Source organism: Lepidochelys kempii, chromosome 1 (genome assembly GCF_965140265.1).
Source record: "Lepidochelys kempii isolate rLepKem1 chromosome 1, rLepKem1.hap2, whole genome shotgun sequence".
NCBI lineage: Eukaryota > Metazoa > Chordata > Testudines > Cheloniidae > Lepidochelys > Lepidochelys kempii.
In genome coordinates this window covers 340,933-412,125 of record NC_133256.1, presented here as the reverse complement: position 1 = coordinate 412,125, position 71,193 = coordinate 340,933, and the positions used below count along the sequence as shown (strand labels likewise).

Sequence of the window (71,193 nt, the reverse complement as noted above, 5' to 3'; positions counted from 1 at the left end):
CCTAGACAAATTGGAGGATTGGGCCAAAAGAAATCTGATGAGGTTCAATAAGGATAAGTGCAGGGTCCTGCACTTAGGACGGAAGAACCCAATGCACAGCTACAGACTAGGGACCGAATGGCTAGGCAGCAGTTCTGCGGAAAAGGACCTAGGGGTGACAGTGGACGAGAAGCTGGATATGAGTCAGCAGTGTGCCCTTGTTGCCAAGAAGGCCAATGGCATTTTGGGATGTATAAGTAGGGGCATAGCGAGCAGATCGAGGGACGTGATCGTTCCCCTCTATTCGACATTGGTGAGGCCTCATCTGGAGTACTGTGTCCAGTTTTGGGCCCCACACTGCAAGAAGGATGTGGATAAATTGGAGAAAGTCCAGCGAAGGGCAACAAAAATGATTAGGGGTCTGGAACACATGACTTATGAGGAGAGGCTGAGGGAGCTGGGATTGTTTAGCCTGCAGAAGAGAAGAATGAGGGGGGATTTGATAGCTGCTTTCAACTACCTGAAAGGGGGGTCCAAAGAGGATGGCTCTAGACTGTTCTCAATGGTAGCAGATGACAGAACGAGGAGTAATGGTCTCAAGTTGCAGTGGGGGAGGTTTAGATTGGATATTAGGAAAAACTTTTTCACTAAGAGGGTGGTGAAACCCTGGAATGCGTTACCTAGGGAGGTGGTAGAATCTCCTTCCTTAGAGGTTTTTAAGGTCAGGCTTGACAAAGCCCTGGCTGGGATGATTTAACTGGGAATTGGTCCTGCTTTGAGCAGGGGGTTGGACTAGATGATCTTCTGGGGTCCCTTCCAACCCTGATATTCTATGATTCTATGATTCTATGCCTTGGCCATGTTGAAAAATTCTTAGAATTGTTCCTCAGCCCTAACACCTCCTTACTTTCCAGCAGATAAAAGTCAGGTAACGGCCCCCTTCCCTCCCACCCCCCACCCCCTCCGTTAGCAGTCAGAGCACTGAAATGCAAGAGGAGGACGTGACAGGCTCTGTGCATTATCACACAGCTGGCTCCTGAGGTCTTTGCTCAGTTCTCACTCCAAGGGGAGTTTTGCCTCAGTGGGACCTAAGCAAATCACGGGCGACAGACTCAGAATTTGGCCTTGTCTTGTCCACCTACTAACACCTTTCATCCTGAAGGATCCCCTGTGCCACTCAAATGCAGCCACCTTGAGGCTGGAGGCCATCAGTTGGAGTGGGCAGGGGTTGCACAGAAAAGAAGGACATTTCAGCCAGTAATACTGGAGCAAACCCATCCCCTGTGGCAAGGGCCCTGGGATGTTTACTGGCTGTGCTGAGCAGAAAGGACCCCAGTCCCATTCTCTGTCCCATCATGCCCATGTTGCACTGGGTTTGTTGAGCAGGTGAGCTCCTCCGCAAGAGATGGTACCTGTGAATCCTGAGATGGAAGCCACTTCCCTGGGAATCTCCCTCTGGCAGTTGTGTCCCACACCTCTCTCACCCCAGCATCTCCAGCAACATCCCATGCCAAGAACTGACATGGGTGTGCCGCATTTATAATATAGCTCTGTGCAATCCCAGTGGAGTTTGCTCAGTGTCTACTGGAGAAACAGCATCTGGATGTAAACAGGCTGGAGACAGGCCTGTCTGCGCTTCTGTACTATTTATTCAGCTTTAGGAATAAACAGTAATTAAGGGACCTACCCAAAGGGAGATGAGAACTCTTGGGCTCTGCACCGAGTGACAGAGGAATTGGCTGCCCTGTGCATTTGTGTATATTTAAAAATTATAGTCAATTAGGAAGAAAACTAGGGATAATGTCAAGATCTCCATAGGGTCAGATACCCTGTAAATGCCCAGGATTTACTAGACAGACAGAACTAGACAAAGATGACTGAATAGAAAAATGAACGCCTCCATTGAAGGATCTTCAAAACACCTAGCAAAGGAAAGTCACTATGAACAGATCCCCATTACACAGATAGGTAAACTGAGGCACGGTAAAATATGAATTGGCCAATGTCACACAGAGACTGAATGCCAGGATGACACACAGAACCCAGGAGTCTGGACTTCCCTGCCGTAATCACAGTCTTTCTGTCATGCCAAGAGGGAAATGGACTCCAGCTCTGACAGGGCCTGTGTGTTGGGTGGGATGCAGAGGAAAGTCTGGAAGAGGGAGCCTTCACCATCTTCCCAAGGTGAGTCTGAGGTTTTCAGAACTAGCTGGGGTTTGTGAGCTCCCCACTCCTGTGAGGTGTGAACTCCGGGACTCCACTTCCGCTCCCACTCAGAAACCTGCCAATGCATCACAGTCACTGGGTCGCTTCAGGGGAGCAGATTTAGTAAACGCAACACCACAGATTGTTCCTGTGAATAGAGGGCAGCCGTGGGCCTGTCCTGGGGACAGAGGCCCCGCCCTCCCCACACACCTAGCCTGGAACAAGGGGGACCCTACAGGCAGGCTAGAGACTGGATTAGTGTTTGCATTGGATTTGTTCTCTCCCTCTTGGTTCATTTCCTCCCAGTGTCTCCCAGGTGGGATTGAAATCTAATGTTCCAGGCTGAGTCAGACTTTCCAGAACTGCCCTGCTGGAGGGTGCTTGGCTTCCCACAGCTGCACTCTCTGCCTGCTCTTCTGGCTAATCAGGGGTATTTCTCTGGTGCGGAGCATCTGGGTGTTTAAGCCCTGGAACGAGACTGACCGAATTCTCCTGTCCGAGCCCAACAGGGGCCCCATGTCCACCTGTATTCAAGTTACAAACACTCAGTAGCTCGCAAGCACGGTTTGACCTTCGTCTGTAGCTAAAGGTAAAGGGGGGGAGGGGCTAGGTCCTGATTTGTCTGGATTATTGTGTTTACAATTTATTATTATCTGAACTGTGGTAGCCTCCAGAGGCCCCGCTGCAGTTCATGGTCCTTTGTGCTGGACCCTTTGCAAACACAGAAGAAGAAACAGCCCAAAGGAGCTTAGAAATCAAATCAAGACAAGCCACAGTTACCGTGTAACAAACCAGAAAGGGGCCAGGTGGGGACATGGGGGAGTAACAGCGCTAAGAAATGCGTGATTACTGGGTGAGAGAGAGACAGCTGAAATGCACAGCCCTGCCCTGGCTGTTAGAAGTATGCCCGTGGGGGTTACGATCCCCCTCCCAGTCTGGGCTGCAAGGCCTCTTGGTCTGAGGGTGTCTCCCTGTGCGGGCTCTCTGCCCACGTCCCCCTTGCTCTCCCCAGCTGCTCACTGCAGCCGGCTCCAGACAGCCCCAGCTCGACCTCCAGCCCCAGCTCCAGGCCCAACTCCAGCCTCCCGGTCCCAGCCCCGAGCTCCAGCTCCTAGCTCCAGCCCCACCTCCCATTGCCCCGGGGCCTGTCAGTCTCAGGGGTCTGGTTTCCATCGACCCTCCCCTTTCCTTTTGGTACTGGGAGATAGCCAATGAAAAATCATCACTAAATTTAATCATTTTTGTTGTTCTTTTCTGAATCTTTTCCAATTACAATATCTTTTTGAGATGGGGCAACCACATCTGTGCACAGTATTCTAGATGTGGGCGTACCCTGGACTTATATAGAGGCAATATGATATTTTCTGTCATATTATCTCTCCCTTTCCTGGTGATTCCCAACATTCTGTTTGATTTTTGACTCCCAGTGCACCCTGAGTGGATATTTTCAGAGAACTATCCACAGTGTCTCCAAGATCTCTTTCTTGAGTGGTAACAGCTAATTCAGATCCCATCATTTAATATGTTTCAGAGGGGTAGCCATGTTAGTCCATTTCAGCAAAAACAACGAGGAGTCTTGTGGCACCTGAAAGACCAGAAAGCTTATGCTCTAATAAATTTGATAGTTTTTAAAGTACCTCCTCACAAGACTCCTCATCATTTTATATGTATAGTTGGGATTATGTTTTCCAATATTCGTTAATTTGCATTTATCAACATTAAATTTCATCTGCCATTTTGTTGTCCAGTCACCCAGTTTTGAGAGATCCTTTTGTAACTCTTTGCAGTCTGCCTGGGACTTAACTATCTTGAGTAGTTTTGTATCATCTGCAAATTTTGCCACCTCACTGTTTCCCCTTTTTCCAGATCATTTATGAATATATTGAATAGGACTGGCTCCAGTACAGACCCCTGGGGGACACCACTATTTACCTCTCTCCATTCTGAAAACTGACCATTTATACCTATCCTTTGTTTCCTATCTTTTAACCAGTTACCAGTCCATGAGATGACCTTCCCTTTTATCCCGTGACTGCTTACTTTGCTTAAGAGCCGTTGGTGAGGGACCTTGTCATAAGCTTCCTGAAAATCTAAGTACACTATATCCACTGGATCTCCCTCATCCACATGCTCGTTGACCCCCTCAGAGAATTCTTGTAGATTGGTGAGGCATGATTTCCCTTTGCAAAAACCATGTTGAGTCTTCTCCAACAAATTATGTTCATCTCTGTGTCTGACAATTTTCTTCTTTACCATAGTTCCAACCAGTTTGCCCAATACTGAAGTCAGGCTTACTGCCCTGTAATTGCCGGGATCACCTCTGGAGCCCTTTTTAAAAATAGGTATCTTATTAGTTATCCTTCAGTAGCTGATTTAAATGATCGGTTACAGACCACAGTCAGTAGTTCTGCAATTTCACATTTGAGTTCCTTCAGATCTCTTGGGTGAATCCCATCGGGTCCTGGTGACTTATTACTGTTTAGTTTATCAATTTGTTCCCAAACCTTCTCTAATGACACTTCAATCTGGGACAGTTCCGCAGATTTGTCACCTAAAAAGAATGGCTCAGGTTTGGGAATCTCCCTCATATCCTCAGCCATAAAGATCGATGCAAAGAATTCATTTAGTTTCTCCGCAGTGGCCTTATCACCCTTCAGTGCTCCTTTAGCACCTCAATTGTCCAGTGGCCCCATGGGTTGTTTACCCGGCTTCCTGCTTCCGATGTACTTAAAAAAATTGCTATTACTTTTTGAGCTGTTCTTCCAATTCTTTTTTGGCCTTCCTACTTGTGTTTTTACACTTCACTTGCCAAAGTTTGTGCTCCTTTCTATTTTCTTCACTAGGATTTAAAGTCCACTTTTTAAAGGATGCCTTTTTGCCTCGCTCTGCTTCTTTTACTTCGTTGTTTAGCCACTGTGGCAGGTTTTTGGCTCTCTCACTATGTTTTTTAGTTTGGGGTATACATTTAAATTGAGCCTCTATTATGGTGTCTATGAAGCTTGCAGGGATTTTACTTTTGGAGCTGGACCTTTTAATTTCTGTTTAACTACCCTCCTCGTTTTTGTGTAGTTCCCCTTTCTGAAATTAATTGCTACATTGTTGGGCTGCTGTGCTGTTTCCCCACCACAAGGATGTTAAATTTAATTATTTTATGGTCACCGTTACCAGAAGTCCAGCTATAGTCACCAAAAAAAAACCCAAATCCTTCCCCCCTAGATTTGAAAGTGTCTTCTTTCCTCATTGGTCCTTCTGGTCAGGTGCCAACTGTTAGGATATAGATATTCAGGCCTATATTCTATACTCTAAGTGCATTCTTATCAGTTGGCTAGTTCTAGAGGTATAAAAGAAAGAATCAAAATCACTGTCTGCCAGTGTAAGGTCCTTCTCTGAGGGTGACAGTCTGAGGCCCTGTGTTTAGGCTAAGGCCTTGCAGCAGAAGCAGCCATAAGCTGGGAAGCGACCGGTCACCTCCTCACATTCCAAACTAGTCACATTGAAAGAAGGTGCTATGGGGCTGTTAGGATACAGTCCTGTCCTGATAACGCCTATCGCCTCCAGAGAAAGGGAAGTGCCTAGAAAATGTAAAAGATGTAGTCTGATAGCATCCTGTCTGGCAAGAACTCACTTATCGATAGCTGGGATGTGAAATCCTCACTTCTGTATAGTTTTGTCATTATAGTTCCCACTTTGCTATTGTTTGTCTGTATAATCTCTGCCTGGTTCTGGGATTGTTTCTGTCTGCTGTATAATTAATTTTGTTGGGTGTAAACTCATTAAGGTGGTGGGATATAATTGGTTACATAATCCTTACAATATGTTCGGATTGGTTAGTTAAATTTCAGTAAAATGATTGGTTAAGGTATAGCTAAACAGAACTCAAGTTTTACTATATAGTCTGCAGTCAATCCGGAAGTGTGGGGGGGAAATGGGAACAGGGAATGGGAGTAAGGAAGTTGGAATCATGTTTGCCTAAGGACAGGAATGGGAACAGGGACACAGGTGTAAGGCTCTGTGGTGTCAGAGCTGGGAAGGGGGACACTAAGGAAGGAAACTGGAATCATGCTTGCTGGAAGTTCACCCCAATAAACATCGAATTGTTTGCACCTTTGGACTTCAGGTATTGTTGCTCTCTGTTCATGCGAGAAGGACCAGGGAAGTGAGTGGGTGAAGGAATAAGCCCCCTAACACCAACTAGATTATCTGAACTGTTTAACCCCTTACAGGTAAGGCAATCCAGTACAGCTGCCCAGGAAGGATTTTATACTACTGCGTACAAAAAGGTTGCTACCGTTTCCCCTATAATCATGACACACCCCATCGTGAATGTGAGCAGGAAGCTGCTTCTCTAGGAGTGGCCATCGAGAAGGAACGCCAGGCCATGGTGCGGGCCCTTAAAAAGCTGAAGCCGGATCTATTTGGGTGGTGCTTCACTGTGGACACCGAGCACTCACCCCGGACGTGGTTATACCAGATGAAAGGGGCCCATGCCAAGCTCCTGAGGTGGAGTCTCCAGCTTCAGGATTATAACATGAAGGTGGTCTGTGTTAAGGGGGGTGCCAGCATTATACCCGATGCGTTGTCCTGGAGAGGGGGTCTGGAACTTCCCCAGGCCGCTGGCTAAAGTGGCCCTGCTCAGTTCAGTCTCAGAGTGGGGAGAGATGTGACAAAGTGGGGTTTTATTCATCTTATTATGTTGCATGTGAGTCTTACGATCCTATACGAATACTGTGTGTACCTTACTTTCCCTATGTGTTGCGTGAATACTTAGGTGGTGGGAACTGGGAGTGTGATTTTGCTGCGGCCCTCAGGGCAGTTGAGGCTGCCCAGCTGTTTGAACGTATGTAACCTGAGATCCAGGATGGGGATGCAACCAGGTGACACTTTTGCCAAGAAACCAGGACAAAGAGGAGGAGGAGCTATGGGGGTCTCTGAGGTTGGGTCGTTGGAAGCTGGGCTGTCTGCTTGGGGGACTGTAAGAGGGGGAATCCAGGCCATCTGGCCCAGGAACCCCCAAGATGGACTTCACTGAAAGTCACTGATTTCTGTGATAGCAAGCTCTGTTCTACGCTGTGTTCCTGTCGCCTAATAAACCTTCTGTTTTACTGGCTGGCTGAGAGTCCCGTCTGACTGCGGGGTTGGGGGGCAGGACCCTCTGGCTCCCCCAGGACCCCGCCCGGGTGGACTCTCTGCAGGAAGCGCCAGGTGTGGAAGGGGATGCTGAATGTGCTGAGGTCAGACCCAGGAAGGTCAAAGCTGTGTAAGCTTCTTGCCCTGGAGATAGTATGCTCAGAGAGAGGAGGCTCCCCCAGAGTCCTGGTTAACTTCATACAGGGTAGTTTCAGAGCATCGCCCCGGTGACTCTGTGACAGAAAGGAAACTTGTTAACGATGGAGAAAAGGTAGAAAAGATTCAAGAAATAGTTTTCTTCTGCATTTGGAAAGAAGCAGTATGAGGTACTCATATCACATGAGGTGATGAAATAGCCTCCAATCCATTAGCTCTCAAGGCGAATGTTAAACAGCCTCTATAGTAGAACTGTAGAGTTACAAACACCAGAGTTACAAACTGACCGATCAACTACACCTCTGATCTGGAACCAGAAGTTCACTATCTGTCAGCAGCATGTAGCCTGGTTTAGGGTGTACTACTAATAATTTAATTTATCAATTTAATTTTTGTTTATTTTAATTAGTTAATTAATTAATTAATATTGATAATAACTAATAATATTAATTAGTATGGGGTTTAGGCTCGCCAGTCTGTTTATTCAGAAGATAAAATACTTGTCCTGAATCAGGCTCCACAGAATTTACAAAGGATCCTCAGGGGTACGACAGGAAGCTCACACTGAGACAGATGTCCTGTTTGTGCCGCCATCTGTCGGTCGGCCAGCCGTGTCTCCCCTGATTTATTTCCTGACACCACCTCGCACAGAGTAAAAGTTACCAAGAGCTTTGGGTTGAAAGAACCCCGGGTAACAACTGGACTTGCGATTTCTTACTTTGGGCTGTGTCTTTAGTTGTACTGAGAGCAACTTGCTGGCTGTCTTTGGCCTGTCACACACACCTTTGAGCCACTCATCAAAACTGATCAGCTCATACTTAGAAAAGACTTTTCAATGCTTCTCTGGCAATGCGCTATAAGCATTTGAGGTCCATTGGTATTTCCTGGCACTCAGAAGCATTCATCAAGATCTTCCCTCTCCAAGGAGGAATAACAGTCTTCTCTCTTCTGCCCACTTTAACATTTCCAGTCTGCCCTGCAGGGCCCCGTGAATGACTCTGTCTCCCTGCTTGAGCCAATACTCTACTCAGCACAGCATTCTTCTTAGAGAACCCATGATGCTCCATCCTCCTGGTTCCTCCTCCTGGCAACTTTTTTACTGTTACTTTTTGAGTCTTTGGCTAGCTGTTCTTCAAATTCTTTTTTGGCCTGCGTCATTACAATTTTACACTTCACTTGCTAGAGTTTATGCTCCTTTAACTTCCACTGTTCAAAGGATGCCTTTTTGCCTCTCTCTGCTTCTTTTATTTTGTTGTTTAGCCATGGGTAGCACTTGTTTTGTTCTCTTACTATGGTTTTTAATTTGGGGTATACATTTAGTTAGAGCCTTTATTAGGGTGTCTTTAAAAAGTTTCCATGCAGCTTGCAGGGATTTCACTTTTGGCGCTGGACCTTTTAATTTCTGTTTAACTAACCTCCTCATTTTTGTGTAGTCCTCCTTTTTGGAAATTAAATGCTACAGGGTTGGGCTGCTGTGGTGTTTTCCCCACCACAGGGATGTTAAATTTAATTATATTGTGGTCACTATTACCAAGCAGTCCAGCCGTATTCACCTCTTGGACCAGATTCTATGCTCCACTTAGGACTAAATCAAGAATTGCCCCTCCTCTGGTGGGTTACAGGACCAGCTGCTCCAAGAAGCTGCCATTTAAGGCGTCAAGAAACTTTTATCTCTGCATCCCGTCCCGAGGTGACATGTAGCCAGTCAATGTGGAGATTGTTGAAATCCCCAAGTATTAATGAGTTTTTAATTTTTCTACCCTCTCTAATCTCCCTGAGCATTTCACAGTCACTCTCACCATCCTGGTCAGGTGGTCGGTAATAGATCCCTACTGCTATATTATTATTCAAGCATGGAAATACTATCCAAAGAGTTTCTATGGTACAGTTTGATTCATTTAAGATTCTTATTTCATTTGATTCTACGTTTTCTTTCACATATAGTGCCCCTCCCCCACCAGCACGACCTGCTCTGTCTTTCCAATATATTTTGTATGCTGGTATTACTGTGTCCCATTGATTATCCTCATTCCACCAAGTTTCTGTGATGCCCCTTATATCAATATCCTCACTTAATACGAAGCACTCTACTTCACCCATCTTATTATTTAGACTTTTGGCATTTGGTTATAATCACTTAAATCAGGAGTGGACAGGAAAGCCGTATAAAAGCAGCTGAAGCTTGGGAGCAGGGTTGTGTGGCATGCGGGTGAGACTATGCATCATATAGCTTGTGGGCTCTAAAATTCATCTACAAAGTCTGGAGGGAACAGACCATTGTGTGGTTTATTTCTATAGCTTTTAGCTCCCTTTCTCTCCTCTGGGCTTGGAGTCTGAAGCAGGCAGGACCAATGGAAAGGGCATGGGCTGGGAGCCCTTTGTCCTGAGCCAGGCCTCGGGGGCAGGGCTAAGGGATCAGCTTTGAAGCTTGGAGGACAACAACAGACAGAGACCGAAGGATAATCCCCTGTGTTAGCTGGGAAGGCAGGATGATGGGCAGAGCCTGGGGTAGCTTCGGTAGCTGACAGGGAGGAAGATAAACGGCACACCTGCCATGAGCCGGCTATTTAGACATGTACAGGGTACCTTATCTGGAACTACAGGGTCCCCATTGCCCAGGGGCTGAAGCTGAACAGTGATGCTGAGTCTGACATATGCTATGGATGATGTTTTTGATCACTGCATACAGGAGCCTCTACCAGCAGCCAAGTTCCCCTCCCTCCCTTCAGCACCTCTCACTCACCAGTGGCCCCAGGGATCAACTCCTCCCACTCTCTCCCTGTGCCACCCACTTGCCACAGATCAGCTGTTCTGCAGCATGCAGGAGGGGCTGGGAGGGAGGGGGAGGAGCGGAGATGGGGCATGCTCACGGGAGGGGGTAGAAAGATGAGGGGAAGAGGTGGGGCGGGGGTGGAGTCTGGGGGAAGTGTTACCTAGAGTTGTCAGAATGCCCAACAGGGGCAACTTAATTATTTCACTCCAGGTGGTGTAAGGAATAAATCATAGAATCATAGAATCATAGAATATCAGGGTTGGAAGGGACCCCAGAAGGTCATCTAGTCCAACCCCCTGCTCGAAGCAGGACCAATTCCCAGTTAAATCATCCCAGCCAGGGCTTTGTCAAGCCTGACCTTAAAAACCTCTAAGGAAGGAGATTCTACCACCTCCCTAGGTAACGCATTCCAGTGTTTCACCACCCTCTTAGTGAAAAAGTTTTTCCTAATATCCAATCTAAACCTCCCCCACTGCAACTTGAGACCATTACTCCTCGTTCTGTCATCTGCTACCATGGAGAACAGTCTAGAGCCATCCTCTTTGGAACCCCCTTTCAGGGAGTTAAAAGCAGCTATCAAATCCCCCCTCATTCTTCTCTTCTGCAGGCTAAACAATCCCAGCTCCCTCAGCCTCTCCTCATAACTCATGTGTTCCAGTCCCCTAATCATTTTTGTTGCCCTTTGCTGGACTCTCTCCAATTTATCCACATCCTTCTTGTAGTGTGGGGCCCAAAACTGGACACAGTACTCCAGATGAGGCCTCACCAATGTCGAATAGAGGGGAACGATCACGTCCCTCGATTTGCTCGCTATGCCCCTACTTATACATCCCAAAATGCCATTGGCCTTCTTGGCAACAAGGGCACACTGCTGACTCATAGCCAGCTTCTCGTCCACTGTAACCCCTAGGTCCTTTTCCGCAGAACTGCTGCCTAGCCATTCGGTCCCTAGTCTGTAGCTGTGCATTGGGTTCTTCCGTCCTAAGTGCAGGACCCTGCACTTATCCTTATTGAACCTCATCAGATTTCTTTTGGCCCAATCCTCCAATTGGTCTAGGTCCTTCTGTATCCTATCCCTCCTCTCCAGCGTATCTACCACTCCTCCCAGTTTAGTATCATCCGCAAATTTGCTGAGAGTGCAATCCACACCATCCTCCAGACCATTTATGAAGATATTGAACAAAACGGGCCCCAGGACCGACCCTTGGGGCACTCCACTTGATACCGGCTGCCAACTAGACATGGAGCCATTGATCACTACCCGTTGAGCCTGACAATCTAGCCAGCTTTCTACCCACCTTGTAGTGCATTCATCCAGCCCATACTTCCTTAACTTGCTGACAAGAATACTGTGGGAGACCGTGTCAAAAGCTTTGCTAAAGTCAAGAAACAATACATCCACTGCTTTCCCTTCATCCACAGAACCAGTAATCTCATCATAAAAGGCGATTAGATTAGTCAGGCATGACCTTCCCTTGGTGAATCCATGCTGGCTGTTCCTGATCACTTTCCTCTCATGCAAGTGCTTCAGGATTGATTCTTTGAGGACCTGCTCCATGATTTTTCCGGGGACTGAAGTGAGGCTGACTGGCCTGTAGTTCCCAGGATCCTCCTTTTTCCCTTTTTTAAAGATTGGCACTACATTAGCCTTTTTCCAGTCATCCGGGACTTCCCCAGTTCGCCACGAGTTTTCAAAGATAATGGCCAATGGCTCTGCAATCACAGCCGCCAATTCCTTCAGCACTCTCGGATGCAACGCGTCCGGCCCCATGGACTTGTGCACGTCCAGCTTTTCTAAATAGTCCCTAACCACCTCTATCTCCACAGAGGGCTGGCCATCTCTTCCCCATTTTGTGATGCCCAGCGCAGCAGTCTGGGAGCTGACCTTGTTAGTGAAAACAGAGGCAAAAAAAGCATTGAGTACATTAGCTTTTTCCACATCCTCTGTCACTAGGTTGCCTCCCTCATTCAGTAAGGGGCCCACATTTTCCTTGGCTTTCTTCTTGTTGCCAACATACCTGAAGAAACCCTTCTTGTTACTCTTAACATCTCTGGCTAGCTACAGCTCTAGGTGCGATTTGGCCCTCCTGATATCATTCCTACATGCCCGAGCAATATTTTTATACTCTTCCCTGGTCATATGTTCAACCTTCCACTTCTTGTAAGCTTCTTTTTTATGTTTAAGATCCGCTAGGATTTCACCATTAAGCCAAGCTGGTCGCCTGCCATATTTACTATTCTTTCGACTCATTGGGATGGTTTGTCCCTGTAACCTCAACAGGGATTCCTTGAAATACAGACAGCTCTCCTGGACACCTTTCCCCTTCAAGTTAGTCCCCCAGGGGATCCTGGCCATCCGTTCCCTGAGGGAGTCAAAGTCTGCTTTTCTGAAGTCCAGGGTCCGTATCCTGCTGCTTACCTTTCTTCCCTGCGTCAGGATCCTGAACTCAACCAACTCATGGTCACTGCCTCCCAGATTCCCATCCACTTTTGCTTCCCCCACTAATTCTACCCGGTTTGTGAGCAGCAGGTCAAGAAAAGCGCCCCCCCCCCCAGTTGGCTCCTCTAGCACTTGCGCCAGGAAATTGTCCCCTACGCTTTCCAAAAACTTCCTGGATTGTCTATGCACCGCTGTATTGCTCTCCCAGCAGATATCAGGAAAATTAAAGTCACCCATGAGAATCAGGGCATGCGATCTAGTAGCTTCCGTGAGCTGCCGGAAGAAAGCCTCATCTACCTCATCCCCCTGGTCCGGTGGTCTATAGCAGACTCCCACCACGACATCACTCTTGTTGGTCACACTTCTAAACTTAATCCAGAGTCACTCAGGTTTTTCTGCAGTTTCGTACCAGAGCTCTGAGCAGTCATACTGCTCCCTTACACACAGTGCTACTCCCCCACCTTTTCTGCCCTGCCTGTCCTTCCTGAACAGTTTATAACCATCCATGACAGTACTCCAGTCATGTGAGTTATCCCACCAAGTCTCTGTTATTCCGATCACGTCATAGTTCCTTGACATCACCAGTACCTCCAGTTCTCCCTGCTTGTTTCCAAGGCTTTGTGCATTTGTATATAAGCACTTGAGATAACCTGTTGATCGCCCCTCATTCCCAGTATGAGGCAGGAGCCCTCCCCTCACAGACATTCCTGCCTGAGCTTCCTCCCGGTATCCCGCTTTCCCACTTACCTCAGGGCTTTGGTCTCCTTCCCCCGGTGAACCTAGTTGAAAGCCCTCCTCACTAGGTTAGCCAGCCTGCTGGCAAAGATGCTCTTCCCTCTCTTCGTAAGATGGAGCCCGTCTCTGCCCAGCACTCCTCCTTCATGGAACACCATCCCATGGTCAAAGAATCCAAAGCCTTCTCTCCGACACCACCTGCATAGCCATTCCTTGACTTCCACGATTCGACGGTCCCTACCTAGGCCTTTTCCTTCCAGGGGGAGGATGGACGAGAACACCACTTGCGCCTCCAACTCCTTTATCCTTCTTCCCAGAGCCACGTAGTCTGCAGTGATCCGCTCAAGGTCATTCTTGGCAGTATCATTGGTGCCCACGTGGAGAAGCAGGAAGGGGTAGCGATCCGAGGGCTTGATGAGTCTCGGCAGTCTCTCCGTCACATCGCGAATCTTAGCCCCGGCAAGCAGCAGACTTCTCGGTTTTCCCGGTCAGGGCAGCAGATAGATGACTCAGTCCCCCGGAGGAGAGAGTCCCCGACCACCACCACCCGCCTTCTCCACTTGGGAGTGGTGGTCGTGGAACCCCCAACCTCAGGACATCGCATCTCATGCCTTCCAACCAGCGGAGTCTCCTTCTGCTTTCTCGCCCCAGACATATCATCTGGTCCACTCTCCGCAACGGTACCTGTGGAGAGAACATGAAAGCGGTTAGTTACCTGTGTCTGTGTTACTGGAACCCGGACATTCCGCTTACCTCTTCTGGAGGTCACATGTTGCCAAGCTTCTTCACTGGCCTCTTGGCTCCTCTGTGCAACCTGCTCTATATCTTTAGCGCTTTGTGCCCCTAGAAGCCTATCCTGAGTTTTGTCCAGAAAATCCTCAGTTTCTCGTATGCAACGCAGGGTCGTTATCTGTTGCTCCAGACCTTCAATCTTCTCTTCCAATATGGAGACCAGCTTGCACTTTGTACAGACAAAGTCGTTTCTGTCCTGTGGAAGAAAGACAAACATGGCACATCCAGTGCAGGTCACAACAGCTGAACCCCCCCCTTCCATATCACCTTCCTACTACGAGCTTCCTCAGAGCAGTTTGCAAGAGGTAAGCCTCACTGGGCTCACTCCAGGCGAACTCCCAGGCAAACTCTTGCTGTGAGCCGCTCTGCTGTCCCCTGCTGCTCAGCTGGTTCGCCGCCGCTCAACAGGATCTCAACAGGAACTCAGCAATTCTGTCTGATCAAGGAGGAATGCAAGTAAGCGTGCTCTTGCCTCACACTGCCGTTTATAAGATTTAAGCACACACAAGCAATAGGTTTAGAACATCCCAGATATTGCCCTAACATCTGGAACGGTATTGAGTAACTAACAGCAGGTTCGCAGTGGCCAGTTGCTCACCCACCGGGGAGAAAGATTGTCAGGAAAAACATCTTTCAAAATGGCTTCAGAGGACTTCTCCAAAGTGCACTCTATTAGCCAATCTTTTATAACACATCGGTCATAATGACCACTACCGGATAATCACTTGTCTAACTTCCAATTAACTTTTAAAACTCATGGCGATTGGGGGAGGTCCCAGACGACTGGAAAAAGGCTAATGTAGTGCCCATCTTTAAAAAAGGGAAGAAGAAGGATCCAGGGAACTACAGGCCAGTCAGTCTCACCTCAGTCCCTGGAAAAATCATGGAGCAGGTCCTCAAGGAATCAATTATGAAGCACTTAGAGGAGAGGAAAGTGATCAGGAACAGTCAGCATGGATTCACCAAGGGCAAGTCATGCCTGACTAACCTAATTACCTTCTATGATGCGATAACTGGCTCTGTGGATGAAGGGAAAGCAGTGGACGTGTTGTTCCTTGACTTTAGCAAAGCTTTTGACACTGTCTCCCACAGTATTCTTGCCAGCAAGTTAAAGAAGTATGGGCTGAATGAATGGACTATAAGGTGGACAGAAAGCTGGCTAGATCGTTGGGCTCAGTGGGTAGTGATCAATGGCTCCATGTCTAATTGTCAGCCGGTATCAAGCGGAGTGCCCCAAGGGTCGGTCCTCGGGCCAGTTTCGTTCAATATCTTCATTAGTGATCTCGAGGACGACGTGGATTGCACCCTCAGCAAGTTTGCAGATGACACTCATAGATTCATAGATATTAAGGTCAGAAGGAACCATTATGATCATCTAGTCTGACCTCCTGCATTATGCAGGCCACAGAATCTCACCCACCCACTCCTGCGATAAACCCCTCACCTATGTCTGAGGTACTGAAGTCCTCAAATTATGGTTTAAAGACTTCAAGGTGCAGAGAATCCTCCAGCAAGTAACCCGTGCCCCATGCTGCAGAGGAAGGTGAAAAACCTCCAGGGCCTCTTCCAATCTGCCCTGGAGGAAAATTCCTTCCCAACCCCATATATGGCGATCAGCTGAACCCTAAGCATGTGGGCAAGATTCACCAGCCAGACACTCAGGAAAGAATTCTCTGTAGTAACTCAGATCCCACCCCATCTAAAATCCCATCACAGGCCATTGGACCTATTTACCATGAATATTTAAAGATCAATTAATTGCTAAAATCATATTATCCCATCATACCATCTCCTCCATAAACTTATCAAGTTTAATCTTAAAGCAAGATAGGTCTTTTGCCCCCACTGCTTCCCTTGGAAGGCTATTCCAAAACTTTACCCCTCTGATGGTTAGAAACCTTCGTCTAACACTAAACTGGGAGGAGAGGTAGATACGCTGGAGGGCAGGGATAGGATACAGAGGGACCTAGACAAATTAGAGGATTGGGCCAAAAGAAATCTGATGAGGTTCAAAAAGGTCAAGTGCAGAGTCCTGTACTTAGGACGGAAGAATCCAATGCACTGCTACAGGCCGGGGATCGACTGGCTAGTCAGCAGTTCCGCAGAAAAGGACCTAGGTGTTACAGTGGATGAGAAGCTGGATATGAGTCAGCAGTGGGCCCTTGTTCCCAAGAAGGCTAACAGCATTTTGGGCTGTATAAGTAGGGGCACTGCCAGCAGATCGAGGGACGTGATCATTCCCCTCTATTCCACATTGGTGAGGCCTCATCTGGAGTACTGTGTCCAGTTTTGGGCCCCACACTACAAGAAGGATGTGGAAAAATTGGAAAGAGTCCAGCGGAGGGCAACAAAAATGATTAGGGGTCTGGAACACATGAGTTATGAGGAGAGGCTGAGGGAACTGGGATTGTTTAGTCTGCGGAAGAGAAGAATGAGGGGGGATTTGATAGCTGCTTTCAACTCCCTGAAAGGGGGTTCCAAAGAGGATGGCTCTAGACTGTTCTCAGTGGTAGCAGATGACAGAATGAGGAGTAATGGTCTCAAGTTGCAGTGGGGGAGGTTTAGGTTGGATATTAGGAAACTCTATTTCACTAGGAGGGTGGTGAAACACTGGAATGCGTTACCTAGGGAGGTGGTAGAATCTCCTTCCTTAGAGGTTTTTAAGGTCAGGCTTGACAAAGCCCTGGTTGGGATGATTTCATTGGGGATTGGTCCTGCTTTGAGCAGGGGATTGGACTAGATGACCTCCTGAGGTCCCTCCCAGCCCTGAGATTCAATGATTCTATGATTCTTTTACTCATTTAAAATGCTAAACCTAGAACAAAGTGGAGACCTTAAATGTCTGTTACTGCCTTTAAATCAGCCCAGACACAGATTCTGGTTGATGCATCTTTACCAAATGGCCCATTAGGCCTTTCATTTCTGCTATTCAAAATGGGTGGCTGGCAGGATATGATCAAATCATATACCAATACATTTAAACATGCTGCATTATTATCTCATTATTATTTATCCTTCATTCTAAATCATACAAAATACAAACATGAAATCCTACTATTACAGAGGAACCAGGAGGATGAACTGTCATGGGCACTCTGAGAAGAATGCTGTGCTGAGTACAGTACTGGCTCAAGCAGAGAGGCAGAATCGTTCCCAGAATCCTGCAGGGCAGATTGGAAATGTTAAAGTGGGCAGAAGATAGGAGACGGTTATTCCTCCTTGGAGAAGGAAGTTCCTTGATGAACTCTGCTGGGTACCAGGAAACACCAAGGATCTTGAGCACTTGTAGAGGTGTCTAGACTCAAGGTTTTCCAACCACCAAGGTTTTCAGTCTCAGTTGTTTATTTGATTGTCCCCTTCTCCCATTCTGATTAGCAGAAACTGCCAGCTAGATATGACCTTGCTCCTGTCTCCAAATTAACCCTGAACTATGTGGTGTTCTGTTTCATTAATTCAGGGTGGCTGAATGCACATAATATGCTTGCATTTAACTTGATTATATTCTGGGCTACACACACCCCTCAAATCCAGGGCTAGAGAAGGGGTGGAGTGGGGGTGGGGCCTGGGGTGGAGCAGGGGTCGGAAGAGGTGGGGCAAGGTTAGGGGCTTGGAGTTAATGTTGGGGGCAGGGCATGGCGCAGAGTGCGGATTGAGGACCTCCCGGATAGAGAGGAACTCATTGCTTATGTCAAAGCTCATGAACTGCTCATAGTCCTCGCTCAGACTTCAATTCTGGTGGGATTCTCCAACAAGGTGTCCCCACAAATCTCCCCAGCAGGCCCAATCAGTTAGGGGTTCTCAGACCACGCCTCCTGGATGGGGCCTTGCAGGTCGGGAATGTGTGTGTGCACGTGCATCCGTGTGTGCTTTTGTGCAGATGGAGCTGCGTGTGGTGTGCACATGGGGCTTTGTGTGTATGTGCCTCTGAACCCGTGTGTGTGTGCACCCATGGGACTGTGTGTGTTTGCATGTGCGTCCATGTCTGTGCACCTCCAGAATATCCCATAGCCCAGCGGTTTAGCACCCTCACCTGGAACATGGAAGACACAGATTCAAATTCCTCCTCCACTGAAGGTTTGTTTGTACAAAGCAGAACAGCTCCAGACAGACAGACTGACTGAGGCCCACCCAGAATAGCCATTTGCCTGGTGCTCAGGGCACTCACATGGGACATGGGAGACCTGTGTATAACTCCCTGCTCCAAATCAGGTAGAGCAGAGATTTTGGATCTTGGTCTCCCACATCCCTCTCAGGTCTCTCACAAGAAAGCGCTGACCTGTCCTAGTCACCTTGCTCCAGGAGAGGGCTCAGAGCTGACAAGGGGTTCCAAAGAGGATGGATCTAGACTGTTCTCAGTGGTAGCAGATGACAGAACGAGGAGTAATGGTCTCAAGTTGCAGTGGGGGAGGTTTAGCTTGGATATTAGGAAAAACTTTTTCACTAAGAGGGTGGTGAAACACTGGAATGCGTTACCTAGGGAGGTGGTAGAATCTCCTTCCTTAGAGGTTTTTAAGGTCAGGCTTGACAAAGCCCTGGCTGGGATGATTTAGTTGGGGATTGGTCCTGCTTTGAGCAGGGGGTTGGACTAGATGACCTCCTGAGGTCCCTTCCAACTGTGATATTCTGTGATTCTATGATTCTATTCTATGAGTCTATGATTGGGCAACAAAGTGGCAAATGAAATATAATGTGGATAAGTGTAAAGTAATGCACATCGGAAAAAATAACACCAACCTTACATACAATATGATGGGGGCTAATTTAGCTACAACTTATCAGGAGAAAGATCTAGGAGTCTTCATGGATCATTCTCTGAAGACGTCCATGCAGTGTGCAGCAGCAGTCAAAAAAGCAAACGGGATGTTAGGAATCATTAAAAAAGGGATAGAGAATATCTTATTGCCCTTATATAAATCCATTTTAAGCCCACATCTTGAATACTGCTTACAGATGCGGTCTCCTCATCTCAAAAAAGATATACTGGCATTAGAAAAGGTTCAGAGTAGCGCAACTAAAATGATTAGGGGTTTGGAACGGGTCCTATATGAGGAGAGATTAAAGAGGCTAGGACTGTTCAGCTTTGAAAAGAGGAGACTAAGGGGGGATAGATAGCGGTCTATAAAATCATGAGTGGTGTGGAGAAAGTGAATAAGGAACAGTTATTTACTTGTTCCCACAATATAAGAACTAGGGGCCACCAAATGAAATTAATGGGCAGCAGGTTTAAAACAAATAAAAGGAAGTTCTTCTTCACACAGCACACAATCAACCTGTGGAACTCCTTGCCTGAAGAGGTTGTGAAGGCTAGGACTATAAAAGGGTTTAAAAGAGAACTGGATAAATTCATAGAGGTTATGTCCATTAATGGCTATTAGCCAGGATGGGTAAGGACTGGTGTCCCTAGCCTCTGTTTGTCAGAGGATGGAGATGGATGGCAGGAGAGAGATCAGTAGATCATTACGTGTTAGGTTCACTCCCTCTGGAGCACCTGGCATTGGCCATTGTCGGTAGACAGGATACTGGGCTGGATGGACCTTTGGTCTGACCCAGTATGGCCGTTCTTATATTCTTATGAAATGGCAGACTGTTTGCTTGTCAGGCTGCAGCAGCTCGGGTCCCAGACCCACAGCAGAGGGAAGCCAGCTGGTGGGGGAGGGAGGTGGAGATGATCCAGCAAGTGATGGTGGGATGGGACAAGTGAGCGACAGGGTCAGAGTGTTGGGGAAAGGACTTGAGGGAAGAGGAAGGGCAAGGGGGTGTCAGATGTCCAGTTATCAGCAATTAGAAAGGTGACAAATCTAGGAGTTAATGAGCTGTACACAGACTGATCCCCCAGTTTATTATGCTTACAGAACACAGTAAGGCCAGGAGTGGGTTTAATATCTTTTTGACTGCTCAGTCAGTGATTCAGGGAAGAGGGCCCAGCACCATGTCACCAGCCAGCTTTGCACGGAGCTCGATCTGGGAGCCAGAGCACCAGCAGAAAACTTTAGTTCCTTTAAAAGTAAAGAGCCAGAGCAGCCTGTCCTGGATCTGTTTGGTCCTCACCCCATAGATGATGGGGTTTACCATGGGGGGCACCAGGAGGTATGCATTGGCCATGAGAACATGGAAATGCAGGGCCACGTTATAGCCAAACCGGTGTGTGAGGAAGGAGAAGAGACCTGGGATGTAAAAGAGTAAGATGGCACAGAGGTGGGAGCTGCAGGTTCCAAAAGTTTTGAGCCGGGCATCCTTTGTGGGGAGGCTGAAGATGGCCCTGAGGATCTGGGTATAGGACACAGCGATAAAAAACACATCCAGACCCGTCACCAAGAATGCTGCAGAGAGGCTGTAGTAACTACTGACATGGATGTCTGTGCAGGCCAGTTTCACCACAGCCATGTGCTCACAGTATGTGTGAGGGATGATGTTGGTTCTGCAATATGGCCACCGCCTTGTCAGGAAGGGATAGGGCAGTACAAGCATGCTTCCACGCAGCACCATGGCGAGGCCCACCTTGGCCACCACAGGGTTTGTCAGGATGGTGGAATACCTCAGGGGATGGCAGATGGCCACATAACGATCCAAAGCCATGGCCACAAGGATCCCAGACTCCATCACTGAGAAGCTGTGAATGAAGTACATCTGGATAAGGCAGGCACTAAAATCTATCTCCCTGGAATTGAACCAGAAGATGCTCAGTGTTTTGGGCAGGATGGACGTAGACAGGATCAGGTCGGTGACGGCCAGCATGCAGAGGAAATAGTACATGGGGACATGGAGGCTCGGCTCCATATACACGATGAACAGGATGGTGAAGTTCCCCAAGACAGCTATGGAGTACATGGCAGAGAAAGGGATGGAGATCCAGACATGGGCCGCCTCCAGGCCAGGAATGCCCAGCAGGATGAAGGTGGAGGGGTTGGTGAAATCGGTTTTGTTGGAATCTGACATGTAGAAAGGGAGAAGGTGTCCAACGCTCAGGCACAACGGTGTCTCTTGCATGTACCGTACATTCCTCTGTATGTATCTAGTGTGATGGTTGCAGTACAAATGCCTGGTGGAGAGACAATGTTAATATGAGACATTACATGCCCTTCTGGAAGCTGTTATCATAGATGAAGCAGATTGGTTGTTCTTCACAGAAAAATGACATTTTCATTACTCAGATAAATGAATTATGAAGAACTGACACTACTAATGCCAATTCCATATTTTATGGTGCTCCATGCATCAATAATTCCTACACATCATGGTGTGGAAAACCTTAATACGAACCGGCAGGAAACATGAGTGTGGATACTGGTTATCCAACATTGTTCCTTAGGCCTTGTCTATACTGTGAAGTATTTTCACCAAAAGGCAGCTTTTGGTGAAGAAACAGTGGAGGTGTATACTCTGCAAAGCCACTTTCGATGATGGAACTCCTCAGTTTCAGTGAGATTATAAAACCACCTTGATGAAAGTTGTAAGGCTTTTTAATCAAAAGTTTTGTCCCCAAAGTGCCAATATGGACACTTGCACTTGATTTTATCGCAGTAATAGGCCTCCCGAAGGCATCCCACAATGCCCATCCTGACCACTGGTCAGAAATTTCATCTCTGCTACCCTGCATCCAGGTAAACTCCTTCCACCTGTCCCCCATCTAAAGTCTCGGGAATTCTGAAATTCCTCTTCCTGTTTGCTTGGCATGGAGAGCTTACAATACATGTTCCCAGGTAACCATGGTGAATCCATGCAGAAAATGCTCTCCCCCGGGACCACTGCGGAGCTGCTGGATCTACTCAGTATTTGGGGAGAGGGGGCTGTGCAATTTCAGCTGTGCTCCAGTTGTAGGAATTTCAATACCTACACACAGATTTCGTGCACCTTGTGGGAAAAGGGCTATGATCGGAACATACTGCATTGCAGAACAAAGGTGAAGAAGCTGAGGCACACATACCCAAAGGCAAGGGAGGCAAATGGTCACTCCAGTGCTGTGCCCCAGACCTGCTGTGTGTATAAGGAGTTGGATGCTATCCGTGGAGGCGACCCCACGTCCATGGCAGAGAACCCTGTGGATAAATCCCCTGGGTTAGAACTGACAGAAACTTGACCTAATCCAGAGGAGGAAGTCATCGATGAAGCACTGAATACATTAGGAAACGTGGAGCCCGTGCCGGGTTCGCCCAGTGCTGCGTCCAGTCAGGAGGTGTTCTCCATTCTGGAGGTGTCCAGACAGTCTCAGCAGTCACAATCAGGCGAACCAGAAGCTGGAGAGGAGAACCCTGGTAAGTGATTTTGCTTTGTGAAGTGTGGAGATGCGTTGAGGGAAAAGAAATGTACAAGTCTGGCTGTGTTTCTGTGTGCTGGGTATTTTCCCGTGCAGCTAGACAGTACGGTGGAAGAGAGTGTTGATACACACCGAGATGTCACTAGAAATCCCCCAGAGAGATCTCTAGGAAACTTTCCTGCAGGTACTCCACAATCCTGTGCTGGAGGTTCCTTGGCAGAGCTGCTTTGTTCCTTCCCCCATTGAGGGACACTTTCCTGTGCCATTCTGGAATTACTTGGACAAGGACTAAAGCGGCACACAGGCGAGCAACATAGGGATGGGGGAGGAAACAACAAGTGTGGTGTAGATGCACACTTGCTTCCTTGCTTCCCGTCAGGAGGGAGATATCTGCCACAATGACCCCCACCTGTGGAAAAGGGTGGGAAACTTTAGAATATTGCTCCCTGAGAAGTGCTCCACGACCCCTTTCACAGTGCTTTTCTCCCACACACAATGTCCCCTACTCCTGGGTAAACTCATGATGCTTGTGGTGTTCACCAGCATGTGTGCTTGTCAAGGGTCAGCCAGAAAGTGATCGATGTATTACCAGCGGTATATTTTAATGTAGTGTTTCAATCCTGTACGTGTAGTTAACAATAATGCTTCTGTTTATTGTTACTTGTGCTTCACCAGATATGTCCTTGAAAGGAGGCACCCCCTCCACTCCAGCCGGGCGTCTCCACCAGATAGGAAAGAGCACAAGATGGAGCAAGGAAGATATGTTTCAGGAGGTGTTTCAGCACTCAGAAGCAGAGAAGATGGAATGCAGGAAGTGGATGGAATATGACAAGCAGGAAAGAAAAGGAAATGAGGCATGCCCTAGGGATGCAATGGGGAGGCTGATAAAAGTTTTGGAGAAGCAAGCCAACATGCTGCAGTCCCTTGTAACCCTCCAGACTGAGCAGATGTGTGTCTGCCCTCCCCTTCAGCATATTCAGAGCTTTTTCCCATGCCCTCCCCAAACTCCACCCAAACACTACTTTCTGATTTCTGGGACTTCACACTTTCCCCTACACTCCACCCCTGTAGACAGCTTTTTAAACGACAGCTGGAAGTATGCTCAGCTCTAAAATCAGTCCTCTCCTGGCACCTTCCCCTCCCAAGAATGTGAGTTTGTCTCTGTGTGTATGCATAGTATTGTGTTTTTTGACAATAAAAGCATAGTTATTTGAATAATAAGCACTCTTTCTTTGTTTTCATGGAAGTTATGATAGCAGATGGCAGCAGTAAACAAGCAAGTGGTTTTATCATTTCCTTACATTAAATCCTGGGCTTGAACAAAACTGGACTTCATTATGCATTACAATCCCAAGCATAGCAACAAACATTACTGGTTCTCAACTTCAAAGTGTTGCCTCAAAGCCTCCCTAATTCAAATTCTCCCCCATTGTGCCCCTCTAATAGCCTTGGTGTCTGGCAGCTCAAAATCGGCAGACAAGCATCATGTCTCAGCAGTCCACCTCTGAGCAAACTTTTTGCCGTTTCCTTCACAAATATTATGCAATGTGCAACAAATGACTACGACCATGGGAATATTTTCCTCAATAAGGTCTAATTTGCCAGAAGAGCCTCGCCAGCATGCCTTTAATCTGCCAAATGCACATTCCACAGTCATCCTGCACCTACTCAGCCTATTGTTGAAATGCTCAACAGGTTTCCCATGTACGGCTTTCATAAGCCCTGGCATTAAGGTGTACGCTGGGTTTCCGAAGGGTCACTATGGGCATTTTGACATCCCTATGGGGATCCTCTGGTCTGAAAAGAAAGTTCCCCTTTGCAGCTTTCTGTAGAGGTCGGTGTTCTGAAAGATTTGTGTATCGAGCAATTCTCCGGACAACCCTGCACTGATGTCAATTAAATGCCCTCGGTGATCCACAAGCACCTGTAACAAACACCATGGAGAAGTACCCCTTCTGACTGTTATACAATATTGCAAGGAGCTTTGGTGCCAAAATTGGAATATGCATGCCATCTATCACCCCTCCACGGCTAGGGAAACCCATTTCTGCAAAGCCATCCACAATATCACGCAGCCCCAAAGGTCGATTTCCCGACCGCAAACTGATTTGTGACCAACCGGTAGCATCCTGGAGTTGTCAGCTTCCACAGTGCGGTTACCAGGTGCTTCTTTACCAAGAGGGCAGCTCTCATTTGAGTGTCCTTGTGCCACAGGGCTGGGGCAAGCTCAGCACACATTTCCAGGAAGATGGCTTTCCTCATCCAGAAGACCTCAAGCCATTGCTTATCTTCCTAGACCTGCATAACGATGCAATTCCATCATTAAGTGCTAGTTTCTTGAGCCCAAAAGCAATTTCCACCGCGTTTAGCTTTCTGTGAATGGCAAAAGCAACCTAATGCTGCTGCTATTGATATAGGACAGCGTGTCAGGTAACTGTGACTTCCAGTGCCTTCACAACTTCAAGATTGATTCCACTGCCATTCGCGATGTGCTACTGACAGCTAGCAGAGCAGTGAGGGATCCATTCCTGCAGCTAGAGGTGGCGGACTGAGCAGAAAACAAGGGACCTTGAAAAGTGCCATGAACTGGAGATAGGAAAACATGGAATGCTGGGACAATGCATCATTGAACATTAAGCCTTAACCCATGATGTGCTGTGATCCACTCCACCTTCCCACAACACCTATCGGCACAAGATGGAGAGCTGAACTGTGGGAAGCTACCCACAGTGCATTGCTCTCACTGTCGCTGCGACCACCCCACATGTGGACGCACTATGCCGAAAAAGAAAGACAGTGTGAACGTGCAACAATGACTGGTTCTAAAGGCTTTTTGGTCATTGACCAAACTTTTGGCAAAAATATCTGCCAATGTACACATTGCCTTAATGCAATGAAATCCAGGCTGGAGAGTCCATGCTCTAGGGAGTTTGCTATTCACCTAGTTACTGAAAATCTGAGAGGGGAAAAAAACCCAAACCTTTGCCAAGACATGTGCCAAGGGAAAACATCCCAACTCGAGCACATCTTAGGGAAAAGTATGGGCATAGCTGATAGCAGCTAAATGGAAACACCTGCTTTTTTGCAGTAGTAGCCAAAACAGAGACAATGTTTGGTTGCCTAAGGAATGGGATGGACAATAACCTGCTCTGGATAGTCACTCAGTGTTTTTCACCCAGTCTCTAACAGATAAAGCAGACAGAAAGGGGATTTCTGAGACAGGCTCTCAGTATGGGGGAGGCTACCATATGCGGACTGAAAAGTCTGGGATTGCTTAGTTTAGAGAAGAGACAAAGGACGGAGCATATGATAGAGGAGAACAAAATAAAAGAATGGAACTTATTATATTCAAATAGACAAACAGATACCAATCAAAAGGGCTAATTCCCCAAAGCTGAGGAAATTTATCAGCAAAACTGATTGGGAGGAAAATATTAGACAGGAAAATGGGAATGAAAATTGGGAGTTTGTTAAGAAGAGTTTATTGGACAGCTAAAAAGTCACGATTCCACAGTCAAGGAAGTGGAGAACTTTGGCTAAAAACTCAGTTCAGTGGCAAAGTGAAGGCAGCATTTATGTTGGAAAAAAGCAATATATACAAATGGGAAAAAAGGAAAAATAGATAGCAATCCATACAAATGGGAAGTTATGAAAATGCATAAGGGATGTTAAAGACATCAGGGAAAAATCCATAATTGGCAGAGCTAAGGATAACAAAACGGAGGTTATTAAGTGCATTAAGAACAAAAAAACCCTAGAAAAGCTTTAGGCCAATTCCTAGAGGGAGAAAGGAAACTTCTTAATGTTGCAGATAACATAGATGTGTTGCAGAAATAGTTTTGTTCTGCATTTGGAATGAAGCAGTATGAGATACTCATATCACATGAGGTGATGAAAAGTGTCCAGTCCATTAGGTGCCAAGGAGAATGTTATACATCACCTACAGTAGAACTTTAGGGTTACGAACACCAGAGTTACAAACTGATGGATCAACCACACATCTCATTTGGAACCAGAAGTATGCAATCTGTCAGCAGTAGAGCCAAAAAAACAAACAAACAAAAAAAAAACAAACAAACAAAGTAAATACAGGACAGTTCTCTGTTAAATGTAAACTCTTAAAAAAATGAAGAGAAAGCTTAAAAAAAGATTTGACAAAATCAGGAAACAATGGAAAAGCTGGTCTGGGATTAGTTCAAAAAAAGTCTAGGAATATAATTAATGCCAGTAAACAACATGGTTTATGGAAATCAGGTCTTGTAAAATAAAACTGATTACATCCTTGAATGAGAGTGTAGGTTTGGTTGATCAAGGATACTGTGCAGATGCAAGACACTTCAATTTCTCTGAGGCATTTGATTTAGTAGGGAAAGACATTCAGATGAACACTCCACATTATGGGTCCTTGTGGCAACTTAGAGACTAACAAATTTATTTGGGCATAAGTTTTTGTGGGCTAACACCTACTTCCTCAGATGCCTGGAGTGAAAAATACAGTAGTAGGTATATATATACACAGTACATGAAAAGATGGGAGTTGCCTTACCAAGTGGGTGTTCAATGCTAACGAGACAATTCAATTAAAGTGGACTATTCTCAGCAGTAGAATACCAAAGGAGGAAAAATCACTTTTGTAGTGGTAATGAGGGTGGCCCATTTCAAATTGTTGACACAAAGGTGTGAGTAATAGTTGGGGGAAATTAGGTTTTGTAATGACCCATCCACTCCCAGTCTTTATTCAGCCTAATTTGATGATGCCCAGTTTGCAAATTAATTCCAATTCTACAGTTTCTCATTGCAGTCTGTTTTTGAAGTTTTTTTGTTGAAGAATAATCACTTTTAAGTCTGTTATGGAGTGACTGGGGAAATTGAAGTGTTCTCCTACTCATTTTTGAATGTTATAATTCCTGATGTCAGATTTGTGTCCATTTATTCTTTTGTGTAGAGACTGTCCGGTTTGGCCAATGTACATGGCAGAGGGGCATTGCTGGCACATGACGGCATAGATCACATTGGTGGATGTGCAGGTGAACGAGCCTCTGATATTGTGGCTGATGTGATTAGGTCCTATGATGGTGTCCCCTGAATAGATATGTGGACACAGTTGGCAACGGGCTTTGTTGCAAGGATAGGTTCCTGGGTTAGTCATTCTGTTGTGTGGTATGTAGTTGCTGGTGAGTATTTGCTTCAGGTTGGGGGGCTGTCTGTAGGCAAGGACTGGCCTGTCTCCCAAGATCTGTGAGAGTGATAGGTCGTCCTTCAGGATAGGTTGTAGATCCTTGATGATGTGTTGGAGAGGTTTTCGTTGGGGGCTGAAGGTGACAGCTAGTGGCGTTCTGTTATTTTCTTTGTTGGACCTGTCCTGTAGAAGGTGACTTCTGGGTACCATTCTGGCTCTGTCAATCTGTTTCTTCACTTCTGCAGGTGGGTTTTGTAGTTGTAAGAATGCTTGATAGAGATCTTGTAGGTGTTTGTCTCTGTCTGAGGGGTTGGAGCAAATGCGGTTGTATCGTAGAGCTGGGCTGTAGACGATGGATCATGTGGTGTGGTCAGGGTGAAAGCTGGAGGCATGTAGGCAAGTATAGTGGTCAGTAGGTTTCTGGTATAGGGTGGTGTTTATGTGACCATCGCTTATTAGCACTGTAGTGTCTAGGATCTCTTGTGTGGACTGGTCCAGGCTGAAGTTGATGGTGGGGTAGAAATTGTTGAAATCCTGGTGGAATTCCTCAAGGGCTTCTTTGCCATGGGTCCAGATGATGAAGATGTCATCAGTGTAGCACAAGTAGAGGAGAAGTACTAGGGGACGAGAGCTGAGGAAGCATTGTTCTAAGTCAGCCATAAAAATGTTGGCGTATTGTGGGGCCATGCGGGTACCCATAGCAGTGCTGCTGATTTGAAGGTATAAATTATCCCCAAATCTGAAATAGTTATGGGTATGGACAAAGTCACAAAGTTCAGCCCCCCAATTTGCTCTGAAATTATCTACAATATCAGTAGGGCACACGTAAAATGCACTAAAAACTGGTGAACTGACAGATCTCAGAAAGCCATTGTCAAGGGGCCAGTCTCAGTGAATGGGACTGTTCCCAGTGGGGTTCTGCAGGGATCAGTTCTAGGTCTGAGGCTATTCAATATTTTCATCAAGGATCTGGAAGCAAATAGAAAATCACTGCAGATAAAATTTGTGGACGACCCAAAGATTGGCAGAGTGGTTATAATACAGTCAAATGAAAAATGATCCACTCGGAATGGGGGAACGCATTCCCGACCCACAGACTAGGGCATTGTATTATGGACGCAGGGACCCTGAAAAGGATTTAGGGGTCTCTGTGGACTCCAAACTCATCGTGAGCTCCCAATGCGATGCTGTGGCTAAAAGGCCTGATGTATCCTTGGATGCACAAACAGGGGAGTGGTGACTTTTGCAGGGTCAGGATTTTACCTCTGCACAGGGCATTGGTGAAACCGTCTGCATCCAGTTCTGGGGTCCACATTTCAAAAAGGCTGTTGAAAAGTTGGAGAGGGTGCAGAAAAAAGCCACAAAAATTTTTGGAGGCTGGAGAAAATGCCGGTCAGTGAGAGACTTGAAGGGCATCAGATATTTAACTTATGAAAAAGATGATCAAGCGGAGACTTTCATGGGGTAAAAACCATTAGTAAAGTGGAGAAAGGCAGAGCAAGACCCAATGGCTGGAAGCTGAAGCCAGCTGAAAATAAGGGCCAGATGTTTAGCACTGAGGGTGATTAATCATTGGAACAAACTGTGAAGGGAACTGATGGATTCTCAGACTCCACATGTCTGGAGATCCAGATTGGATGGTTTTCTGGGAGATCTCCTTAAGGACTTCTCTACACTTTAAATGCTACAGCAGCATTGCCTTGGTGTTTCAGTGTAGACACTATTTACACCGATGGCAGGGGTTCTCTGTCAGTGTAGGTGACCCACCTCCCCGAAAGGTGGTAGCTAGGTCGATGGAAGAATTCTTCTGTTGACCTCATGCTGTGTACAAAGGGGTTAGGTTGATATAGCGACATCCTTCGGGGTGTGGATGATTTTGCTGTTGCAAACAAAGCAGATGCAATTTGGGGTTGCATTAACAGAGACATAGCATGCAAGTCACGGTCGGTGATACTAAAACTCTACTCGGTGCTGGTTAGGCCTCAGTTGAAGCACTGTGTCCAGTTTGGGTCACTAAGGGATAGGAAGGATGTAGAGAAACTGGAAAGGATCCAGAGGCAAGCGACAAAGGTGATCCAAGGGATGGAATGCAAGTCGTATGAGCAAGCTGAAGGAACCAGGTATGTTTAGTTTGGAAGAGAGGAGATTGAGGGAGGACATGCCAGTGGTCTTCAGATCCTTGCAAGACTGCTATAAAAAAGATGGGGAAAAGTCGTTCTCTCTTTTCATGGAGGGCAGGACAAGAGGTGATGGGATGAAACTACAGCACACCAGATTTAGATGCAATCTCAGGAAAAACTCCCTAACTGCAAGAAAAAGAGAATAATGGAACAGTCTCCTCGGAAGGTTGTGGAAGCTCCTTCCCTGGAGGTTTTCCAAAGGAGGCTGGATGGTCATGTGTCTGGGATGGGTTAGACACAACCAATCCTGCATCTCGGCAGGGGTCAGACTCGATGACCCTTGCGGTCCCTTCTCACCCTGTGCCTCTATGATTCTATAATGTAAAATTGTAGTGTAGACCAGGCCTTAGTCAAACACAAGTCATTGGGCTCAATAGAGGAGTAACTGGGTAAACTTTAGTGGCCTGTGTTATACAGAAGGTCAGACTGGATGATCTAATGTCCCTTATCAAAGAATATCAGGGTTGGAAGGGACGTCAGGAGGTCACCTAGTCCAACCCCCTGCTCAAAGCTGGACCAATCCCCAATTTTGGCCCCATATCCCTAAATGGCCCCCTCAAGGATTGAGCGCACAACCCTGGGTTTAGCAGGCCAATGCTCAAACCATTGAGCTATCCCTCCCCCCCCCCCCGCTTCTGACACTAACCCTGGAATCTATGAATAAAGAAAGTAAGTCAGGCATTTATATTTACTCTGTCTCACAACACCCGAACAAGGGAACGTTCAGTTACGTCGAAAGTCTGAACGTGTAATTCTGATGAAAGAAAATTGTTTACATGATCCATTGTTGGCCTGTGGAACTCCTTGCCACTGACATTATTGGAGCACAGAGCTCAGCTGAATGGGATTCAGAAACGGATGGGCCATTGTCGGTGGTGCTGGTGGCGCCATGGTGAGTTAAGTCTGTCTGACACCTTCCATTAGGAGACCTGATTTTCAGTTGCTTATAAGTTTGCCAATCTTTAAGCGTTTGGACTGAAATTTCCCACCCTGGGTGTCTGCTGCCGGCTGAATTGTTTTTTGAAAGTTTCAGACGTAACAGCTCAGCCGACTTTTCGAATGAAGCTAGGAGAGTCGATGTCTTGCCCATGTTTAAAACATTCTTATAGTTGTTCCAGTGAGGAGCCCTAGCACCTCCATGCTTTCCAGAAATTAAAAGTCAGGTAACAGCCCCACCCGTTAACAGCCAGAGCCCTGAGATGCAAGAGCAGGAGGTGACGGTGTCTGTGCATTAACACACAGCTGGCTCCTGAGGTCTTTACTCAGTTCTTACTCCAAAGTAGTTTTGCCTCAGTGAGGCCAGAGAAATGTAAAGCCACAACATCAGAATTCGGCCTTGTATTGTCCCTCCACTGACACCTTTCCTTCTGAAGGATCCCCTGTGCCACTGAAATGCAGCTACCTTGGGGCTGGAGACCATCAGCCAGGGCAGGAGGGAGTGTACAGGAGGAGTGACATTTTGTCCAGTGATACGGGAGCATATTCATAACCTGTGGCAGGACCCTGGGCTATTTAATGGTTGTGCAGATCGGAAAGGACCCCAGACTTACTCGCCATCCCATCACGCCCATGTTACACTGGGTTTGTTGAGCAGGTGAGCTCCTCAGCAAGAGATGGGTACCTGTGACTTCTGAGATGGAAGCATCCTCTCTGGGAATCCCCCTCAGTTGGCCGTGTCCCAAAACTCTCTCAGCCCAGCATCTGCAGCAGCATCCCACACTGAGAGCTGAGACAGGGATCTGCACTGTTTATAATACAGCTCTGTGTAACCCCAGGGGGTTTGCTCAGCCTCTAGGGGAGACGCAGCATCTGCAGATAAACAGGCTGGAGACCAGAGACACTCTCGGCAATGTCTCTCTTTCCATGTCTGCGCTTCTGTGCTCTTCATCCATCTTTAGGAGTAAACAGTAATTAAGGGACCTTCCCAAAGGGAGATGAGAATTCTGGGGCTCTGTGCTGAGTCAGAGAGGAATTGGCATCTCTGTGCATGTGTGTATTTTAAAAAATTATAGTTGATTAGTAAGAAAACTAGGGATAGTGCCTAGATCTCCCAAGGGTCTGATACCCTGTAAATACCCAGGATAGCTGGATAGATTGTAGACAGGCAGGTCTGGAGATAGATGACTGAGGGGAGACACAAGCACTCCCTGCAGGCACACGGGGCTGTCACTCAGGGATCAGAGGTCTGTAACTCTCATCTGCAACTGTGACCACACTGGGCAGCACCTTTCATTGAAGGATGTTCAAAACACCTAGCAAAGGAAAGTCACTATGAACATATCCCCATTATGCAGATAGGTAAACTGAGGCATGAGGAGAAGTGACGTGGCCAAGGTCTCACAGAGATTGAGTGTCAGGATGACAGACAGAACCCAGGAGTCCTGACGTCCTTGCCATAAGCACGGTCTCTTTGTCACACCAACAGGGAAATGGACTCCCGCTCTGACAGGGCCTGTGTGTTGGGTGGAATGCAGAGGAAAGTCTGGTAGAGGGAGTCTGAGCCTTTGCCATTGTCTGAAGGTGAGTCTGAGGTTTTCAGAACTAGCTGGGGTTTGTGAGCTCCCCACTCCTGTGAGGTGTGAACTCCGGGACTCCACTTCCGCTCCCACTCAGAAACCTGCCAACGCATCACAGTCACTGGGGTCACTTCAGGGGAGCAGACTTGATAAAAGCAACACCCACAGAATGTTCTTGTGGACAGTGGGCTGCTGGGGGCCTGTCTGGGACAATGAATTCCCCTTCCCCGCAAAGCTCCTGTGGAACAAGGGTGTACCTATAGGCAGGATAGAAACTTCATTAGTGTTTGCAATGGCTTTGTTGTCTCCCTCTCGGTTCAATTCCTGCCAGTCTCTCGCAGGTGGAATTGAAATCGAATGTTCCAGGCTCAGTCAGACTTTCCAGCATGGCCCTGGCTGGAGGGTGTTTGGATTCCCACAGCTGAACTCTCTGCCTGCTCATCTGGCTCATTGGGGGTATTTCTCCAGAGTGGAGCACCTGGGTTTTTAAGCCCTGGAATGAGACTGAACGAATTCTCCCCTGCTGTCTGAGCCTAGCAGGGGCCCCGTCTCCACCTGTATTCAAGTTACTAACACTCAGTAGCTGGCAAGCGTGGTTTGACCTTCCCCTGTAGCTAAAGGCAAAGGGGGCGGGGGGTCACTAGGCCCTGATTTGGCTGGATTATTGTGTTTATAATTTATTATTTTTATCTGAATTGTGGAAGCATCCAGAGGCCCCGCTCCGGTTTAGGGCCCCTTGTGCTGGGCCCTTCGCAAACACAGAAGGAGAAACAGCCCCTACCCCAAGGAGCTTATCAATCAAATTAAGACAAGACACAGATACTGTGTGTAACAAACCAGAAAGGGCAGGCGGGGAGATGGGGGAGTAACAGCACTAAGACTGGGTGGTCACATAGGCTGCTGGGTGGGTGAGAGACAGCGGAAATGCACAGCCCTGCCCTGGCTGTGAGAAGTGTGTCCTGGGCCTCTAAGAGCAGATCACGTGTTCGGGGGAACTAGATTGGGGCTCGCAAGAACGGACCATTGAGTGGCGGCTGCACCAGACACACAGCTGGGAGCGCGTGGCTCTCCGATAGCTCTCGTAACTCTGCTTTAGTTCTGATCACGCCTCCCTCCTTCGAGTGCAGACTGAGCCTCCTTCTGATGAGTCCCAGGACAACCCCTGGTACCAGAGGGGAGACCAGAGGAGAGGGCAGAGGTAACAGGGCTGAGGTGAAGGAAGGAAGGAGACATCCTGGAGATGGAACAACTGAAAGTCCCCTACGAGATTAAACTCTTGGGCAATGCAGTAGACTCCAGGAAGAGATTCAGGCAGAGTTTTGAGATATGTCTATGCAAGCAGCTGGGTTTGGTGAGAAAGGCCTGCAGAAAATTGCAATTTTCTTAAACACTGCAGGGCTTGAGGCAGTGGACGTCTTTACTATAATGCAACTCAGGCTTTGTCTACACTGGCACTTTTGTTGGGGAAACGTTTGTCGGTCAGGGGAGTTGTCATAAATATAAAGGGAAGGGTAAACCCCTTTAAAAACCCTCCTGGCCAGAGGAAAAATCCTCTCACCTGTAAAGGGTTAAGAAGCTAAAGGTAACCTCGGTGGTACCTGACCAAAATGACCAATGAGGAGACAAGATACTTTCAAAAGCTGGGAGGAGGGAGAGAAACAAAGGGTCTCTGTCTGTATATATGCTGCTTTTGTCGGGGATAGACCAGGAATAGAGTCTTAGAACTTTTAGTGAGTAATCTAGCTAGGTATGTGTTAGATTATGATTTCTTTAAATGTCTGAGAAAAGAATTGTGCTGAATAGAATGACTATTTCTGTCTGTGTATCTTTTTTGTAACTTAAGGTTTTGCCTAGAGGGATTCTCTATGTTTTGAATCTAATTACCCTGTAAGATATCTACCATCCTGATTTTACAGAGGGGATTTCTTTACTTCTATTTACTCCTATTTCTATTACAAGTCTTCTTGTAAGAAAACTGAATGCTTTTTCATTGTTCTCAGATCCAAGGGTTTGGGTCTGTAGTCACCTAGGCAAATTGGTGAGGCTTTTTACCAAACCTTGTCCAGGAAGTGGGGTGCAAGGTTTTGGGAAGTATTTGGGGGGAAAGACGTTTCCAAACAGCTCTTCCCCAGTAACCAGTATTTGTTTGGTGGTGGTAGCGGCCAATCCAAGGACAAAGGGTGGAATATTTTGTACCTTGGGGAAGTTTTGACCTAAGCTGGTAAAAGTAAGCTTAGGAGGTTTTCATGCAGGTCCCCACATCTGTACCCTAGCGTTCAGAGTGGGGGAGGAACCTTGACAGGAGTAAAAAAAAAACCTGACTGACAAAGGCGCAGGTGTGGACAGCGCTAAGTAAGCAGGAGACGCTCATTGGGAGAGCTCTGTCCCATCGTCATGGAGCAGCTACACAGGAGAGCGGGGCACAGGCAGCGATACAGCTTGCCGCTGTAAGGTGTGTAGTGTAGACATGGCCTCAGTCAGGCAGAGGGAGCAGGTTACTATACGTTTTGCAGATATTTGAAGAGCCTTAAGTAGCTCAAAGAGCAAAACGTTCCAAGGGTAAAAGTTTCACCTTAGAAGACACAAGTAAAGTAAGTTCTGTGACTGCTACTCCCCCCTTAGCTCAGCCCCGCTCTGGCCCAGGCAGCCCCAGCTCACACAAAGGATGGGACCCCCGGACTCATCACTCCATCATTGGCATCATAGGGATTTAATGTCACTTTGATTGTCCGATCAGTGATTCAGGGAAGAGGGCCCAGCACCATGTCACCAGCCAGCTCTGCAAGGAGCTCGGTCTGAGAGCCAGAGCACTAGGAGAAAACTTAGGTCCCTTTATGAGTAAAGAGCTGGAGCTGCCTGCCCCGGATCTGTTTGGTCCTCACCCCGTAGATGATGGGGTTTAGCATGGGGGCCACGAGCAGGTAGCAATGGCAACATGGAAAAACATGGCCACATTGTGGCCACACCAGTACGAGAGGGAGGAGAAGAGAGCTGAGATATAAAAGGTTAACACGGCACAGAGGTGGGAGGTGCAGATCCAAATCGTCTTGAGCCGGGCGTCCTTTGTGGGGAGGCTGAAGATGGCCCTGAGGATCTGGGTGTAGGACAGGGTGATAAAAGACACATCCAGACCGATTACAGAGAATAGCAAAACCAGTAGTAACCACTAATGTGGGTGTTGGTGCCGGCCAGCCACACCACGGCCATGTGCTCGCAGTGCGTGTGGGGGAGGATGTTGGCTCTGCAATATGGCCACCGCCTCGCCAGCAGGAGATAGCCCAGTACGAACATGCCACCACGCTGCACGTCAGACAAACCGATCTTGGCCACCAGGGGGTTTGTCAGGATGGTGGAATGTCTCAGGGGATGGCAGATGGCCACGTAGCGATCCAGAGCCATGGCCACAAAGATCCCAGACTCCATCCCTGAGAAGCAGTGAATGAAGTAAAGCTGGGTGAGGCAGGCATTAAAATCAATCTTCCTAGAATTGAACCAGAAGATGCTCAGCATTTTAGGCAGGATGGACTCAATTCAGTCCCCAGCAAAATCACGGAGCAGGTCCTCAAGGAATCCATTTTGAAGCACTTGGAGGAGAGGAAGGTGATCAGGAACCATCAACATGGATTCATCAAGGGCAAGTCATGCCTGACCAACCTGATTGCCTTCTATGGTGAGATAACTGGCTCTGTGGATATGGGGAAAGCGGTGGATGAGACATATCTTTAGTAAAGCTTTTGATACAGTCTCCCAAAGTATTCTTGCCAGAAAGTTAAAAAAAATATGGATTGGATGAATGGACTATCAGGTGGATAGCAAGCTGGCTAGATTGTCAGGCTCAATGGGTAGTGATCAAGAGCTCGATGTCTAGTTAGCAGCCGGTATCAAGCGGAGTGCCAAGTGGTATGTCCTGGGGCAGGTTTTGTTCAACATCTTTATTGATGATCTGGAGGATGGTGTGGATTGCACCCTTAGCAAGTTTGCAGATGACACTAAGATGGGGGGAGAGGTAGATACACTGGAGGGTAGGGATAGGGTCCAGAGTGACCTAGACAAATTAGAGGATTGGGCCAAAAGAAATCTTATGAGGTTCAACAAGGACAAGGGCAGAGTCCTGCACTTAGGAAGGAAGACTCCCATGCACCGCTACAGACTAGCAGCCTTCGACTACCTGAAGGGGGGCTCCAAAGAAGATGGAGCTCTGCTGTTCTCAGTGGTGGCAGTGACAGAACGAGGAGTAATGGTCTCAAGTTGCAGTGGGGGAGGTTTAGGTTGGATATTAGGAAACACTCTTTGACTAGAAGGGTGGTGAAGCACTGGAATGGGTTCCCTAGGGAGGTGCTGGAATCTGCATCCTTCGAGGTTCTTAAGGCTCAGCTTGACAAAGCCTTGGCTGGGATGATTTGAGCAGGGGCTTGGACTAGAAGACCTCCTGGGGTCTCTTCCAATCCTAATATTATATAATTCTATGACATGAACAGGACCAGGTTGATGACAGCCGGCATGCAGAGGAAATAGTACATGGGCCCGTGGAGGCTCGGCTCCCTCTTGACAATGAAAAGGATGGTGACGTTCCTCAAGATGGCTACAGCATATGTTGCAGAGAAGAGGATGGAGATCCAGACATGGGTCGCTTCCAGGCCAGGAATGCCCAGCAGAATGAAAGTGGAGGGATTGGTGAAGTTGATTGTGTTGGAATCTGACATGGAGTAGGGGAGAAGGTGTGCAACTCTGAGGCACAATGGTGTCTCCTGCATGTACCGTACTTTCACCAGACTTCCTGTATGTGCCCAGGCTCTAGGGTGATGGTCGCAGTACAAATGCCTGAATGGAGAGACAATGTGAATATGAGACACTACATGCCCTACTGGGGGCTGTTCTCTTGGGGGAGCAGATCGGTCGCTCTTCATGCACTGAAAAATAACATTTTTATTATTCAGAGAAATTAATTATGAACAACTGGCCCTACTAATGCCCATTCCATATTTGATGCTGCTCCATGCCTCAAAAATTCCTACACATCATGGTGTGGGAAACCTTAAGAGGCACCAGCAGGAAACGCAAGTGTGGATACTGGGTATTCCTCATTGTTCCTTCATGCAATGAAAGCCAGGCTAGGGAGTCCATGCAGTAGAGAATTCCCCATTCATCCAGTTACTCAAAATCTGAGAGTGTAAAAACAAACAAACCTTTGCCAAGACGTGCCAGGGGGAAACATCCCAAGTAGGACACACCTGAGGGAAAAGACCCAGGCGTCATTGATAGCAGCTCAATGGAAACACCTTCTCATTTGCAGTAGTGGCCAAATCAAAGACAATGTTTGGATGCCTAACAAATGGTATGGAGAGTAACCTGCTCTTGATATGTGCTCAGTTTTGGTCATCCAGTCTCTAAGAAGGATAAAGCATTATAAAGGGGATTTCCGAGACAGGCTCTGAGAATGGGGAAGGCTCCCATATGTGGACAGACTGAAAACTCTAGGACTGTTTAGTTTAGAGACAAGACAAAGAAGGAGGCATGTGATAAAGGAGAGGAATATAAAGAATAGAACTGATTACATCCAATTACACAAACAGAGAACAGTTCCCAACCAGTAATATCTATAGACAAACAATGAGGAGTCCGGTGGCACCTTAAAGACTAACAGATTTATTTGGGCATAAGCTTTTGTGGGTAAAAAACCCACTTCTTCAGATGCATGGAGTGAAAATTACAAATATAAATATACTGACACACGAAGAGAAGGGAGTTACCTCACAAGTGGAGAACCAGTGTTGACAGGGCCAATTTAGTCAGGGTGGATGTGACTCACTCCCAATAATTGATGAGGAGGTGTCAATACCCAGAGAGGGAAAATTGCTTTTGTAGTGAGCCAGCCACTCCCAGTCCCGATTCAAGCCCAAATTAATGGGGTTAAGTTTGCAAATGAATTGTAGCTCTGCAGTTTCTCTTTGAAGTCTGTTTTTGAAGGTTTTTTGTTGAAGGATGGCCACTTTTAAATCTGTTACTGAGTGTCCAGGGAGATTGAAGTGGTCTCCTACTGGCTTCTGTATGTTACCATTCCCGATGTCTGATTTGTGTCCATTTACTCTTTTACATTGAGACGGTCTAGTTTGGCCAATGTACCTGGCAGAGGGGCATTGCTGGAACATGATGGCATTTATCACATTAGTAGATGTGGTGGAGTCCCACAAGGATCAGTTCTCCATCTGGGGGTTTTCAACTTCTCCATGCAGCCACTCTGGGAGCTGGTCACACAGCATGGACTCAAATGCCAGCAATACGCAGGAGACCTACCTGCCTGGGAGAGACAGGGTAGCTTTGACAGAGCAAGGCTGGGGAAGGGCAGGCAGAGCTCTGGCCTGGCTAGTCCCCAGGCTGAGGCCTGGCAGAAAGGGCTAATGAGGTACTAGGGCTGCAGGGAGACAGCTGGGGCATAGGAGGAGGAGGAGGGGGTTCCCCTGGGAGGGGAGACCCAGAGTGTGTGGGCACTCCTGTGGGACAGCACCCCAAGATAAGGGGGCTTGAAGTGCCTGAAGTACAGTGGGGGAGATTGACGAGGAAGCAGGGGCCGATAGGGAGATACTTGCAGCAGAAGGTGCTCCGAGGCTGGACTGAGCTAATTCCCAGTCTGACCAGCAGGAGGTGCCATTGTGGACAGTAAACATCATGTTACACCAAGGAAGAGAGAGGTGATGCTGGCGGGCAGAGCAAAGCATTGTGAAGAGTTGGCAGCTACGGTGCAGCCTCCTTCGACTGAAGGTTCACACCCACATTTGGGCCATTACGTCCACTGTCTAGGAGGGCTCTTGGATGCCTTGCTGATGCTGATCTCTCTCATACCAGCATCTGGGAGGAGTCCTTTCTACTATATTCATTTGACTAGGAGACTCCATCCCATCCTGGTGGATGATGGCCTGGCCTTAGTAATATAGGCCTTCATCACTCCTGTCTGGACTGTAGCAATGCAGGATACCTGGGCATGACGCCTTCTCTGCTTACGAAACTCCAACGAGCACCGAAGGCTGCAGAGTCTCCTCAGCAACACAGGCTCCTGCGAGCACATTAGACCTGCTCTCCGCGCTCTACACCGGCTTCCCAGAGAACATCAAGTCAAGTTCAAGGTCTTGGTCCTCATCTTCAAGGTGCCCAAAGGTCTGGGGATTCACAGACCCTAAAATTCCAGTAACTGCACTTCTCTGGCACAGTGGGACTCTCGACAGCCGGGGGGAAGCTCGTCTGCGCAGGAGACAGAACTTTCTCCGGGGACCAGTGCAAGGCTGCCCCGGGAACTCAATGAGCTCAATCTCTTATCGAGGAGAAGGTTATGGAGGAATATGATTGCATTCTATCGGCATTTATAATGCAGAACAGAAACTTGATAATAGGAGGCTCTTAAAGCTGGCAGGCAAACATTGAACAAGAGTCAGGGGCTGGACGTTGAAGGTAGACACATTGAGACTAGAGACAAAGTGGAATTTTTTAGCACTGAGGGTAATTGACCATTTGAACAATTTAGCAAGGATCATGGTGTGTCTCCATCACTGGCCATGTTTCAGTTGACATGGGATGTTTTTCTCAAAGATCTGCTCTAGTTCAAAGAGGAATTCATCCAGGGCAGTCCTACGGCCTGTGCAATGCAGGAGGTCAGAGCAGATGATCACAATAGTCCCTCCTGGCCATATAATCTACAAATCTATCTAGAGTCCCCTGCAAGGATAATATTTGTGTGGGCCTCATTCTGGATCCTTGTCACACCCTGGGTGCCACATTTCAGGTCTGGGCGGGTTGAAAGGAACACAGGAAATTCAAAGTTCAATGATGCCTGCTACTCAATGCCGCTGATAGGAAATGAACCAGACTCCCTGTGATTCTTTGTGCACCAATATATCTGTCTATATAACACTCCCAGCATCCTTCAGTGCCCAAACCAAACCTTTGTGTCTGGTGCTCTGTATCTGTAATTCCAGGTGCACTAAATATGGGCTGAACTCCAGTGTGTGACTGAAGAATGGGATAGGTGTCATCTCCGGCTCCAACCCCACCGGCCTGAGCACTGAAGGTTTCTGTGACTGTCCACAGCTGCAGGATGGGCTCATTAGCTTCAGCTCTGTGTATGGGGACTGTTGCCTGTAACCAAAATTTAGTGAGGATTTTTGGTTGACCCTTTCCGAGTACCAAAAGGAAGGGGGAGGGTCGCTGAGAATCCAGAACCCTGAGACTGACAGTCCACAGGGGCAATGGGGAGAGGCCAACACTCCCAGTCAGCCTGATTGACAGGGAAGGCAGGCCAATGAGGGGGTCGGAGGCTGGGGCTGCCTGGGCCAGAGCAGGGCTGAGCTAAGGGGAGACCAGGGGCCCGAGCTGAGCTGAGAGCAGAGCAGCAACTGGAGCAGAGAAGCACCCCAGGGAGCTGGAGCCGTGCTGGGCTGGATCTGGAGCAGTCCGGAGCTGGGTGCAGTGAGCAGCTGGGGACAGGGAGATGCACCCAGGGCAAGAGGCCTCGCAGGACAGACTTGGAGAGGGATCATAAACCCCATGGGGGTTGGGGGGACAACGCTGCGGAGAAGGGCCCTGCCCCCTAGAGCCTGAGGGCGTGTGGCCAGCGCCAGAGCGAGTGTCTGACCTGCGGCATCCCTGCAGCGCAGCCAGTTGGGCAGGGCCTGGGCCGTGTGAGGGACAGACCGTGAACTGCCCTGACATCCCAGAGACGGCCGGTTGGGGTTCCCCCGGGCCACAGAGCAGGGTGACGGCTTTTCCTTCCACCTTTCCCAGTTTCTCCTCATTGTTTTTAATTTTTAATTGGTCTCCCGCTCACAAAATGCTGTCAACACCGGTTAGGAGCGGTTCTTTTTTTCACACCCCTGACTGACTAAAGTTTTATTGACAAAAGTGCCAGTGCAGACAAAGGCTGAGTTGCATTAGAGTAAAGACGTCCACTGCCTCAAGCCCTGCAGTGTTTAAGAAAATTGCAATTTTGTGCTGGTCTTTCTCCCCAAACCCAGCTGCTTGCATAGACATATCTTAAAACTCTGCCTGAATCTCTTCCTGGAGTCTGCTGAATTACCCGAGAGTTTCAACTCCGTGGGGGCTTTCAGTTGTTCCATCTCCAGGATGGCTCCTTCCTTCCTTCACCTCAGCCCTGTTACCTCTGCCCTCTCCTCTGGTCTCCCCTCTGGTACCAGGGGTTGTCCTGGGACTCATCAGAAGGAGGCTCAGTCTGCACTCGAAGGAGGGAGGCGTGATCAGAACTAAAGCAGAGTTACGAGAGCTATCGGAGAGCCACGCGCTCCCAGCTGTGTGTCTGGTGCAGCCGCCACTCAATGGCCCGTTCTCGCGAGCCCCAATCTAGTTCCCCCGAACACGTGATCTGCTCTTAGAGGCCCAGGACACACTTCTCACAGCCAGGGCAGGGCTGTGCATTTCCGCTGTCTCACACCCACCCAGCAGCCTATGTGACCACCCAGTCTTAGTGCTGTTACTCCCCCATCTCCCCGCCTGCCCTTTCTGGTTTGTTACACACAGTATCTGTGTCTTGTCTTAATTTGATTGATAAGCTCCTTGGGGTAGGGGCTGTTTCTCCTTCTGTGTTTGCGAAGCCCAGCACAAGAGGCCCTAAACCGGAGCGGGGCCTCTGGAGGCTTCCACAATTCAGATAATAATAATAAATTATAAACACAATAATCCAGCCAAATAAGGGCCTAGACCCCCTTTGCATTTAGCTACAAACAAAGATCAAACCATGTTTGCCAGCTACAGAGTGTTAATAACTTGAATACAGGTGGACACGGGGCTCCTGTTGGGCTTGGACAGGAGAATTCGTTCAGTCTCATTCCAGGGCTTAAAAGCCTAGGTGCGCCGCACTGGAGAAATACCCCCGATGAGCCAGATGAGCAGGCAGAGAGTTCAGTTGTGGGAATCGAAGCGGCCTCCAGCCGGGTCGTGCTGGAAAGTCTGACTCAGACTGGAACATTCAATTTCAATTCCACCTGGGAGAAATTGGGAGGAAATGAAGCGACAGGGGAAGAACTAGTCCAATGCAAACACTGAATCAGTCTCTATCCTGCCTATAGGGCCCCCCTTGTTCCACAGCTGTTTTAGAAGGTGGGGGAGCCTGTGTCCCCAGGACAGGCCCCCAGCTGCCCTCTATCCACAGGAACATTCTGTGGGTGTTGCTTTTATCAAGTCTGCTCCTCCGAAGCGACCCCACTGACTGTGATGCGTTGGCAGGTTTCTGAGTGGGAGCGGAAGTGGAGTCCCGGAGTTCACACCTGTCATAATCATAGGGGTAGCCTAAAATTCCTCCTTACCTGTAAGGGATTAAGAAGCTCGAGTAACCTGGTTGGCACCTGACCAAAGGAACCAATAGGGACAAAAGATACTTTCAAATCCGGGAGGGGGAGGCTTTGTGGGGTTTTTTTATTTTTATTTTTATTTTATTTTTTTTGTCTGTGGCCCGTTCGCTCTTCGGACTAAGAGGGACCGGACATCAATCCAAGTTCTCCAAATCTTTCTGAACAAGTCTCTCATATTTCAAACTTGTAAGTAACAGCCAGGCAAGGTGTATTAGTTTACCTTTGTTTTCTCAACTTGTGAATTTTCCCTTTGCAGGAGGGAGGTTTATCCCTGTTTTGTTGTAACTTTGAAACTAAGGCTAGAGGGGGTTCCTCTGGGCTCTTTGAATTTTCTGATACTCTTAAAGGCTAAGTACCAGCCTAAGTTTACAGAGGTGATTCTTTTACCTTTTTCTCTTTAAATAAAATCCTTCTTTTTAAAACCTGACTGATTTTTCCATTGTTCTAAGACCCAGGGTTTTGGGTCTGTAGTCCCTTTGTAACCAATTGGTGAGGATGTATGCGCAAGTCTTCCCCAGGAAAGGGGGTGTAGGTTTGGGGGAACCTTTTGGGGGGAATAGGACTCCAAGTGGTACTTTCCCTGATTGTTTGTTAAATCACTTGGTAGTGGCAGCGGTCCCAAGGCAAGAAAGGAATCTGTGCCTTGGGGAAGTTTTAACCTAAGCTGGTAAGAATAAGCTTAGGGGGTCTTTCATGCGGGTCCCCACATCTGTACCCCAGAGTTCAGAGTGGGGAAGGAACCCTGACAACACCTCACAGGAGCGGGGAGCTCACAAACCCAAGCTAGTTCTGAAAACCTCAGATTCACCTTCAGAGGATGGCGAAGGCTCAAAATCCCTCTACCAGACTTTCCTCTGCATCCCACCCAATGAACAGCCCCTGTCAGAGCGGGAGTCCATTCCCTGTTGGTGTGACGGAGAGACCGTGGTAACAGCAGGGACGTCAGGACTCCTGGGTTCTGTCTGTCATCCTGACACTCAATCTCTGTGAGACCTTGGCCATGTCACCTCTCCCCATACCTCAGTTTACCTGTCTGAATAATGGGGATATGGTCATAGTGACTTTCCTTTGCTAGGTATTTTGAACATCCTTCAATGAATGGTGCTGCCCAGTATGGTCACAGTTGCAGATCAAAGTTACAGACTTCTGATCCCTGAGTGACAGCCCCGTGTGCCTGCAGGGAGTGCTTGTGTCTCCCCTCAGTCATCTATCTCCAGATCTTCCTGTCTACAATCTATCCAGCTATCCTGGGTATTTACAGGGTATCAGACCCTTGGGAGATCTAGGCACTATCCCTAGTTTTCTTACTAATCAACTATAATTTTTTAAAATACACACATGCACAGAGATGCCAATTCCTCTCTGACTCAGCACAGAGCCCCAGAGTTCTCATCTCCCTTTGGGAAGGTCCCTTAATTACTGTTTACTCCTAAAGATGGATGAAGAGCACAGAAGCGCAGACATGGAAAGAGAGACATTGCCGAGAGTGTCTCTGGTCTCCAGCCTGTTTATATCCAGATACCGCTTCTCCCCTAGAGGCTGAGCAAACCCCCTGGGGTTACACAGAGCTGTATTATAAACGGTGCAGATCCCTGTCTCAGCTCTCAGTGTGGGATGCTGCTGCAGATGCTGGGGTGAGAGCGGTGTGGGACACGGCTACCGGAGGGGGATTCCCAGGAAAGACACTTCCGTCTCAGGATTCACAGGTACCATCTCTTGCTGAGGAGCTCACCTGCTCGACAAACCCAGTGCAACATGGACGTGATGGGACAGAGAATAGGTCTGGGGTCCTTTCCGCTCTGTGCAGCCATTGAACATCCCAGGGCTTTTGCCACAAGGGATGAGTTTGATCCGGTATCATGAGCCAAAACGTCCCTTTTTGCTGTGCCTCCCCGGCTGATGGCCTCCAGCCCCGAGGTGGCTGCATTTCAGTGGTGCAGGGGATCCTTGAGGAGGAAAGGTGTCAGTAAAGGGACAGTACGAGGCCAGATTCTGAGGCCATGGCCCGTACATTGCTCTGGCCCCACTGAGGCAAAATTCCCTGTGGAGTAAAAACCAATTAATGACCTCAGGAGCCAGCTGTGTGTTAATGCACAGACACCGTCACCTCCTGCTCTTGCATCTCAGGGCTCTGGCTGTTAACGGGTGGGGCTGTTACCTGACTTTTAATTTCTGGAAAGCATGGAGGTGCTAGGGCTCCTCACTGGAACAACTATAAGAATTTTTCAACATTGGCAAGACATCGCCTCTCCTAGCTTCATTCGAGAAGTCAGCTGATCTGTTACGTCTGAAACTTTCAAAATACAATTCAGCCGGCAGCAGACACCCAGGGTGGGAAAATTCAGTCCAAACGCTTAAAGATTGGCAAACTTATAAGCAACTGAAAATCAGGTCTCCTAATGGAAGGTGTCAGACAGACTTAACTCACCATGGTGCCACCAGCACCACCGACAATGGCCCATCCGTTTCTGAATCCCATTCAGCTGAGCTCTGTGCTCCAGTAACGTCAGTGGCAAGGAGTTCCACAGGCCAACAATGGATCATGTAAACAATTTTCTTTCATCAGAGTTACACGTTCAGACTTTCGACGTAACTGAACGTTCCCTTGTTTGGGTGTTGTGAGACAGAGTAAATATAAATGCCTGACCTACTTTCTTTATTCATAGATTCCAGGGTTAGTGGCCAGAAAGGACCATTAGACCATCCATTCTGACCTTCTGTATAACACAGGCCACTAAAATTCACCGAATTACTCCTCTATTGAGCCCAATGACTTGTGTTTGACTAAGGCCTGGTCTACACTACGATTTTACATTATAGAATCTTAGAGGCACAGGGTGAGAAGGGACCGCAAGGGTCATCGAGTCTGACCCCTGCCGAGATGCAGGATTGGTTGTGTCTAACCCATCCCAGACACATGACCATCCAGCCTCCTTTGGAAAACCTCCAGGGAAGGAGCTTCCACAACCTTCCGAGGAGACTGTTCCATTATTCTCTTTTTCTTGCAGTTAGGGAGTTTTTCCTGAGATTGCATCTAAATCTGGTGTGCTGTAATTTCATCCCATCACCTCTTGTCCTGCCCTCTGTGAAAAGAGAGAACGACTTTTCCCCATCTTTTTTATAGCAGCCTTGCAAGGATCTGAAGACCACTGGCATGTCCTCCCTCAATCTCCTCTCTTCCAAACTAAACATACCTGGTTCCTTCAGCTTGCTCATACGACTTGCATTCCATCCCCTGGATCACCTTTGTCGCTTGCCTCTGGATCCTTTCCAGTTTCTCTACATCCTTCCTATCCCTTAGTGACCGAAACTGGACACAGTGCTTCAACTGAGGCCCAAACAGCACCGAGTAGAGGTTTAGTATCACCGACCGTGACTTGCATGCTATGTCTCTGTTAATGCAACCCCAAATTGCATCTGCTTTGTTTGCAACAGCAAAATCATCCACACCCCGAAGGATGTCGCTATATCAACCTAACCCCTTTGTACACAGCATGAGGTCAACAGAAGAATTCTTCCATCAACCTAGCTACCACCTTTCGGGGAGGTGGATCACCTACACTGCCAGTAGAGCCCCTGGCGTTGGTGTAAGTCGTGTCTACACTGAAGCAGTACGGCAACACAACTGTAGCGTTTAAAGTGTAGAGAAGCCCTCAAGCAGATCTTCCAGAAAAGAGTCCAGTCTGGAGCCCCAGAAATGCAGAGTTTGAGAATCCACCAGTTCTCTTCACAGTTTGTTCCAATAGTTAATCACCCTCAGTGCTAAACATTTGGCACTGATTTCCAGCTGGAATTTGTCTGCCTTCAGCTTCCAGCCGTTGGGTCTTGCTCTGCCTTTCTCCTCTTTACCAATGGTTTTCACCCCATGAAAGTCTCTGCTTGATCGTCTTTTTGATAAGTTAAATATCTGATGCCCTTCAAGTCTCTCACTGTCCAGCATTTTCTCCAGCCTCCAATCATTCTGTGGCTCTTTTCCGCACCCTCTCCAACTTTTCAACAGCCTTTTTGAAATGTGGAGCCCAGACCTGGATGCAGACGGTTTCACCAATGCCATGTACAGACGCAAAATCCTTCCTCTGCTTCAACTCACCACTTCCCTGTGTATATGTCCAAGGATTGAATCAGCCCTGTTGGCCACAGCATCACACTGGGAGCTCACAATGAGTTTGGCATCCACAGAGACCCCTAAATCCTTTTCAGGGTCCCTGTGTCCATAATACAGTGCCCTAGTCTCTGGGTAGGGCCTGCATTGCCTGTTCCGAGAGGATCACTTTGCATTTGACTGTATTATAATCACTCTGCCAATCTTTGGGTCGTCCACAAATTTTATCTGCAGTGATTTTCTGTTTGCTTCCAGATCCTTGATGAAAATATTAAATACCATCGGGCCTAGAACTGGTCCCTGCAGAACCCCACTAGGAACAGTCCCATTTGCTGACATTGGCCCCTTAACAGCGGATTTCTGAGATCTGTCAGTTAGCCAGTTTTTAGTAAATTTTACATGTGCTCTAATGATATTGTAGAGTGTTCACCTGAATGTTTTTCCCGACTAAATCAAATGCCTCAGAGAAATTGAAGTTTATTGCATCTGCTCAGTATCCTTGATCAACCAAACCTGCACTCTCATTAAAGGATGAAATCAGGTTTATTTGACAAGACCTCTTTTCCATAAACCATGTGTTTACTGGCATTAATTATTTTCCTAGAATTATATTCCCAGACCAGCCTTTCCATTGTTTCCTAACCTCGTCATGCCTTTTTTTTTAACTTTCCCTTCATTTTTTAATAGTTTACGTTTCACACAGAACTGTCCTGTATTTGCTTTTTTCTTTTTCTTTTTTCTTTTTTCTTTTTTTTTTTTTTTGGCTGTACTGCTGACAGATTGCGTACTTCAGGTTCCAAATCAGAGGTGTGGGTGATCGGTCAGTTCGTAACCCTGGTGTCTGTAACTCTACGGTTCTACTGTTGAGGCTGTTTAACATCCTCCTTGGCAGCTAATGGACTGGAGACTATTCCATCACCTCATGTGATAGGAGTACCTCCTACTGCTTGTTTCCAAATGCAGAACAAACCTATTTCTGCAACACATCTACGTTTTCTGCAACATTAAGAAGTTTCCTTTCTCCCTCTAGGAATTGGCTTAAACCTTTTCTAGGGTTTTTTTGGTTCTTAATGCACTTAATAGCCTCCTTTTTGTGATCCTTAGCCCCGCCAAGCATGGAGTTTCCCCTGATGTCTTTAATGTTCCTTATCAATTTTCATAACTTCCCATTTGTATTGCCTGATAGCTATATTCCTTTTTTCCCATTTGTATCTATTACTTTTTTCCCACATAAATGCTGCCTTCACTTTGCCATTGAAAAGGGTTTTTAGCCAAAGTTCTCCACTTCCTTGACTGGAATCGCGACTTTTTAATTAGCCAATAACTCTTCTTAAAGAACTCCCAAGTTTCATTCCCCTTTTTCCTCCCAATCAGTTTTGCTGATACTTTTCCTCAGCTTTGGGGAATTAGCCCTTTTGACTGGTATCTGTAGATAGCTATTAACAGTTGGGAACTGTTCTCTGCTTGTCTATTTGAATGTAACCAGTTCCACTCTTTTATTTTGTTCTCCTCTATCATATGCTCCATCCTTTGTCTCTAAACTAAACAGTTCCAGACTTTTCAGTCCGCATATGGCAGCCTCCCCCAGACTGAGAGCCTGTCTCGGAAATCCACTTTCTATCTGCTTCATCTGTTAGAGACTGGGTGACAAAAACTTAGCCTGTGTCCAGAGCAGGTTATTAGAATCATAGAATCATAGAATATCAGGGTTGGAAGGGACCCCAGAAGGTCATCTAGTCCAACCCCCTGCTCAAAGCAGGACCAATTCCCAGTTAAATTATCCCAGCCAGGGCTTTGTCAAGCCTGACCTTAAAAACCTCTAAGGAAGGAGATTCTACCACCTCCCTAGGTAACGCATTCCAGTGTTTCACCACCCTCTCAGTGAAAAAGTTTTCCCTAATATCCAATCTAAACCTCCCCCACTGCAACTTGAGACCATTACTCCTCGTTCTGTCATCTGCTACCATTGAGAACAGTCTAGAGCCATCCTCTTTGGAACCCCCTTTCAGGTAGTTGAAAGCAGCTATCAAATCCCCCCTCATTCTTCTCTTCTGCAGGCTAAACAATCCCAGCTCCCTCAGCCTCTCCTCATAACTCATGTGTTCCAGTCCCCTAATCATTTTTGTTGCCCTTTGCTGGACTCTCTCCAATTTATCCACATCCTTCTTGAAGTGCGGGGCCCAAAACTGGACACAGTACTCCAGATGAGGCCTCACCAATGTCGAATAGAGGGGAATGATCACGTCCCTCGATCTGCTCGCTATGCCCCTACTTATACATCCCAAAATGCCATTGGCCTTCTTGGCAACAAGGGCACACTGCTGACTCATATCCAGCTTCTCGTCCACTGTCACCCCTAGGTCCTTTTCCGCAGAACTGCTGCCTAGCCATTCGGTCCCTAGTCTGTAGCTGTGCATTGGGTTCTTCCGTCCTAAGTGCAGGACCCTGCACTTATCCTTATTGAACCTCATCAGATTCCTTTTGGCCCAATCCTCCAATTGGTCTAGGTCCTTCTGTATCCTATCCCTCCCCTCCAGCGTATCTACCACTCCTCCCAGTTTAGTATCATCTGCAAATTTGCTGAGAGTGCAATCCACACCATCCTCCAGATCATTTATGAAGATATTGAACAAAACCGGCCCCAGGACCAACCCTTGGGGCACTCCACTTGATACCGGCTGCCAACTAGACATGGAGCCATTGATCACTACCCGTTGAGCCTGACAATCTAGCCAGCTTTCTACCCACCTTAGAGTGCATTCATCCAGCCCATACTTCCTTAACTTGCTGACAAGAATACTATGGGAGACCGTGTCAAAAGCTTTGCTAAAGTCAAGAAACAATACATCCACTGCTTTCCCTTCATCCACAGAACCAGTAATCTCATCATAAAAGGCGATTAGATTAGTCAGGCATGACCTTCCCTTGGTGAATCCATGCTGGCTGTTCCTGATCACTTTCCTCTCATGCAAGTGCTTCAGGATTGATTCTTTGAGGACCTGCTCCATGATTTTTTCCAGGGACTGAGGTGAGGCTGACTGGCCTGTAGTTCCCAGGATCCTCCTTCTTCCCTTTTTTAAAGATTGGCACTACATTAGCCTTTTTCCAGTCATCCGCGACTTCCCCGGTTCGCCACGAGTTTTCAAAGATAATGGCCAGTGGCTCTGCAATCACAGCTGCCAATTCCTTCAGCACTCTCGGATGCAACTCGTCCGGCCCCATGGACTTGTGCACGTCCAGCTTTTCTAAATAGTCCCTAACCACCTCTTTCTCCACAGAGGGCTGGCCATCTCTTCCCCATTTTGTGATGCCCAGCGCAGCAGTCTGGGAGCTGACCTTGTTAGTGAAAACAGAGGCAAAAAAAGCATTGAGTACATTAGCTTTTTCCACATCCTCTGTCACTAGGTTGCCTCCCTCATTCAGTAAGGGGCCCACACATTCCTTGGCTTTCTTCTTGTTGCCAACATACCTGAAGAAACCCTTCTTGTTACTCTTGACATCTCTGGCTAGCTGCAGCTCCAGGTGCGATTTGGCCCTCCTGATATCATTCCTACATGCCCAAGCAATATTTTTATACTCTTCCCTGGTCATATGTCCAACCTTCCACTTCTTGTAAGCTTCTTTTTTATGTTTAAGATCCGCTAGGATTTCACCATTAAGCCAAGCTGGTCGCCTGCCATATTTACTATTCTTTCAACTCAACGTGATGGTTTGTCCCTGTAACCTCAACAGGGATTCCTTGAAATACAGCCAGCTCTCCTAGACTCCTTTCCCCTTCAAGTTAGTCCCCCAGGGGATCCTGGCCATCCGTTCCCTGAGGGAGTCGAAGTCTGCTTTCCTGAAGTCCAGGGTCCGTATCCTGCTGCTTACCTTTCTTCCCTGCGTCAGGATCCTGAACTCAACCAACTCATGGTCACTGCCTCCCAGATTCCCATCCACTTTTGCTTCCCCCACTAATTCTACCCGGTTTGTGAGCAGCAGGTCAAGAAAAGCGCCCCCCATAGTTGGCTCCTCTAGCACTTGCGCCAGGAAATTGTCCCCTACGCTTTCCAAAAACTTCCTGGATTGTCTATGCGCCGCTGTATTGCTCTCCCAGCAGATATCAGGAAAATTAAAGTCACCCATGAGAATCAGGGCATGCGATCTAGTACCTTCCGCGAGCTGCCGGAAGAAAGCCTCATCTACCTCATCCCCCTGGTCCGGTGGTCTATAGCAGACTCCCACCACTACATCACTCTTGTTGCACACACTTCTAAACTTAATCCAGAGACACTCAGGTTTTTCTGCAGTTTCATACCGGAGCTCTGAGCAGTCATACTGCTCCCTTACATACAGTGCTACTCCCCCACCTTTTCTGCCCTGCCTGTCCTTCCTGAACAGTTTATAACCATCCATGACAGTACTCCAGTCATGTGAGTTATCCCACCAAGTCTCTGTTATTCCGATCACGTCATAGTTCCTTGACATCACCAGGACCTCCAGTTCTCCCTGCTTGTTTCCAAGGCTTTGTGCATTTGTATATAAGCACTTGAGATAACCTGTTGATCGCCCCTCATTCCCAGTATGAGGCAGGAGCCCTCCCCTCACAGACATTCCTGCCTGTGCTTCCTCCTGGTATCCCGCTTTCCCACTTATGTCAGGGCTTTGGTCTCCTTCCCCCGGTGAACCTAGTTTACAGCCCTCCTCACTAGGTTAGCCAGCCTGCTGGCAAAGATGCTCTTCCCTCTCTTCGTAAGATGGAGTCCGTCTCTGCCCAGCACTCCTCCTTCATGGAACACCATCCCATGGTCAAAGAAACCAAAGCCTTCTCTCCGACACCATCTGCGTAGCCATTCGTTGACTTCCACGATTCGACGGTCCCTACCTAGGCCTTTTCCTTCCACGGGGAGGATGGACGAGAACACCACTTGCGCCTCCAACTCCTTTATCCTTCTTCCTAGAGCCACATAGTCCGCAGTGATCCGCTCAAGGTCATTTTTGGCAGTATCATTGGTGCCCACGTGGAGAAGCAGGAAGGGGTAGCGATCCGAGGGCTTGATGAGTCTTGGCAGTCTCTCTGTCACATCGCGAATCCTAGCTCCTGGCAAGCAGCAGACTTCTCGGTTTTCCCGGTCAGGGCGGCAGATAGATGACTCAGTCCCCCGGAGGAGAGAGTCCCCAACCACCACCACCCGCCTTCTCCTCTTGGGAGTGGTGGTCGTGGAACTCCCAACCTCAGGACATCGCATCTCATGCCTTCCAACCAGCGGAGTCTCCTTCTGCTTTCTCGCCCCAGACATATTGTCCATATGGACATATGGACATATTGTCCATCCTATTCCTTAGGCAACCGAACATTGTGTCTGTTTTGGTCACTACTGCAAAGAAACAGGTGTTTCCATGGAGCTGCTCTCAATGATGCCCAAGATTTTTCCTGAGGTGTGTTCGAGTTGGGATGTTTTCCACTGGCACATGTCTTGGCAAAGGTTTGGGTTTTTTCCACTCACAAATTTTCAGTAACTAGGTGAATGGGAAACTCCCTACAGCATGGACTGTGTGCACATTGGCAGATATTTTTCCCAAAAAGCCTTTAAAGAAAATCATTGTTGCACATTCACACTGTCTTTCTCTTTCGGCATAGCAACAGTGAGAGCAATGCACTGTGGGTAGCTATCCCACAGTTCAGCTCTCCTCCTTGTGCCGAGATGTGTTGTGGGAAGGTGGAGTGGATCACAGCACATCATGGGTTAAGGCTTAATGTTCAATGATGCATTGTTTTCTGTCCCAGCATTCCATGGTTTCCCATCTCCCGTTCACGGCACTTTTCAACGTCCCTTGTTTTCTGCTCAGCCCGCCACCTCTAGCTGCAGGAATGGATCCCTCACTGCTCTGCTAGCTGTCAGTAGCACATCGCAAATGGCAGTGGAATCAATCTTGAAGTTGCTAAGGCAATGAGGGTCACAGTTCCTGACACGCTGTCTGACATGGATAGCAGCAGCATTAGGTTGCTTTTAGCAATCACAGAACAGCTAAACACGGTGGAACATTGCTTTTGGGCTCAAGAAACTAGCACTTAATGATGGAATTGCATCGTTATGCAGGTCTGGGAAGATGAGCAATAGCTGCAGGTCTTTCGGATGAGGAAAGCCACCTTCCTGGAACTGTGTGCTGAGCTCACCCCAGCCCTGTGGCAAAGAACACCCAAATGAGAGCTGCCCTCTTGGTAAAGAAGCACTTGGCGATCGCAGTGTGGAAGCTGACCACTCAAGGCTGCTACCGGTTTGTCTCAAATCAGTTTGCAGTTGGGAAATCGATCTTTGGGGCTGCGTGATATTGTGGATGGCTTTGCAGAAATGCGTTTCCCTAGCCTTGGAGGGGTGATAGATGGCATGCATATTCCAATTTTGGCACCAAAGCTCCTTGCGATATTGTATATCAATCAGAAGGGGTACTTTTCCATGGTGTTACAGGTGCTTGTGGATCACCAAGGGCATTTAATTGACATCAGTGCAGAGTTGTCTGGAGAATTGCATGATGCATGAATCTTTAGGAACACTAATCTTTACAGAAAGCTGCAAAAGGGGACTTTCTTTTCAGACCAGAAGATCCCCATAGGGATGTCGAAATGCCCATACTGATCCTGAGAGACTGGCATACACCTTAATGCCAGGGCTTATGAAAGCCGTACATGGGAAATCTGGATAGCAGTAACGGGTGTTTCAACAATAGGCTGAGTAAGTGCAGGATGACTGTGGAATGTGCATTTGGCAGATTAAAGGCATGCTGGAGATGCCTTTTGGGCAGGTTAGACCTCAATGAGGAAAATATTCCCATGGTCGTTGTCATGTGTTTCACATTGCATAATATTTGTGAAGGAAAGGGCAAAAACTTTGCTCAGAGGTGGACTGCTGATACATGACACTTGGCTGCCGATTTTGAGCAGCCAGACACCAAGGTTATTACATGGGCACAATGGGGGCAATTTGAATCAGGGAGGCTTTTAGGCAACACTTTGAAGATGAGAACCAGTAATGTTTGTTGCTATGCTTCGGATTGTAATACATAATGAAGTCCAGTTTTGTTCAAGCCCAGGGTTCAATGTCAGGAAATGATAAAGCCACTTTTGTTTACTGCTGCCATCTGCTATCATAATTTACATGGAAACAAATAAAGAGTGCTTATTGTTCAAATAACTATGCTTTTATTGTCATATTGTCATAAGTGCCATATTGGCACTTTGGGGACAAAACTTTTGATTAAAAAGCCTTACAACTTTCATCAAGGTGGTTTTATAATCTCACTGAAACTGAGGAGTTCCATCATCGAAAGTGGCTTTGCAGAGTATACACCTCCACTGTTTCTTCACCAAAAGCTGCCTTTTGGTGAAAAAACTTCACAGTATAGACAAGGCCTAAGGAACAATGTTGGATAACCAGTATCCACTCTCATATTTCCTGCCGGTTCGTATTAAGGTTTTCCACACCATGATGTGTAGGAATTATTGATGCATGGAGCACCATAAAATATGGAATTGGCATTAGTAGGGTCAGTTCTTCATAATTCATTTATCTGAGTAATGAAAATGTCATTTTTCTGTGAAGAGCAACCAATCTGCTTCACCTATGATAACAGCTTCCAGTAGTGCATGTAATGTCTCATATTAACATTGTCTCTCCACCAGGCATTTGTACTGCGACCATCACACTAGATACATACAGGAAGTCAGGGGAAAGTACGGTGCATGCAGGAGATACCATTGTGCCTCAGCATTGGACATCTTCTCCCTGCCTCCATGTCAGATTCCAACACAACCTACTTCACCAACCCCTCCACCTTCATCCTGCTGGGCATTCCTGGCCTGGAGGCAGCCCATATCTGGCTCTCCATCCCCTTCTGCATCATGTATGTCATAGCCATCTTGGGGAACATCACCATCCTGTTCATTGTGAATATGGAGCCGAGCCTCCATGTGCCCATGTACTATTTCCTCTGCATGCTGGCCATCACCGACCTGGTCCTGTCCACATCCATCCTGCCCAAAACACTGAGCATCTTCTGGTTCAAGTCCAAGGAGATAGATTTTAGTGCCTGCCTCACCCAGATGTACTTCATTCACTGCTTCTCAGTGATGGAGTCTGGGATCCTCGTAGCCATGGCTTTTGATCGTTATGTGGCTATTTGTGATCCCCTGAGACATTCCACCATTCTGACAAACCCTGTGGTGGCCAAGATCGGCCTGGCCGTGGTCCTGCGTGGAGGCATGCTTGTACTGCCCCATCTCTTCCTGGCGAGGCAGTGGCCATATTGCAGAACCAACATCATCCCCCACTCATACTGCGAGCACATAGCTGTGGTGAAGCTGGCCTGTGACGACACCCGCGTCAGTAGTTACTACGGCCTCTTTGCGGCATTCTTGGTGACTGGTGTGGATGTGTCTTTTATTGCCATGTCCTATACCCAGATCCTCAGGGCCATCTTCAGCCTCCCCACAAAGGACGCCCAGCTCAAAACTTTTTGGACTTGCAGCTCCCACCTCTGTGTCATCTTAACTTTTTACATCCCAGCTCTCTTCTCCTTCATCATGCACCGGTTTGGCCACAATGTGGCCCTGCATTTCCATGTTCTCCTTGCCAACGTATACCTACTGGTGCCCCCTGTGTTAAATCCCATCATCTATGGGGTGAGGACCAAACAGATCTTGGACAGGCTGCTCCAGCTCTTTACTTATAAAGAGACCTAAAGTATTCTCCTGGTTCTTTGGCTCTCAGAGTGAGCTCCATGCAGAGCTGGCTGGTGACATGGTGCTGGGTCCTCTTCCCTGAATTACTGACTGGATAGTCAAAGAGACATTAAACCCTTTCCTGGCCTTAATGTGCTCTGTAAGCATAATAAACTGGGGAATCGGTCTGTGTACAACTCATTAACTCATAAAGTTGCCACCTTTCTAACTGGACACTTGACACCCCCTTGCCCTGCCTCTTCCCCCAAGTCCTTTCCCCCTTCTGTGCCATTTTCCCCAACACCCTGCCCCTGTAGCTCCCTCTTCCCCTCCCACCTTAACTCGCTGGATCATCTCCACCTCCCACCCCAGCAGCTGGCTTCCCTCAGCTCCAGGGCTGGGACGGGAGCTGCTGCAGCCTGACAAGCAGCCTGCAGTGAGTGCAGCGAGGATATAGCTCTGGGGCAGACAGGCAAATCAGGAGCAGGCAGGGAATCCGTATAAAAGCAGCTGAAGCCAGGGAGCAGGGTTCTGTGGCCGGCAGGCGATACTGTGCACTGTACAGCTTGTGGGCTCTAAAGCTCAGCTAAAACATCCTGAGGGAAGAGATCATTGTGTGGCTTATTTCTTTAGCTTTTGGCTCCCTTTTTCTCCTCCACGCTGGGAGTCTGTCGCAGGCAGGGTCCCTGCAATGGGGATGGGCTGGGAGCCCTTTGCCCTGAGCCAGGCCTCGGGAGCAGGGCTAAGGAATCGGCTTTGGAGATAGGAGGGCAACAGCTGAGAGAGACAGAAGGCTAAGACCCTGCGTTAGCTGAGAAAGCGGGATGCTGGGCAGAGGTGGGATGGCTTCGATAGCTCACAGGGCAGGAGGTAAACAGCCCACCTACCATTAGCCGGCTATTTACAGATGTACAGGGCACCTTATCTGGAACTGCAGGGGCCATGTTGCCCAGGGGCTGAAGCTGAAGAAGGACGCTGAGTCTAACGTCTGTTCTGCAGGTCATTGCTGGTCACTACACAGAGGAGCACCCATGGGAAAAAATGAGGGGGGTGCTTAGCCCCTACCGGCAGCCAAGCTCCCCTCCCTCCCCCCAGCACCTCTCACTCACCAGTGGCCCCGGGGATCAACTCCTCCCACTCTCTCCCTGTGCCTCCCACCCGCCACAGATCAGCTGTTCTGCAGCATGCAGGAGGGGCTGGGAGGGAGGGGGAAGAGCAGAGATGGGGCATGCTTGAGGGAGGGGGCATAAAGAGGCGGGGAAGAGGTGGGGTGGGGGTGGGGCCTGGGGGAAGTGTTACCCATATTGTGAGAACCCCCAACAGGGGCAACTTTATTATTTCACTCCAGGTGGTGTAAGGAATAAATCAGCAGGAACTCAGTGATTCTGTCTCATCAAGGAGTAATGCAAGTAAGCGTGCTCTTGCCTCACACTGCCGTTTATTAGATGTAAGCACACACAAGCATTAGGAATAGGTTTAGAACATCCTAGATATTGCCCTAACACCTGGAATGGTATTGAGTAACTGTCATAAATATAAATGGAAGTGTAACAACCTTTATGTATGCAATAACATCAAATCCCTCCTGACCAGAGGTACAGAATCCCCTTACCTGTAAGGGGTTAATCAGTTTCATTAACCTAGTTAGTACCTGACCAGAAGGACCAATGGGGAAAGAAGATACTTTCAAATCTGGCGGGGGGGGGGGGAAGGTTTTGTTTGTGTTCTCTCTGTGTTCCCTCTTGAGACAAAGAGAGAGACCAAGCAGGTAATCCAGCTCCTAGTGAAATGATGCATCTAAAATTACAGAAATTGTAAGTAATAGCAAGGAAAGTCAATACATTATCTTTTGTTTTAGCTTGTGAATTTTCCCTGTTCTAAGAGGGAGGTTTATCCCTGGTTTTGGAACTTTAAAGTTGAGCCTAGAGGGGAATCCTCTGGGTTTTAAATCCTTTTATTACCCTGTAAAATTGCCTTCAATCCTGATTTTGTAGAGGTGCTTCTTTTACCTTTTTCTTTGTAATAATGTTCTTCTTTTAAGAACCTCATTGGCTTTTAGTGTACTAAATACCCAAGGGTCTGATCTGTGCTCACCTTGTTAACCTATTTGGTTGGTATATTATTCTCAGGCCTTCCCAGGAAAGAGGGTGAAGGGGTTTGGGGGGAGATTTGGGGCAGGGATAGGGCTCCAAGTGGCCCCTTCCTGAATGTTTGTTTAAATCACTTGGTGGTGGTAGCAATACCGTCCAAGGACAAGGAAAGGAATTTGTGCCTTGGGGAAGCTTTAACCTAAGCTGGTGGAATATAAGCTTAGGGAGTCTTTCATGCAGGACCCCACATCTGTACCCCAGAGTTCAGAGTTACCCTGACAGTAACTAACAGCAGGTTCACAGTGGCCAGTTGCTCACCCACCGGGGAGAAAAGATGTTAGGAAAAACGTCTCTCAATATGGCTTCAGAGGACTGCTCCGAAATACACTCTATTAGCCAGTCTTTTATAACTAACTTCTTTAAAACACTGGATCATCCCTTCCTAACTTTCAGTAAACTTTTAATATCAGAGGGGTCTAGATTCAAGGTTTTCCAACCACCAAGGTTTTCAGTCTGTTATTTACTTGTCTGTCCCCTCCTCCCATTCTGATTAGCAGAAACTGCCAGCTAGATATGACCTTGCTCCTGTCTTCAAACTAACCCTTAACTATGTGGTGTTCTGTTTCATTAATTCAGGGTGGCTGAATGCACATAATATGTTCGCAAAATTAGCTTGATCACATTCTGGGCTACACAGACCCCTCAAATCCAGGGCAAGAGAAGGGATGGAGTGGGGGTGGGGCCTGGGCTGGAGCGGGGGTCGGAAGAGGAGGGGCAAGGGTAGAGGCTTGGAGTTAATGTTGGAGTGGGGGCAGGGCATGGCGCAGAGTGCGGATTGAGCACCTCCCGGATAGAGAGGAACTCAGCGCTTATGCCACAGCTAATGAGCTGCCCAGAGTCTTCGCTCAGGCTTCAATTCTGGTGGGATTCTCCAACAAGGTGTCCCCACAAATCTCCCCAGCAGGCCCGATCGGTTAGGGGTTCTCAGACCACGCCTCCTGGATGGGGCCTTGCAGGTCGGGAATGTGTGTGTGCACGTGCATCCGTGTGTGCTTTTGTGCACATGGAGCTGCGTGTGGTGTGCACATGGGGCTTTGTGTGTATGTGCCTCTGAACCCGTGTGTGTGTGCACCCATGGGACTGTGTGTGTTTGCATGTGCGTCCATGTCTGTGCACCTCCAGAATATCCCATAGCCCAGCGGTTTAGCACCCTCACCTGGAACATGGAAGACACAGATTCAAATTCCTCCTCCACTGAAGGTTTGTTTGTACAAAGTGAAACAGCTCCAGACAGACAGACTGACTGAGGCCCACCCAGAATAGCCATTTGCATGGTGCTCAGGGCACTCACATGGGACTTGGGAGACCTGTGTATAACTCCCTGCTCCAAATCAAGTAGAGCAGAGATTTTGCATCTGGGTCTCCCGTGTCTCTCTCAGGTCTCTCACGAGAAAGCGCTGACCTATCTAAGGCACCTCACTCCAAGAGAGGGCTCACAGCTGTCAATCTCACAGGGAAAATGGGCTCTTTTCTTCAGCCCATCAGCCAATATCCTAGAGACCTAAATTAGTGGGACTTAGGTGCTTAAGGACCATCTATGGGCTTTGGAGACCAGAGTGGCTGAATTGGAGGAGCTAAGGGAGACATGAGGGGTACATAGATGAGACTTCCTGGGACAGAGAAGAATGGTCCCGCCCCCGGTCTGACAGCCTCTGTGCTGTTGAGGAGGATGAAAGTCTCAGGGAAGGCGAATGAACGTCTCAGGGAAAGAGAACATCCAACTGGAGCAGAGGGAAACAATCCCATAGTTCGGACTCTCCTTCAAGATGATGTTGTGTTCTCCTCCTGCACTGAGGATACCTGAATTCTTCAGAATGCTTTTCTCTGCTCCCCAGCATCACCTCTGTCTTGCCTGGGTTCAGCTTCAGCCAGCTGTTCTGTCCAAGAACTGGGCCATCTTGGTGATAGTCAGGTGGTTGTACGGGAAGGATAGGAGGAGCTCGGTGTCACCTGCATATTGCTGGCATTTGAGTCCATGTTGTGTGACCAGTTCCCATAGTGGCTGCATGGAGATGTGAAAATCCCCAGAGAGAGAAATGATCCTTGTGGGACTCCACCAGGGAGGGGTCTAGTGCTGGAGGTGCAGTTTCCCATCACTGCAAATTGGGTGCGTCCCTCCAAGAAGGATTCAGACTAATATAGTGCATCCCTCTGGACTCCTGCTGCCTCTTAGGGGAGACAGCAGGATATCATTGCCAACAGTGTCAAATAATGCCATGAGTTCCAGGAGGCTGAGCATAGATGTCTGCCCCCCATCCATTGACAAGAGGAGATCATCTATCAGTGCCTGTAAAGCCGCCGAAGTGGATAGCAATTGATAGAAATGAGAAGTTATGAAGTATAGAAAATGGATAATGGAAGCAAAAGTCACTGGAGACAAATCCATGGCTAGCAGGGCTAAGGAAAACTAAAGGAAGATTTTTATGTATATTAGAAACAAAGGAAATCCTAAGAGCGGTATAGGCCTTTACTAGATGAAGATGGTAAAACTATTAATGATACTGAAAGGGCAAAAATGTTCATTAAATCTTTCTGTGCTGTATTTGAAAGAAGCAGAATGCTGTACTCATGAACATGAACTTCTTTGTAGTCCACTGGTAGCTATGGAGGATGGAAAACAGCACCTACTAGGGATCAATATTTTTAAATCAGCTGCCCCAGATATCTCGCACTCAGAGAGTCCTAAAAGAGCTGTCTGAGGAGATCTCTGCCCCACTGCTGTTAATTTTTAATAAATATTAGAACACCAGGGATATCCCAGAAGACTGATAGAGTACTAATGTTATGTCAGTATTCCAAAAGGGATGATTTGGGTATTAAATGTCTGGTAGCTTGACATCAGTCTGGGAGATAAAAATGGAAAAGCGGATGGGGGACTTAGTCAATAAAGAATTAAAGAGGAGGACTACAATTTATGCATTTTTTAGTCAATAACAAGTTTGAGTGATAAAGGGAACTTGGGAGGTGGAATAGACTTAGACCATTGCAAGTTTTTTGAGTTAGTACCACATGACAATCAGATTAACAAACTAGCTCTAGACAGTATCACTAGAGCACTCATTAGATGGAGTGAGACTGGCTAACTGATAGATCTCAGAAAGGAGATGTTCACAGGGTTCATAAGCAACTAACTCCAAGTGATGTGGGTGTGACGTTCCCCTCTGGTGTTATCTGGACCAGTGATCTGCTAGGCCATGCCAATCCTTGACTCTGGGAGCCAGCCTTACCCTGCTCTGCAGTGAGAACCTCCACTCCTAGGCTGTTCACACACAGCCCCTGGCATGTCAGCTGCTCCCAGCTACTTGCAAGCAAATGACACTAGCCAATATTTCCAGTCCCAGAAACACCCTAGGAACCTCCGTCTTGCAATGTCCAGTTATTCCCTCTGAATGCTGCAAGCTTATATGAGTTTGTCAATTTAACAAAGAAATTGATATGTACCAGGCTTGTTATCCCAAGGGGAGTCTCTGCCATGCTTCAAACCAAACGCACTGCTTCAGGTAGAATAAACAAACAAATTTATTAACTATAAAGGTAAATCTTAAGTGATTATAAGTCAAAGCATATCAAGTCACAGTGGTTACCAAAATAAAATAAAATATAAGCACACAGTCTAAGCTCTCAACCCTATTAGACTGGGCAGCAACTAGAGTAAGCAGTGTTTTTCTCACCGCCCTGGATATTGCAGTCCTTAGTACACAGGTTTGTTCCTTAAACCTAGGCCAATCTCCTGTGTTGGACTCTTGTCTTCTCCTCTGTGTCTTGGTTGCTTGCAGCATAGGTGGGGGCGGGGGAAGGCCCCAGTATGTGTCCACTCTGTCTGTTTTATACCCTCAATCCATGTGCTTGGAGAACACAAGTCCAGGCATGTCTGGGGGCCATTGCTGAGTCTCTCTAAGCAAGGTTGAGCAATTCTTCTGGTGGGGCCTCATGCAGGTGAGTCATTGCATTGTAGCTCCCTTGCTGGACAATGGCTGTTGATGGGTTGTTCAACACCCCACCCCGGTGTTGGTTACTTTCCTTTGCTGTTGCCTCTGCAGAGCTAATATCTGGCTGATCCCCAACTTACAGCATGTTTTAGTGACCACCACACTACACAATTCTCATAACTTCATATGTATTAATGATACACATATACTGATAGCGAAAGGACTTTCAGCAGATCATAACCTTTCCCCAAGGCATGCTTTATGTGTGAGATCACAATTATATGAAAATGAAGAATATGGGGGTATAGAATGTCACACCTCCCTCAATGTAGAGGGAAATATGCAAAGTTTTTGCCCCCCCGCTCCGCCCCACCAGATATGAATTGCCCAAACTGGGTTCTGAAATAAACAAGAAATAAGTTTATTAACTACTAAAGGTAAATTTTAAGTGAGTATAAGGGATAACAAACAGAACAAAGCAAATTACTGAGCAAATAAAACAAAACACACCACCTAAGCTTAATTCACTAAAGAAACAGGTTACCAAATGTAATTTCTCACCCTAAATGTTGTTTAGGCAGGTTGCAGAGTTCCTACAGCTTAGAGTTCTGTTTTTTTTCTCTTTACAGACTAGACCCCCGTCTCAGCCTGGACTCAGCCCTTGCCTTTCCCCAGCTTACTTCCTTTGTCTCTTCAGGTGCTTTCAGCAGTTTGGGTGGGGAGGCAACGAAGAAGAGCCCTGATTGACTCACTTCCCAGCCTTAAGTAGGATCTTCATAAGGCAGAAATCCTTTGTTTCCAGTGGAAAAATACCAGCAGTGTCCAAGGTGGTACTCCGTACCAGGTGACATCATCAGATGCCCCTGCAGTGTCAAAGCAACATCCCAGGAAGCTCCTCAGGAAGGTGGGAGATTAGAATCTTCAAAGTTTTATTGTCCTTCTTAAATGGCTCATTCAGGCTGATTGCCTACTGTCTGGTGAGCATTCCCCCAAATACACACACACTTATAATTGTTACAATATTCCTAATTTGAGATACAGAAATGATACATGTTTACAAATTAGATAAACACATTCAACAAATCATATCCTCTCCAACGATACCTCACATGACCCAGCTTCCATAAAACATATCTTAGTTATGCCATATGCATATCATAACAATATTTCTATGAAGAATATGGGGTGTAGCATCACACTGGGGGCTCGTTCATGGGAAGCGTGGTACTCGAAAGGCACGGCATCGGCACCTCACCCTCGACACGGAGATAATGAGATAATGAGATAATGAGGGGAGCCGCGGCTGCTGAGACTACTGCCACGCCCCCTGGCAGAGCCCAGCGGATGGAGCTGGTTGCGGACGCCATGGAAGCAGAGGGGAGTGGCATCGCCCGTCTCTTGGAGTCCCTTCCCGAGGAGGCCTCGGATGGAGCCCCCCCAGTCCCCTTGTCATCTGTACCCCTGTCAATGCCAAGGCAATTGCTGTCTTGGTTGCTGGCGGGGAGGACTCTGGGGCTGCGGGAGGAGACTTCAGCTCCATCTTCAAGGAGATTGAAGCCCTGGGTCTGACCCTAACCACCCAGGGGGAGAACAACCCCTTGCCAGAGGGCCTCGATCTGGTGGTGGCTTGGTACAGCACCCCCTCCTCTCTCCCCCTTACCTCAGGCTGCTGCCCCCACTCTCCACCTTGGGTGCCCCTGGCTTTGTCCACATGCCCGGTTGCGGACGGCACCTCACTCGTGGCTGCTGAGCCCCGGGGGCGACAGCCGGTGCCAAGGGGCCGGGTCCCGAGCCCTTGGGCGTGCTCCCTTCTGAGGCGGAGCTGCCCCCTCCCCTCCCAGTTGGGGGCCCACCATGCCCGATGCCATAGTTGCGAGTGCTTACCTCATTGTGGTGCCCTGGCTCAGCATCACTGAGGGCCCCCGTCCCATCCCCATCCCCTCGGCTCGTAAACCCAGGTGAGAGGTGCTGCACCCTGGGAGCTCAGCTGCCAGGGATCCTGATCCCACTTCCACCCCAACCCCACTCGTGATCCCATTCCTCGCCCCAACCCCGCTCCCACCCCTGTCGCATTGCCCGCCCCTTCCGCCTCAACCTCCCACACTGTTGCCGCCCTGGGAGTTATCTCGTTCCCTCTATGTTTGGACAACCCTCAGGGGGTGGTTTTCTTGTCTCCCATCCCCGACCCTTTCGGGGGCTGCTCTCTTCCCTGCTGGGGATCGGGACGGGTTGCGCTGCTCCACCAAGGCAGGCGCCATGCCTGTTTGCCTGTCTCCGTGGGCCACGGGGTCGTCAACAATCCCGAGTCCATAAATCCATCCCACGCTGTGCCGTGGGACGAGCTGCGCCACTTCCTGGTGGACACCAGTGGTTTCAAGGGTAAGGTGCAGCTCAGTCTCCAGCACTGGTGGGGACAGCCCAGGACCAGGCCCGAGCTAGGATCCAAGGTGCCGAGAAAGGTGGACGCCTACTGATAGAAACGCATCTGCTCTGGGCCTGAGTGTGGAGTGTAGCCATTGACTAAATTCAATGTCAGCCCCTCCACACAGGCCCAGAGGGGCAGCAGGTTACCCGGCATGACCTCAGCCACCCCCAGCACCTCGGGCTGTCGGCCGTGGGTGTTAGGATATAGATATTCAGGCCTGGTTGTAAAGGCCTAGACGCTAAGAATGTAGGTGTATTCTTATCTCTTAGCTAGTTCTAGAGGTATAGAAGAGAGAATCAAAATCACTGTCTGCCGCTGTAAGGGCCTTCTCTCACTGTCTGAGGCCCTGTTCTTAGGCTAAGGCCTCTGGCTAAGCAGCAGAGGCAGCCGTAAGCTGGGAAGCGACCGGTCACCTCCTCACATTCCAACCTAGTCAATCTGGGGCTGTCAGGAAGGGGATCCGATCTATCACCTCCAGAGAAAGGGAAGAGCCTAGAAGATGTAAAAGGAAGTTTAGGTTGATAGTTTTCTGTTCGGTAAGAACTCACTTATCAATAGACACAGCTGGGAAACGCTTTTGTCTTTATAGATGTCGTTGTGAAATCCTCACTTCTGTATTAGAGTTCCCACTTTGCTCTTGTTTGTCTGTATAATCTCTGTCTGGTTCTGTGATTGTTTCTGTCTGCTGTATAATTCATTTTGCTGGGTGTAAACTCATTAAGGTGGTGGGATATAATTGGTTACATAATCATGTTACAATATGTTCGGATTGGTTAGTGAAATTTCAGTAAAATGATAGGTTAAGGTATAGCTAAGCAGAACTCAGAACACAAGTTTTACTATATAGTCTGCAGTCAATCAGGAAGTAAAGGGGGAAATGGGGGTGGGGAAATTGGAATCATGTTTTGCTAAGGGGGAAATGGGAACAGGGAATGGGGGTGGGGAGATTGGAATAACATTTAGCTAAGGGGATGGGAATGGGAACAGGGACACAGGTGTAAGGCTCTGCGGTGTCAGAGCTGGGAAGGGGGACACTAAGGAAGGAAACTGGAATCATGCTTGCTGGAAGTTCACCCCAATAAACATCGAATTGTTTGCACCTTTGGACTTTGGGTATTGTTGCTCTCTGTTCATGCGAGAAGGACCAGGGAAGTGAGTGGGTGTAGGAATAAGCCCCTAACAGTGGGAAACAGGGTGGCTTCCCCAGCCAAGTGAGCACTGAGGTAGCTAAAGCACACACAATCCCCCCATTCCAGCTGCCAACTAGCCTCAGTGGCTGAATTTATGTAGGTGTCCTGCAGGAAAGTCACAGAGTATCCTCCCTCCTGAAGAAGGAGAGCACCTGGCACCTGTGGAGACCCACCCTACAGCCCCAGGTGTTCAAGGGGGCAAAGATGGTTGGTGTCATAGTGAGGACTGGGAAGGATCCTCGCTGGCAGCAGTGCCAGAGATCCCCCCAGCGGGCCTCGCGACAATCTGTGACTGACCCTGAAAGCCAGCAGACAGTCACAGAAGTTGCAGGCCTGCTGGTAGGCCACAACATCCTGCCTCCTTGTCTCCCTCCCATCCTCCAAAATCGGCCCTAATAAATCCCCAGGTATGGATGGGCTGATCGTGGAGTTCTGGGACGTCCTCAGCCCGGAACTTGTCACTGTCTGGGACAAGTCCTTGAGGAGCAGGTTCCTCCCTTTCTCATGCAGGCTTGCGACCAAAGGAGGGGGACCTCCGTGACTTTCAGAACTGGCACCCCGACTTGCTCCTCAGCACGAACTACGAAGTCATACTGAAGGCCATCTCGCTTCAGCTGGGGTCCTTGCTGCAGACATAGTCCATCCCAACCCAACTTACATGGTCCCGGGCTGCTCCATTTTTGATCATTTCTATTTGTTCTGGGACCCCCGGAGCTCGGGTGTAGGGTTGGTCTGTTGTTCACCCTCCTGTCCCTGGACCGGGAGAAAGCGTTTGACAGGATGGGCCATGAGTATCTCATGGGTACTCTGCAGGTGTTAGTCTTTGGTCCCCAGTTTGTGGTTTTTCTCCAGGTGCTGTATGCCTCCATGGAATGCTTCATCAGGCTAAACTGGACCATGACTGAACCGGTCAGCTTCAGGTGAAGGGTATGTCAGGGGTGTCTGCTGTCAGGCCAGCTGTATATACTCTTGCAATAGAGACCTCCCTCTTTCTCCTCCTTCAGATGTTGACCGGGTTGGTGCTCCGTGAGCCAAGGCTGTGGCTGGTCCTGTCAGTGTACGCCAATGAGGTGCTCCACTGGGTCCAGGACCTGGGCAACCTGGTACAGATGGAGGCCTGTCAGGCGATCTACTCAGAGGCTTCCTCCGCCCAGGTTAATGTGGTCAAGAGCTCTGGCCTGATGGTCGGGGACAGGTGGCAGACGAGCTCCCCTGAACATGCACTTGAAGCCATTCATTGGAGGGCGGGTCCACTGCTCTATCTCAACATGTAACTTTCCACCACGCAGTATTCAATATTCAGTATTCGGCACACGGGTGTACCATGGATTTATACTGAGGCAATATGATATTTCTGTCTTATTATCTCTCCCTTTCTTTATGATTGCCAATATTCTGTTCGTTTGCTTGATTGCCACTGCACTTTGAGCAGATGTTTTGACCCTATCAACTCACATTAGATTGTATGACCTATCTGTATCCTTATACCTTTGGGCTTTTCCTGAACTCTTCACTCATGCTCCTTATCCTAAGGGGCAGGAGACTGGGACAGAGGCATCTGTCTATAAATAGGTGGGTCATTAATGACCAGCCCTAGTGAGATCTCGCCCAGACAGAAGAAGGGAGTAAATACATTCTAGATATATTGGAATTGGAAAAGGTACTGAGAAGGGCAACAGAAATGATGAGGAAGCGTGGAACAGCTTCATATGAGGAGAGATTAATAAGACTGGGACATTTTAGCTTGGAAAAGAGATGACTAAAGGAGGGATATGAGAGAGGTCTATCAAATCATGAGAGCTGTGAAGAAAGTGTTATTGACACCTTCTCATAACACACGAACTAGGTGTTACCTGGTAGAATTAGTCGACAGCAAATTTCAAACAAAAAAAAGGAAGTATTTCTTCACAGTCAACCTGTGGAACTCTTTGCCAGGGGAAGCTGTGAAGGCCAAAACTATAACATGGATCCAATAAGAACTAGATAAATTCATGGGGGATAGGTCAATCAATAGCTATTATCCATGATGGGCAGGGATGGTGTCCCTAGCCTCTGTTTGCTAGAATCTGGGAGTGGGCAACAGGGGATGGATCACTTGATGATTCCCTGTTCTGTTTATTCCGTCTGTGTCACCGGGCACTGGCCATTGTCAGAAGATAGGATATTGGGCTAGATGGACCATTGGTCTGACCCAGTATGGCCATTCTGATGTTCTTATAGAGACCCAAGATGTATCTGCCCACCCCACCCCCCGCTACAATGAACTAGACCCCACACCTTTCCCAGAGCTGAGATAGAACCCAGGAGTCCTGCTGGGGTCTCTCTCTCTCTCTGCAAAGTTAGTAACAACGTAAGAATATACAGTAATATTTTAAACCTAACCAGTGTCCCTTAAGTGACTTGGCACAAGATGTCAGAACGTGTTAGTATCAGAGCTGAGAGGGTCTAATATTTATTCAAGTTTCTTTCTTTTATATCAGAATTAGATACATTGCTCCTGTCAGCTAATTGCTAAGTTATTGGTGAAGAAACCAGAGTTGTGAAGACCCTAAGTAGCCCTTGGAATCACAGTTAATGTTGCCTCCCCTACCAAAATCTGAAATGGCTCCCTTGTAGCTGTGGTGAGGGGAGGGAGGTGGAAATGATCCAGCAAATGACAGGGGGAGGAGAAAAGAGGAGTAAGCGACAGGGGCAGGGCCTTGAGGCGAAGAGGCAGAGCAGAGGTGGAGCCCTGGCAGAAGAGGTGGGGCAAGGGGTGTGAAACCAGCAATGAGAGATGTGGCAACCCACTGAATTGTACATAGCCGTATTCCCCAGTTTGTCATGCTGACACAGCACAGTAAGGACAGGAAAGGATTTAATGTCTTTTAAACTGTGTGGTAAGTGATTCAGGGAAGAGGGCCCAGCACCATGTCACCTGCCAGCTCAGCATGGAGCTCGGTCTGAGAGCCAGAGCACCAGGAGAAAACTTTACATCCCTATATGAGTAAGTAGCCAGAGTAGCCTGTCCCAGATCTGTTTGGTCCTCACCCCATAGATGATGGGGTGTAGCATGGGGATCACAAGCAGGTGCACATTGGAAATGAGAACGTGAAAATACAGGGCCACATTATGGACAAACCAGTGCATGAGGGAGGAGAAGATAACTGGGATGTAAGAGGCTAAAATGACAAAGAGGTGGGAGCCATACGTCCCAAAAGTCTTGAGCTGGGCATCCTTTGTGGGGAGGCTGAAGATGGCCCTGAGAATATGGAAATAGGACATGGAGATAAAAAACACATCCAGAGTGGTCACCAAGAATGCCACAGAGAGGCTGTAGTAACTACTGATGCGAACATCAGCACAGGCCAGCTTCACCACGGCCATGCCGTCACAGTATGTGTGGGGGATGATGCTGGTTCTGCAATATGGCCACCACCTTGCCAGGAAGGGAGTTGGCCGTACGATCAGGCAGCCACGCAACACCACGGCCAGGCCAATCGTGGCCACCACCGGGTTTGTCAGGATGGTGGAATGTCTCAGGGCATTGCAGATGGCCATGTAGCAAACAAGACAGGACCAGGTCGCTGACAGCCAGCATGCAGAGGAAATAGTACATGGGCTTATGGAGGCTCAGCTCCCTCTTCACAATGACCAGGATGGTGAAGTTTGCCAAGATAGCTATGGCGTACATGGTGCAGAAGGGGATGTAAATCCAGACATGAGCACTCTCTAAGCCAGGAATGCCCAGCAGGATGAAGGGGGAGGGGTTGGTGATGTCGGTTGTGTTGGAACCTGACATGGAGTAGTGTCCAACTCTGAGGCAGAACAGTGTCTCCTGCGTGTACCATACTTTCCCCTGACTTCCTGTATGTGCCCAGGGTCTAGGGTGATGGTCACAGATTATTGCTGCTTCTCTCGCTCTGCTCCTAGCACTGACCTGCTCCCTGGGATGGTTCTCAGACCCCTGTGGCTCTGGCTGCAGCTGCCTCAGCCTGGTCCCCTGCTCGGTCCCTGTGGCCCAGGCAGTCCCAGCTCACAGGGAGGACGGTGCCAGAACTTTCTTTTATTTGTTTTAAACCTGCTGCCCATTAATTTCGTTTGGTGGCCCCTCATTCTTATGTTATGGGAACAAGTAAATAACTTTTCCTTATTCACTTTCTCCACATCACTCATGACCCATTCCAAAACCCTAATAGTTTTAGTTGCCCTTCTCTGAACCTTTTCTAATGCCAGTATATCTTTTTTGAGATGAGGGGACCACATCTGTATGCAGTATTCAAGAAGTGGGTATACCATGGATTTATATAGGGTCAATAAGATATTCTCCATCTTATTCTCTATCCCTTTTTTAATTAGTCCTACCATCCCGTTTGCTTTTTTGACTGCCGCTGCACACTGCGTGGACGTCTTCAGAGAACTCTCCATGATGACTCCAAGATCTTTCTCCTGATTAGTTGTAGCTAAATTAGCCCCCATCATATTGTATGTGTAGTTGGAGTTATTTTTCCAGTGTGCATTACTTTACATTTATCCACATTACATTTCATTTGCCATTTTGTTGCCCAATCACTTAGTTTTGTGAGATCTTTTTGAAGTTCTTCACAGTCTGCTTTGATCTTGACTATCTTGAGCAGTTTAGTATCATCTGCAAACTTTGCCACCTGACTGTTTACCCCTTTCTCCAGATCATTTGTGAATAAGTTGAATAGGATTGGTCCTCGGACTGTCCCTTGGGGAACACCACTAGTTACCCCTCTCCATTCTGAAAATTTACCATTTATTCCTACCCTTTGTTCCCTGTCTTTTAACCCGTTCTCAGTCCATTAAAGGATCTTCCCTCTTATCCCATGACAACTTAATTTACGTAAGAGCCTTTGGTGAGGGACCTTGTCAAAGGCTTTCTGGAAATCTAAGTACGCTATGTCCACTGCATCCCCCTTGTCCACATGTTTGTTGACCCCCTCAAAGAACTCTAATAGATTAGTAAGACATGATTTCCCTGTACAGAAACCATGTTGACTTTTACCCAACAATTTATGTTCTTCTGTGTGTGTGACCATTTTATTCTTTATTATTGTTTCAACTAATTTGCCCGGTACTGACATTAGACTTACCGGTCTGTAATTGCCAGAGTCACCTCTAGAGACCTTCTTAAATATTGGCATTACATTATCTATCTTCCAGTCACTGTGTACAGTAGCTGATTTAAAGGACAGGTTACAAACCATAGTTAATAGTTCTGCAATTTCACATTTCAGTTCTTTCAAAACTCTTGTGTGAATGCTGTCTGGTCCCAGTGACTTGTTACTGTTAAGTTTCTCAATTAATTCCAAAACCTCCTCTAACAGATACTGAGATTAGCTCAGCTCTGGGAAGGCTCAATTAAAAGTGACTTGCCCCAGCACCCAACTGCACAACCCCAATGGGACCTGAACCCCAGAGAAATCTGCCTTACACTCTATAAAATTTTATACAGTATATGTTCATATTGTTCTCCCTCTTTCTTGAAGTAAAGAGAGATATACACACTATTTGCCCCCCACCCCCCTAGGGAACTGTTACTTACACTGGGTTTATTAATAAACAGTGATTTTATTAAGTATTAAAGGTAGGATTTAAGTGATCATAACAGGTAACTTTTATGACAGAACAAAATAAGTTACTAAGCAAAATAAAACAAACACGCAAGGCTAACTTAATACACTAAGAAACTTGTGCATGTTATATCTCACCCTCAAAGATATTCCAGTAAGCTTCTTTCACAGACTCGACTCATTTTTAGTCTGGGCCAAATCCTTCCCCCAGTTCAGTCTCTGTTATTTCCAGCAGATATCTTAGGAAGTAAGATGGGGTATCCTCCCTTTTTGTCCTGCTTCACACCCTTATATAGATTTCGGAAAAGGCTGGAATCGTTTGTCTCTTTGTTTAAACTCTCCCCCCACCTTGTGAAAAAATATCAAATCCAAGGTGGATTCCAGTATCAGGTGACACAGACACAGGCCTTCACAGCACCCCTCCTCTTGCACAGG

The 71,193-nt window shown here is 47.8% G+C and overlaps 4 protein-coding genes across 4 annotated transcripts in view; 1 reads left to right on the top strand and 3 right to left on the bottom strand.

Moving 5' to 3' along the window:
• LOC140911843 (olfactory receptor 52R1-like) overlaps positions 1–4,379 on the bottom strand; it is an 8,738-nt gene extending 4,359 nt beyond the window's left edge. Inside the window, exon 1 of the mRNA XM_073345929.1 lies at positions 4,349–4,379. Within this exon, the coding sequence (XP_073202030.1) occupies positions 4,349–4,379 (31 nt within the window). The remainder of the gene's footprint in view (positions 1–4,348) is intronic.
• Positions 4,380–20,114: 15,735 nt separating this feature from the next.
• LOC140915233 (olfactory receptor 52N1-like) lies at positions 20,115–21,194 on the bottom strand. Its single transcript, XM_073354813.1, has one exon. It carries the CDS (start codon positions 21,192–21,194, stop codon positions 20,115–20,117), a length of 1,080 nt encoding a protein of 359 aa, XP_073210914.1.
• Positions 21,195–35,471: 14,277 nt separating this feature from the next.
• On the bottom strand, positions 35,472–37,039 carry LOC140914999 (olfactory receptor 52N2-like). Its single transcript, XM_073354234.1, has 2 exons — positions 36,818–37,039; positions 35,472–35,861 (listed from the first exon to the last, which is right to left on the bottom strand). Exons 1-2 carry the CDS (start codon positions 37,037–37,039, stop codon positions 35,472–35,474), a joined length of 612 nt encoding a protein of 203 aa, XP_073210335.1.
• A 17,471-nt stretch (positions 37,040–54,510) lies between these two features.
• Positions 54,511–55,509, top strand: LOC140911801 (olfactory receptor 52R1-like). The gene has a single exon (XM_073345700.1). It carries the CDS (start codon positions 54,511–54,513, stop codon positions 55,507–55,509), a length of 999 nt encoding a protein of 332 aa, XP_073201801.1.
• The last annotated feature ends 15,684 nt before the right edge of the window (positions 55,510–71,193 follow it).

Bases quoted from the DNA above. Each gene is read 5' to 3' on its own strand.
- LOC140915233 (XM_073354813.1), bottom strand. From the start codon at position 21,194: ATGCAAGAGACACCGTTGTGCCTGAGCGTTGGACACCTTCTCCCTTTC.
- LOC140914999 (XM_073354234.1), bottom strand. From the start codon at position 37,039: ATGTCAGATTCCAACACAATCAACTTCACCAATCCCTCCACTTTCATT. The intron at 35,862-36,817 runs GTCCTGTTCATG...GACTGAATTGAG, and splicing joins TGCCGGCTGTCATCAACCTG to TCCATCCTGCCTAAAATGCT.
- LOC140911801 (XM_073345700.1), top strand. From the start codon at position 54,511: ATGCAGGAGATACCATTGTGCCTCAGCATTGGACATCTTCTCCCTGCC.